The following is a 67884-nucleotide window of genomic DNA, read 5'->3' as shown; positions in this document are numbered from 1 at the left end:
CTTTGCAGAACACCTACGCTCGGTTCGCAATAAACAACTGCACCTCCCAGTCGCGAACCATTTCAACTCCCCCTCCCATTCCTCAGACGACATGTCCATCCTGGGCCTCCTGCAGTGCCACAACGATGCTACCCCAAGGTTGCAGGAACAGCAACTCATATTCCACCTGGGAATGCTGCAGCCCAATGGTATCAATGTGGACTTCACAAGCTTCAAAATCTCCCCTCCCCCTATCGCATCCCAAAACCAGCCCAGCTCGTCCCCGCCTCCCTGACCAGTCCTTCCTCCCATCTATCCCCTCCTCCCACCTCGAGCCCCAACCGCATCTCCTACCTACTAACCTCATCCTGCCCCCTTGACCTGTCCGTCCTCCCTGGACTGACCTACCTCCTCCCTACCTCCCCACCTACACTCACCTTTACTGGCTCTATCCCCGCCTCTTTGACCAGTCTGTCTCCTGTCCACCTATCTTCTCCTCTATCCTCCTCCCCCTCTCTCCCTATTTATTTCAGAACCCCCTTCCCCTCCCCCATTTCTGAAGAAGGGTCCAGGCTCGAAATGTCAGCCTTCCTGCTCCTGTGATGCTGCTTGGCCTGCTGTGTTCATCCAGCTCTACACCTTGTTATCTCTGTCCAGGTAGACCCATTGTTTCAGCCTGCCCATGCCCCACAGAACTCATCTCTTCCTACCTTGACTCAGTCTTCTCCCCCCACTCCAATCCTTACCCACATACATCCATGATTCATCTGACGCCTTATGCCGGTTTCAAAGCTTCCAGTTTACCAGCTCCATCCACCTCCTCTTTACCATGGATGTACAATCCCTTTACACATCCATTCCGCAGCAGGAGGGTCTTAGGGCTCTCCACTTCTTCCTGGAGCAAAGACCTTAACCCACCACCACCCTCCACTTGACCGAGCTTGTCCTCACCCTCAACAGCTTCTCTTTCAACTCCTCTCATTTTTTCAAGTAAGAGGGGTTGCCATGGGTACCCGCATGGGCCCTAATTATGCCTGTCCTTCGTGGGATGCGTGGAACATTCCTCGTTCCAGTCCTAATCAAGCCTCCACCCACAACTCTTTCTCCGCTACATCAATGGTATCATCGGTGCTGCTTCCCTCTCTCATCTGGAATTGGAAAACTTCATCAATTTCACCTCCAATTTCCACCATGCCCTCACTTTCACCTGGTCTATCTCTGACTCCTCCCTTCTCTTCCTCGACATTTCTGTTTCCATTTCTGGGGATAGACTGGCCACTAATATCCATTACAAACCCACCGACTCCCACAGCTGCCTGGACTATACATCCTCACACCGCACTTCCGGTAAAGACTCCATCCCATTCTCCCAGTTCCTCCGTCGTACATGTTCAGATGAGGCCAACTTCGACAAGGCAGCCTCCAAAACATCCACCTTCTTCCTCAACCGAGGATTCCCCAGCTCCGTTGTCAACAGGGGCCTCAACCAGGTCTGACCCATCTCCCGCACTTCCACCCTCACCCCTTCTCTTCCCTCCCGCAACAGTGATAGGGTTCCCCTCATCCTCACCTACCATCCCACCAGCATCCATATCCAGAAGATCATCAGACGCCATTTCCGCCACCTCCAGCAAGATGCCACCACCAGACAACACATATTTGCCTCCCCTCCCTTGCCCGCCTTTTGCAGGGACCATTCCCTCCGGGACACCCTGGTCCACACGTCCTTCACCCCCAACACCTCCCCACAGCCCTACGGCACCTTCCCCCGTAACCGGTGAAGGTGCAACACCTGCGCATTTACCTCCTCCCTCCCCAGAATCCAAGGACCCAAACGTACCTTTCAGGTGAAGCAACACTTCACCTGCACTTCCAAGAATCTAGTCTACTGCATTCGCTGCTCACAATGTGGGCTCCTCTACATTGGGGAAACGAAGCGTAGACTTGGCGACCGCTTCCTGAATATCTACGTTCTGCTCGCAAAAAAGACCCTGAACTAACCTGTTGCCTGCCACTTCAATGCACCACCTTGCTCCCTGGCCAACATCTCTGTCTCTGGCTTGCTACAGTGTTCCAGTGAAGCCCAACACAAGCTGGAGGAGCAACACCTCATTTTCCGCTTGGGGACCCTACAGCCCTCCGGACTCAATATTGAGTTCAATAATTTTAGGGCCTAAACTCTCCCATGTCCCAGCCCCCTACCCCGCACACCAGGCCTTGTTACCACATAGCCTGCCATTACACACCCCCTGTTGTTAGTCACTAACAGTCCCCATTAACAACTACTCACCCTCCCAGCCTGATCGTCAGCAACTCCTTTGTCTGTCCAACTGTCTTTCTCTCTCTTTGGGCTCTGTCTTATCATTTACTCCCTACTCCACCCACTTCCCTATTTTCTGCATACAAACCAACGTTTTCTCAGCCACCATCAGTTCTGAGGAAGGATCACTGGACCCGAAACATTAACTCTGTTTTCTCGTCCACAGATGCTGCCAGACCTGCTGAACTTTTCCAACAACTTTGTTTTTGTTCTTGATTTACAGCATCTGCAGTTCTTTTGGTTTTTATCCAAGATTAATAGAGTGGTTAATAGCAAAGAAGATGGTTGAAGGTTCCAGGAAGATATGGATGGGTTGGTCAGATGGGCAAACCAGTGGCAGGTGGTATTTAACCCTGATAAGTGTGAGGTGATGCACGTTGGAAGTAGAACCATTATAAGGGAGTATTTAGTGACTGGCAGGACACCTGGTCGCTTAGAAGAACAGAGGGATCTTGGGGTAATTATTCACAGATCCCTGAAGTGAGCAGAGCACATGAATAGGATAGTTAAGAAGGCATATGGACACTTGCTTTCATCAGTCATGGCATAAAGTATAAGAGCAAGGAGGTAATGTTGGAGTTGTACAGAGCATTGGTCAGGCTACAACTGGAGTACTGTATTCAGTTCTGGTCACTTCACCACAGAAAGGATTTGATAGTACTAGAGGGGCTACAGAGGACATTCATCAGGATGTTGCCTGGGATGGAGAAATTGAACTTTAAGGAGAGATTAGATAGGCTTGCATTGTTTTCTTTAGGGCAGAGAATACGGGGGTAGGACATGATTGAAGTGTATAAGATTATGCCAGGTATGGACAGGGTGAATAGAGAGCAGCTGTTGCCCTTGGTTGAGGCAACAATCACAAGAGGTCATAGGCTTCGGGTAAAGGCCAGGAGATTCAGAGGGGTTCAGGATTTTAGTGAAGCTTTGAAGCTCGGGTGCTGGTTGTAGACGTTGGTGTGTTTGCTGAGTTGGGAGGTTTGATAGCAGACATTTCATCCCCTTACTAGGTGACATCCTGAGTGCTGTGGAGCCTCCTGTGAAGCGCTTGTTGTATTGTGCCGGTTCAAATTTATATGGTCTGGTTTTTACTACTTCCGGCCGTGCATTGTAATGGTGGGTATACTGGATCTAATTCAATGTGTTTGTTGATGGAGTTCGCGGCTGAATGCCAAGAATTCCCTGGCTGTCCTCTGTTCGGCTTGCCCTATGATAGTAGGGTTGTCCCAGTTGAAAGTGTGGTATTTTTCATCTGTGTGTATTGAAACCAAGGACATCTGATCGTGTTTTTTTAGTTGCTAGCTGGTGTTCGTGGATCCAGGTCGCTAATTGTCTGCCTGTTTGTCCCACGTAGCGTTTTGTGCAGTCTCCGTATGGTATCTTGTAAACTACATTCGTCCAGTCCATGGTATCTATTGGATCTTTAACCCTGGACAATTGCTGTCTTATTGGGGCTGCTGGTTTGCGTGCTGTCATGATTCCTAGCGATCTGAGCAGTCTGGCTGTCAATTCACATGTTTTTTATATATTGCGGCAACCACCCCAACTGACACAAGAGGAACTGCGTTAGGACCCTGTTCAAAAGAGCTGCTACACACTGCAGCACACCCGATTGGCAGAAGGAAGAAGAACACCTCTACAAGGTCTTTACCAGGAATGGATACCCCCACAGCTTCATCCACAGATGCCAAGCCAACAGACAACACAAGGGCACACCAAAACCCGAAACAATAACCACCTTACTATATATAAAAAACACCTCAGAACTGACAGCCAGACTACTCAGACTACTAGGAATCACGACAGCACACAAACTGGCAATCATACTAAGACAGCAATTGACTAGAGTTAAAGACCCAATAGATACCATGGACTGGACAAATGTAATTTACAAGATACCAGACGGAGACTGCACAAAACACTACGTGGGACAAACAGGCAGACAACTAGCAACCCGCATCCACGAACACCAGCTAGCAACTAAACAACACAACCAGATGTCCTTGGTTTCAGTACACACAGACGAGAAAAACCTCACTTTCAACTGGGAGAATAGTACAATCATTGGACAAGCCGAACAGAGAACCGCCAGGGAATTCTTGGAGACTTGGCTTTCAGCCACGAACTCCATCAACAAACACATTAAATTAGACCCAATATACCCACCATTACAATGCACGGCTGGAACCGGCACCTACTGGAAGCAGTAAAAACCAGACCATATAAATTTGAACCAGCACAAGACAACAGCACTTCAGAGGAGGCTCCACAGCACTGAAGATGTCACCTCGTAAGGGGATGAAACATCTGCTATCAAACCTCCCAGCTTGGTGAACACACCAACATCTAGATTCAGAAGGGATTTGGGGGGAAAAAAACTTTTTCACTCAACAGGTTGTGGGAATCTGGCTTGGGAAGGTAGTGGAGGCTGGAAACCTTACAATTTGGATGAGTACTTCAAATACCATAACTTTGAAGGATAAGGGACAAGTGCAGGAAATTGGGTTGAGCACTCCTTTAGTGATTGTTATGTTGGTGCACTCGATGGGTTGAAGGGCTTTTGCTGCGCCGTATGAATCTATATCTGACACCTCTGTGTATACCCTAAATTCTCTCCAGCATTGTAGTTCTTGCTATTTGATATCTATTATTAACTTGTCTTCTAGATTGTTCATGTCCACTAAGACTTCCTGATCACATAGGTTCTGCTCCTGGTGGTATTCCCAGTTTGTGTTATGTTTCTTGACCTTGTTAAAATATGCCCTCTATTTTGCTTTCTCTCTCTTTCTGGACTGCTACTGTTTGACTTCCCCATATGAATAAAAGGATTCCTTTCAACGTTTAGGGTCTTGTTTGCTCCCAAACCCACTATTTGAGCCTCCACTGCATTTTCTTGCATTCCATCTTTGTACTTCATGTTCCCAATCCATGGGTCTACCCTCCTACCCCTCACTCTGTACATTCATCCAGCTTTTATATCCTTCCACGTTGTACTCATGAGCTGCACTTCTCCAATGACTAACCCCACAAATAAACATTTGGTTTAGTATCCACTTTTGATTCTTGAACTCAGAATCTGACAGTTAGAACTGATCTGTCCATCATCAGACAAACTGTTAATTGTGGCAGCTCGATTCTCATAGCTGTGCAACATTTGGAAATGAGATGTACCTGGTTCATCATTATTTTCTATCACTCTTTCAGAGCCTACAAAGTTGTTCCCCAGACCACACAATCTTGAAGACTGCACCAAACGTGTCTGATTCCCATCCTGTATAAATAAGATTTTTCCAACTTTACCAATACACTTCCCCAGGCCTCTCCATTCTTTAAGCCCCTTTCTCTTATTATAAACTCTGGTGGATTATAGGGGTACAAGTGACATGGGCCCTGGTCAGCTGTATGGCACAATTAGGACAGAAGTCTGGTGAGGTGCATCTTTATGTTGAGATCGTCTTGCCCCCATTGTTTACTCTTTTTACAACTGGTATAATGATATTCTCCTCCGCTGTGGCAAATTGCTAATTCTCAGAGATTATTGCTCATTAACGCCCTTGTTGCCAGCCCAACACATCTCGTTAATATTAGAGATAGTAGGAACTGCAGATGCTGAAGAATCTGAGATAATGAGGTGTAGAGCTGGATGAACACAGCAGGCCAAGCAGCATCAGAGGAGCAGGAAAGCTGACGTTTCGCGTCTGGACCCTTCTAAATTGTGATCTTATCAAACGTGCCAAAAGTAAAATCCAACGTTGAAACCAGAGTGTGTGTTTGGCAGGTTCAGATCACCACCTCCTCCATGGCCAAACTGTACAGCTTGGCATGATCCATAAGCACCTGCTGCATGTACCCTTTCACCACAGACACTGACATCCAGGGAGCCATTGCCACTGAATGGCATCAATCCAATGCACTGACATTGCAGCCTGCAAGATGGATTTGTCTATAAACAGGACACACCAGTAACTAGAAGTGTACAGCTGCACTTGGTAAAGTTACAAGCACAGGGACAAGCACCCAGTCCATGGCATGATCAGACTGACCAGAGCTGCAGCCTTGCTGTCTCAGTCTGCTTACACCTAGTGCCTACCAGCATGACCACAGCACTGCAGTGGCAAATGAGCAGTCACACAACCAGACAGTTGGCCTCAGGCCTTGGTGTGCGCATTTTGTTGTACGTCAGTGTAGCAGCTGTACCATGTGGCAGCAGGATTTACGCCAAACACACAGCATGTGCAGCAAGCAGTCAGGCATGTTTGAAAGCACAGTTAGTGCAGCTTTCCATACCAAAGCAAGGCTTCTGACATGTTCAGGCATCCGATCAGGGTGGCTTTGCACAGGAGATCTTCGCATCTATGCTCCAGGGAGCATGTCACAGTCAGTCCTTTGTTTCTATAGGGGATGTTCTGGGGGAAAAGGGAGATCTGTCACATTTGCAGTGTTGTCTGTGCTTTAGACACTTTGACCCATTTATGTATTAAAAACATTTTACCCAAATGCTCTTGTTGGTGAGGCAGACAAACAGAATTCAGTTTATGGCGCAACTCCAACTTACTAACACAGTATTCTTTATTAAAAACACCAAATGAGCATTTCCCAAATTCCCACAGTATTTATTCTTTATCTAGCTCAATCCATCTTAAAAAGGATACCACTTGTAGCAATCTGCATGTTTGAGCTGGGCCAGGGAAATCTCTTTTTCTGACATAGGGCTGGCTCTCTTCTATGAAGGTGGGTCTCGCAGGGGGTCAGGGCGCACTCTCTCTCTCCAGGTGGTCAGAGCTCCACTGCAGGCCAGGTCGTGTCTTCAGTGAGGGGGTGGCATCCAGGTGTGTTTTTATTTTCCTTGAACCAGACCTTTCTAAATGTTCGTGGGTTTTGTCCGATGGGGTCATGAACCAGGTAAAAGCATCCACTGGGTACATGCCAACAACCCACACCGTTGCCATGTCACGGGGGTGTAAAGTGCATGTCCTCAGGCACTGGCTGGAAGTCAAGGTGCCTGGAAGTCTGATCAAAACTCCTCCAATACACAACCCCTGGGCTGGTTGCAACTGATTCCCCCAAACTTTTGTGACCTCTTTGATCTTGGTTTCTGCTGTTCTCTGTAGCCAATAGCTGCTGGCTGCTGTTTAATTTAGAATGACCACAGCAGGCCGGTGTGTTCATCAGTCAGGGGTGTGGGCTGGCTCGTGCAGGTCAGCTCATTCAAGGGGATGGGCCACAGTCACTCCAATGCCTCCATTCACAGAAACTACGAGGCAAGGGGAGCAGGTATGTGGGTGTAACGCATACACATGACTTGGGGAATCAACTGGGGAAGTGTGAAGGCTGTGGGGTTCGTGGAAGGCAGTTAGCAAGGAGAGATTTATGCTCGGTGCCTCAGTGGCATGTTAATACTGAGGCTGGAAGCCAATGCAGAGGACAGCCTGCTGTTGTAGCAGCCATGAAGGAAATGGAAAGTGCACAATGTTTATGAGAACGGCCAGGAAAGCCCTTGAAATGTGCAGGTTAAGTGAACTGATATGTGAGGGGGTGGGCTGCATCTGCAACCAATTACAGGTGAACACGTCAGCCATGACACAAACATGTAGGGTGCCTACTCCCTGGTAAACCTGCAGCACTGGCCTTCTCTCTGTACTGCGCCACCCTTTTAACATCACTGCCAGGGAATTGCCTGATATATATATACACCTGAGCACACAGCTAGGTGGATAATAGGCAATATTGAAAGGGAGGCCTAAGGTGTTGGGTGAGACAAGGACATGTACATAAGAACCAGAAGGAGTAGGCCATTTAGCCCTTTCAGCCTGCTCTGCCATTCAATAAGATCATGGCTACACACTTTGCTACTGCTGCTCACTATAGAGCCCAACTATAGCACCTCACTACTGCTGAGGCAGTGATGCTGCAGCGCATAATGAAGTGTCTAGGTCTAACACAGAGCCAGGGACAACCACATGAACATAAAAACAAACATTTACATACAAAACAAACTATGTACATAACTGTCAGCTGTGGCCCTTCAGTATACCTTCCTTCTCCTCTCCCTCCTGCTGGATATCACTGAGGTATCCAGTTCCAAACATGGGGTTGAAGGGGCCAGGACCAATGACCTCCAACCAGGTACAGGAGGGGAACCCCAGGGAACACGGATCTGGATGTGACAGACATGCCGGGGGCCTTCTTGTCAAAGGCATGTTCGGCATTTGTGGTCTGAACTTCCAGGGGCTGGAGGGGCAGGCAGGATGGTTGTGGAGAGCCAGGTTACTTGTGCAGTGTACTGAGTGATAATTGCTAAGAAACGTGTGTACAGTTCCACCTCAAGGTGGATGTCTCCTGGCACTTCCTTGTGTCTTTGTAAAAACAGGGCTCATGGAATAGAGTCAAGGTACACACCCCTACCTCCCCACACTCTGACATGCCTTCCGTCCTGGGACAAATATCTGGGGTGATGGAGTGCAGGTGTACGCTACTGTCCAGCACCCTCTGAGGATGCTGGGCATGTCTCTCGATGTCAGCTACCAACCTGTCCATAGAGGCAGATGTGAGGTCACAGGACTGGCTGCATTGCTCCAGCTTTTTAGTGGTGAGGGATAATGTATCCCATATACCTATCTGCCACTGCTGCTTCACCTTTTGTATTTTACACAAACTTCTATGATTGCTGAGACTACAGGATCCTTCCCTGCCAGCAGCTGATGTCTCCTAGTGCTACATTGTCTCTGGCACTGCTCTGAGTATCAGACACCTGAGGCATTTCCTCCTTGCCTATCGTCAGCACCCTCCGATCCCACACTCCACTCACCTTGACTCCACTGGAATATCAGAGCTGGTGGCGGATCTAGGAAATAGCCTTGTTGGTGTTTCCTTTGGGTCCTCGATACTGATCCACAGAGATTGAGGATATCACTCCTGGGAGGAATGAGTGGTTCTCTGCAGATGTACCTGTAAGGCACAAGAGGCAGAAAGCATCATGGCTGCAGGTTACAAGTGGTGCCCAATGCATGACACTGTCTGTTTAATGCCAGTGTTTCAGTGCAAGAACAAGTGAGATTTAGTCAGTTGCCAGGACATCCTTGACTTTGCGCCCCACAGGACAGGTCCTGGTCCTTTTCTACAAAGGCAAGGATTGTTTCCATGTCAGGGTGAGGACATGGCTATCGGACACATCCCCTCCACCTAATCTTTTCATTTTCTTATCATTAGGAACCATTGCGGCGTTGTCATCATAATTCACAACATAATCTGAGTCCTTAAGCAATGACTGAATACTGTCCTTTATGTAAAGCAATTATCCTATTTATTTCGGAACTTAGTCACAAATGTGAAAGTGTAAATATTTGATAATGAATTACAACTGTTTCAGTGTTTGTGAATCTTAATGTATTCCATGGAATATGTTACTAATTTCAGCACAGTCGACCATAACGGTAACAGCAAATAGAGAAGCCAACCACACTACTCAATAACTGGTGCATCAACTCAGCCAGAAAGTTTACAGCAGGTTCATCAACTGAACAGGTATAATTTCAACTTACTCACCAAGTGAACAGATATATCTGGCCAACGTATCAACTTAACCAAGACAGCCACCAAACAAAAGGCTGAATAACTGGAATGGAATATCAAATAAACCAGCAACTTCAGCAACAAATGTGCTAAACATCTGACAAACCAACTCAGCCAGAGATGACAACATTTCGGCACCATGTCAACTAATAATCAATTGCTGTTACATCAAACAACATGAAGGCTGAACAGCTGGCACGTCAGCTCAAATCAGAAATATAATTCACTTGAATACAGTCAAATGTATGAATACATCACTTCAAATAACACGGACAATTTTCTTATATCCATCCACCAAACTTGAGTTTGTTTGGCAAGTATACTCTTGTGAGGTAGTCAGAAGAAATAGATTCCAGGGCCTGTATTTCAGCCTTCACTTTACACTTCTCCATAATTTCCATCTGAAAAGAATAAAGGATTTATATCAGAGATAGTAAGAACTACCGATGCCGGAGTAGGAAACACAGTGTGCAGCTGGAGGAACACAGCAAGCCAGGCAGCATCAGAGGAGCAGAAAAACTGACGTTTCAGGTCGGGACCCTTCTTCAGAAATGGGGGATGGGTGAGCTCTGAAATAAAGAGAGAGAGGGGTGGAGCTGGGGAAGGTAGGTGGGATGGTGATAGGTGAGTGCATGCAGGTAGGCAGTGGTGGGGATCAGTCAGTGAGGTGGGAAGAGCAATAGGTGGGAGAGAAGACGGACAGGTTGTGTCAGGTCAAGGAGGTGGGGATGAGAGGGAGGGTTAGACATGGGAGGAGACGGGGCTGGGGAGATTTTGAAACTGGTAAAGTCCACATTAAGACCATTGGGTTGTAAGCTCCCAAGATGGAACATGAGGTGCTGCTCTGCCAGTTTCTGGGTGGCGTCATTGTGACACTGGAGGAGGCCTAGGATGGACATGTCATCCAGGGAGTGAGAGGGGGAGTTGAAGCGGTTCACGACTGGGAGGTGTTGTCGTTTGTCGCGAACCGAGCGGAGATGGTCTACAAAGTGGTCTCCGAGCCTCCACTTAGTCTCACCGATGTAGAGGAGGCCACATTTGGAGCAGCGGATGGAATAGATCACGTTAGCGGATGTGCAGGTGAACCTCTGTCTGATGTGGAAAGGTTTTTTGGTTTCTTCGATGGAGGTGAGGGAGAGATGTAGGGGCGGGTACAGCACTTCCTGTGGTTGCGGGAAACGTGCCAGGGGTGGTGGAGCTAGTGGGGAGTGTGGAACGGACGAGGGAGTTTCAGAGAGAGTGGTCCCTCCGGAAGGCAGGTGGGGGTGGGGAGGGAAATATATCCTTCGTTGTGGGGTCAGATTGCAGGTGGCAGAAGTGGCAGAGAATGATACGTTCAATCCAGACATTAGTGGGGTGATATGTGAGGACAAGGGGGATTCTGTCTTTGTTTTTGTTGGGGGGAGGGGATGTGAGGGCAGAGGTATGGGAAATGCAAGAGATGCCGTCAAGAGCATTTTTGACCACTGAAGGGGGGAAGTTGCAGTCCTTGAAATGAGAGGACATCTGGGATGTTCGGGAGTAGAATGCCCCTTCTTGGGAGCAGACATGGCAAAAGGTGGAGGAATTGGGAGTAGGGGATCGCATTTTTGCAGGAAGGTGTGTGACAGGAGATGTAGTCTAGGGTAGCTGTGGGAGTCAGTGGGCTTGAAATAGATATCAATTTCGAGGTGGTCACCAGAGATGGAGACAGAGAGATCCAGGAAGGAGAGAGAAGGATCAGAGATGGTCCAGGTGAACTTGAGGTTGGGGCGGAAGGTGTTAGTAAAGTTGATGAACTGTTTGAGCCCCTTGTGGGAGCACGAGTTGGTGGAGGACGAGGTAGGGGATAGTGCCAGTGTAGCTGCAGAACAGGGACTGTTCCACGTATCCTACGAAGAGGCAGGCATCGCTTGGGCCCATGCAGGTACCCATGGCTACCCCCTCAGTCTGTAGGAAGTGGAAGGAGTTGAAGGAGAAGTTGTTAAGGGTAAGGACGAGTTCAGTTAAGCAGATGAGGATGTCAGTGGAGGGGGACTGGTTGGGCCTGTGGGAGAGGAAGAAGCATAGGGCTTTTAGGCCATCTGTGCGGGGGACATCCATAGTGAAGATGAGATGTTGGGGCCAGGGAATTGGAAGTCTTGGAGGAGGTGAAGGGCATGGGTAGTGTCCCGGACATAGGTGGGGAGTTCCTGGACCGGGGAACTCAGTCAAGGTAAGCGGAGGTAAGTACAGTGGGGCAGGAGCAGACAGAGACAATGGGTCAGCCAGGGCTTTCGGGTTTGTGGATTTTTATATCGCCGTGTTTGCTGTAGCAATTCACACATTTGTAACATGCTGTAATTCATAACAATAACAGAATGCAATGACATATCCGAATGACATGATGCTACTTTACCACCGAGCTTGGAATAACTGACTTTGTGAATACTAGATGCTTTTGGCAATAATACAGATTTGCTGCCCACAGATCCACATACTTGTGAGGTCAGCCCCAGAACTTGCTTTTATTTCAATATTGATAATGGCAAGTGCCATTTAGCATGACTGAATAAAACTGCTCTTTACAGTGTATATAAATACACAAGTATTTTAATTAATGTTTGCCTTAGTGTATAATTACAGAGTTATCATTTTTTACGTGCAGTTTTGTTCTATATAACGCTTGTCACAGGGGTCGGTGCTGAGACAACAATTTTATTTACCATATCTGCAGAGGGATACAGTCAAGTTAAGACAGTGGACAAAACCTTGGCAGATGGAATATTATGTAGGGAAACTGAAGTTATGCTTTTGGCAGGAAGAATAGAGGAGCTGAATATTATTTAAATAGAGGAAGACTGCAGAAAGCTATGGAACAGAAGGATTTGGGAGTCTTTGTCTATGAATCACAAAAAGCTAGTATCCAAATTCAGTGGGTAATGGGGAAGGGAGATTAAATATTGGCCTTTACTTCAAATGGAAAAAGAAGGGAGGTTTTGCTAAAACTATACAAGGCACCAGTCAGACCACAGCTGGAATACTGTTAACAGTTTTTCCTCACCTAAGGAAAGGTATAATGGCATCGGAAGCAGTCCAGAGAAGGTTCACTCGGCTGATACAACGTATGGAGAGACTGTCTTACAGGATAGGTTGAATAGATTGGGCCAGTATTCTTTGGAATATAGAAGAATGAGAGGCAACCTTATTGAAACATACAAGATTCTTAGAGGTCTTCACAGATTAGATGCGGAGAGGTTAAATTTTTCATCAGTAAGGGAATCCAGGGCTAAGTACAACAAATGTCCAAAGTGAAAACTGCAAGAACTGCAGATGCTGTAAATCAGGAACAAAAACAGAAGTTGCTGGAAAAGCTCAGCAGGTCTGGCAGCATCTGTGAAGGAAAAAAAAGTTAATGTTTTAGGTCCGGTGACCCTTTCTCAGAACTCCAAAATGATCTGAGGGTTCGGGTGCAAGGATCTTTAAAATACACCATATACGCCATAAACAGGTGTAGAAAAATCATCAAGAAAGATAATGGAATACTCGCCTTTATATCTAAAGGAATGGAATACAAGGACACAGAAGTTATGCTGCAGTTATACAAAATCCTAGTTAGACCCCACTTGATGTACTGAGAGAAGAACTTGGCACTACAACTTCGGGAAATATATTGCCCTTGCAGGAAGTACAATATAGGTTTACAACAATGATACCTGGACTACAGGGTTAAGATATGAGGAGAGGTTATACAAATTAAGCCTGTTTTCTCTAGAATTTAGAAGGTTAAGGAGTGATCTGATCAAAGTCTTCAAGAATATTAACAGGAAAAGACAGGATAGATAAAGATAAACTATTTCCACTGCTTGGGCATTCTTGAACTAGGGGGCATAAGGATGAGACTGTTCAGGATAAATGTTAGGAATCATTCTGCACACACAGGGTGATATATGTTTGGAACTCTCTTCCACAAACAGTAGGGAATGTTAGATCAGTTGTGAATTTTAAATTTGAGACAGCCTATTTTTTATTAAAGCAAAGGTATTAAGGAATATGGAGCAAAGTCAGGTATATGCAGCTAGGCCACAGATCAGCCATGATCTCACTGAATGGCTGAACAGGCTTGTGGGGCTGAATAGCTTACTCCTATTCCTACATCGTGGGGAAAGGCAGAAAAGTGAAACTGAGGATTATTAGCCAGGAATGGTTCAGCAGAGCCGACAGGCTGAACGGCGTACTTCTGCTCCGACATCTTATGGTCGTGATCCACTTATTTCTTTGTACAGCCTGACCACGCTTTGTTATTTTGTATTATCAGCAAAATTACTGGTGATGTATTACTAGATAAGAAACTAATTAATCATAGTTTTACCTTACCTCTTTCTTCCAGAGGGGTTGCCAGTTAACATAGGGTCTCTTTTGCAGCATGCTCAACTTTCTCACGTCATTGTTAGTAAGAGGAATTAAAGCTTCTTTCGGTATATTTAATCTGGAGACAACATATACAAAGAAAGCACATTTGACTGACATTTAGTTTCTAATCTAAACAGTGCTTGTAATATAAAAAATAAAAGATTAGGCTGGCAAACATAGGATGTCACTAGTTACGTTTGATTATTATGGGAACTGATATTGGATGCAAAACATTTTTTTAATAGAATCCCCAGAGTGTGGAATCAGGCCATTTGGCCCAACAAGTCCACACTGACGCTCCCAAAGAGGATCCATTCCTTACCTATCCCTGTAACTCTGCATTTCCCATGGCTAACACACCTAACCTACATATCCCTGAACACAATGGGTAATTTAGCATGGCCAATCCACCTGACCTGCCCATCTTTGGACTGTGGGAGAAAACTGAAACACCGAGCAGAAACCCATGCAGACAAAGGGAGAACACACAAACTTCACACAGACAGGAGCCCAAGACTGGAATTGACCCCGGGTCCCCGATGCGGTGAGGCAGCGTAGTAACCACTGAGCCAACCGTGCTGCCCATTATTTATTAAGATGACAAACATGACCATTTGTTCAGTGTGTACAAAATGAATGAGTGTCTGTGATCAAGTGTATTCTATCAGTGATTAAGGAAGTTCGATCTGTTAGCAACACCTACTTTTAAATTGCTTTTTATGTTGTTATTAAGATGCTATCTGAACTATCCATTTAGAAAATCATTGACTGGACATATATCTATACCTTGGGCATTTTGGGAAAAACACTTTACAAAGCAAGAGAAACGGGTCGGAAAATTTTATGTTTTCAAAGGGCAGAGACTGCACAATTGGAGTCATTGCCTCTACAATTCCTTCAGGGACAGCGAGTTAAAAAATACATTGGATGTGAACGCAGATAGTGAGAGAGATACCTTGCCTAAACAACAACATTTGCACTTTGCCTCCATCTCTCCGAAATCCCTCTCACCAAATTGTAAGAGTTGCAAAATTCACTAGACATGATGAGTAACTGCAAGTGAAGAGTTTTGAAGGAAGAATTCCAAATCAACTCTAATGTCTTCAGATAAAAAGATATCAGCCAGCCATACCTGATCCAGGGAGAAAGCCCAGTGAGTGCGTACAAAGTGACATCAGCTGCAGACCAACATTGGACAATCTATGAATAATTCATTTCTCTGAATTTAATGATTTCTTATTTAAAGTACTTTTTCTCCCTAGACTTGAAGGTTGTGTGTGTGTGTGAGACAGTGCGTGTGCATGTGTTGCCTTGGTATGTTTTTTTTTCAAGGAAGGTAGTTGTGTAGTTCAAACAGTTTAAAATCAGCTTCAATCAGCTTTGTCTCCAATAAACTAGTTCTTTATTTGTTTCTAAAGGAGCCTGGTTGATATGTTTATTATACTAAACTATATACAGTTTGATTTACTATATATAAATATTTACTTAAATTTGGAATTTATCATTTCCTTTTTTAAATTCAAACTTCGCAATGACCTGTGGAGGAATGGATCATGGAAAGGGATTAGTTCACCCTTTCTAACTCAGTCACAACAAATATTTGAGTGTTTACATATGAAATTGAATTGCTAGATGAACAAGTATACTTGGAAGTGGGAACATAATAATTGAAAATAGTAAGGTTTCTTGGATACTTCTAGTCAAATTTCAGAAGCAGCGCAAACAGACTTATATGGAGTTTTGAGAGGGTCAAACCACTTAGCAAGCTGGTCTTCCATGAACAAAAGTGGTTTTCCACATCGATCATTTTTTTCCTTCATTTGTTCATCAACAGTAATAAGCCTCTTGTGAACGGCCATGGTAATTTTGGCGAGTTTGGCAAAATCAATTAGCTGCAGCAACCTAATCTGGCTGAATTTTCCCAGCCCCTGGATAACATGAAAATGGTGAGTCAGTTGGGAAAAAGGCGGTCATAGAGGCATAGAGCTGTACAGCATGGAAATAGACTCTTCAGTCCAACTCGACCATGGCAACCAGATATCCTAAATTAATCTAGTCCCATTTGCCAACATTTGGCCTATATCTCTCTAAACTCTTCCTATTCATATACCCATCCAGATGCCTTTTAAATAATGTAATTGTACCAGCCTCCACCATATCCTCTGGCAGTTCATTCCATAAATGCATCACCCTCTGTGAAAAAGTTGCCCCTCAATTCCCTTTCAAATCTTTCCCCTCTCACCTTAACCCTGTAGCTTTGGACTCCCCTACTCTGAGGAAAAGACCTTGGCTATTCACACTATCCATGCCCCTCATGAATTTATAAACCTCTATGAGGTCACCCCTCAGCCTCTGACGCTTCAGGAAAAGTAGTTTCATCCTATTTAGCCTCTCCTTACAGCTCAAGCCTCTAACCATGGCAACATCCTTGTAAATCTGTTCAGCAACCTTTGAAGTTTAACAACATCTTTCCTATAGCAGGGAAACCAGAACTGAATGCAGTATTCCAAAAGTAGCCTAACTAATGTCCTGTACAGCCACGACATGACGTCCTAACTCCTATACTCAATGCAGTTGCCAACAGAAGCAAGCGTACCAAATGCCTTCTTCATTATCCTGTCTAACTGTGACTCTACCTTCAAGGAACTATGTCCCTGCACACCAAGGTTTCTTTGTTCAGCAACACTCCCCAGGACCCTACCATTAAGTGCATACTATCTTTTAGTCTTCAAATAAAGAGACATTGATAAAACACATCAAACAAAGCATAACTTATTACAACCTCATAATGATATCATTCAATCAAAATTAACCCCGCACCCCCAAGTTCTAAATAGACTCCTGCTGAGCTAATCAATTTGAGAGTCTTGAGTTTCAGCCACATATTCATAATAATGAGGTCATTCAGAGAAACGGATGCTTGGTCATCTATTTTTGTTGATAAAAATTACTAGGTGACTTCAATATGAAGGCTTGGCTGTGCTCCAAATCTCACTAATGGGCAAGTTCAAAAGAGGTCCGTTTTCAGTTTGAGGCAGAGGGTTAGCTTTGATTCATTGACATCTTTATGAATTCAAAGTGAGATATCCTTTCCTTGATTTTTTTTCAATGTATGGTTATTTGGACAATATTAAGGAATGTGAAGTGGGGTAAAGTTTCTATTCTTGTTAGTATAAATGGCACTGTCTCATTGCATTTTTATAAGATTGTCAGTATCGCAGACATTTTTAAATAGAGTTCTAAATGAAGTTTTTTTTCCACAAGGATTTCAATCATACCATTGTTATTGTACAGCTCATTACCTGTACATAGTGCATAGTGGGTTAGTCGGAATAAAGGGCACAAAAACTAGATGAGGAGGCGTGAAAGGTGAGAGCTACTGGACGTAACAGTTTTAAATATAAAGTGATGAGGCTGGTTAGCTCACTGAGCTGGCTTGTTGTTTCGCAGACGTTTCGTTACCATGCTTGGTAACATCCTCAGTGCAGCCTCCGATGAAGCGTCGGTGTGTTTTCCCGCCTGGTTTTTAAACTCTGGGGTCCGTTGAGATGGATTGCCTCACTTCCGGTTTTCCTTCGTAGTGGAATGTATATGGGGTCGAGTTCAATGTGTTTATTAATAGCATGCTTCGTGGAGTGCCATGCTTCCAGGAATTCTCGTGCTTGTCTCTGCCTAGCCTGTCCCAGGATCTTGGTGTTGTCCCAGACGAAGTCGTGGATCTTCTTGTCCATGTGGATTGAGATGAGTGAGTATTGGTCGTGTCTTTTTGTAGCCAGTTGGTGTTCATGTACTCTTGTTGTTAGTTTCCTTCCTTTTTTTTTTAAGTTTGAGCATGTTGTCCTTGGAGATTAACAATAAGAGTACATGAACAAGGAGAGTTTCTGACAGTCAGGGATAGAAGACTTGACAGCAAAATTCAGCCCCACGTATTTCTCCATTAATTGCACCATGTAAGAAAGATGCATGTTTTATCTGGTGACAGTATTCGGCTTGCTAATGCTGATGTTAATAAATAACATTAATGTAATTGCCACATAACTTTGTTGCTGCTGAAGTGAAGAACTCAGTTTTTGTTTTTTGTAAAAATAACTACATCATACCATTCCACAAAGATTCTGACAAATCAACATCCAGGAGTAAGATCATTATTCTAACAGAGATGAGGCTAAGTTTCTCTTGAAAAGGAAATAACACATTACTAAAAAAGCTCTAAAAACCAAATACCTGTATCATCTTAATAAGAATACCGGATACTGCACTAAAACAAATAGATCTGCATTTTAATCCCACTACTAACCTTTGAATATCAGATGGAAGTAGACCCAACCAACTGATAATGGGAACAGTCAGACTATGAGCATCGAAGGACATAGACTGATGTGGAAATAAAAGATAATAGCGTTAACATTTCTGTAACAAACATTTGTCTGAAGATAAAAGCAAAATACTACAATGCTGGAAACCTGAAATAAAAACTAAGTGCTGGAGAAACTCAGCAAATCAAGCAGCTTCTGCAGAGAAAGAAACTGAGTTAATGTTTTGAGTCTAATATTACACTTCTTTGGAACTGAAAGGAGTTTGAAAATGGTGGGGTTTCAAGGACAGGAAGTGAAACAGATTGTGAGGGTGTCCAGACCAAAAAATAATGATTGTAAAGGAGTGACAGTTATATAAAATAAGAGAAAATTTTAGCTGTGAGGAGAAAAAAATGAGTCTGCTCTGTTCAGAGCAAATCCAACAAGACACAAATAAAGTCCAGCTTGTGGGGGGAGGGGGGTGGAGAAGATGTAAGAAAAATGGAGTTCAAAGGTCATTTGCTGAAGTTGTGGAACTCAATATTGTGTCCTAGAAGCTGTAAAGTGCCTAAGTGAAAAGTGATTCAGAGATAGTGGGAACTGCCGATGCTGGAGAATCTGAGATAACTAGGTGTAGAGCTGGATGAACACAGCAGGCCAAGCAGCATCAGAGGAGCAGGAAAGCTTTTTTCTGAAGAAGGGTCCAGACCCGAAACGTCAGCTTTCCTGCTTGGTCTGCTGTGTTCATCCAGCTCTACACCTTGTTATCTAAGTGAAAAATGAGTTGTTGTTCCTCTAGATTGTGTTGAGCTTCATTGGAACACAGTAGCAGGCCAAGAACAGAAATATTAGAGACAAAGTAGTTTATTGAGGTGGTAAACAACTGGAAAGTCATGGTCATTCCTACAGACAGAGTGGAGATTTTCCGCAAAGTGGTCACCCAATCTGTATTTGGTCTCACCATTGTAAAAGAGACTGGGAGCAGCAAATACAGAAGCAAAGACAGAAATTGCTGGAAAAGCTCAGCAAATCTGGCAGCATCTGTGGAGAGAAATAGAGTTAACATTTCCGGTCAAGTGACCCTTCCTCAGAACTGCATAAGACCACACTGAAAGTAGGACAAATAAAACACTGCTTCACCTGGATGATGTGTTTCAGGCCTTGGAGTTGGTAGGAGGTGTAGTGGCCATCTTCTACAACTGCATGAGATGGTGCCATAATACAGTGAGGAAGTGTTCAGAGCAATGGAATAGCGGACGACGTTATCAGAGAGGGAAGGGTTCCTGCAGAATGCTGACAGTAGAGGAGAGGGGAAAATGTGTGGTCGGTTATGGTATCTTGCAGGTGGCAGAAATGATAGAAAGTGACTCTTTGAACGTGTGGTGGAATGGAGAGGTGGAAAGTGAGGACATGGGAAACGCTGTTGTTGTTTGGCAAGGGAAGGGAAGGGAAGGGGTGAAAGCAGAACTAAGAGATGGGTCAGATACAGTTGAGGATCCTATCAACCATGGTGGAAGGTGGCATCATCAGGACAGATGTGGAGGAGATGGAGAAATTGAGAAAATGGAATGAAATCCTTGCAGGAAACAGGATCTGGGAAGTGTAGTTGACATAAATGGGAGTCAGTGAGTTTGTAGTAGATATTGGTGGATAGCCCATACCCAGAAATGGAAACAGTGTAGTCAAGGAAGGGAAGGGAAGAGTCAGAAATGGACCAGGTGAAAATAGCAGAAGAATGGACATTGGAATTAAACATGAATTTTTCCAAGACAAGAACAGAAATTGCTGGATAAGCTGAGCAGGTCTGGCAGCATCTGTGGAGAGAAATCAGAGTTAACGTTTTGGGTCAAGTGGCCCTTCCTCAGAACTTCTTTTGACTCTTCTTTGTCAGATATCCAATCCACTACAGTGGTGTCATCAGCGAACTTGTAGATGGCGTTCGTTCAGAATTTGGCAACACAGTCATTGGTATACAAGGAATACAGTAGGGAACTGAGGACGCATACTTGGGGGGGCTCCAGTGTTGAGTGTTATTGTGGAGGAGGTGCGGTTACCTATCTTCACTGATTGCGATCTATGGGTCAGAAAGCTGTGGATCCAGTTGCAGAAAGACGAGCCGAGACCAAGGTCAGAGTTTTGAGATCAGTCTGGAAGGGATAATGGTGTTGAAGGCAGAGCTGTAGTCTGATGTAGGTGTCCTTGTTGTCCAGATGTTCCAGGCATGAGTTCAGGGCTAGGGATAAGGCATGCACTGTAGACATGTTACATCAGTAAGTAAATTGAAGGGGAGCGAGGCAGGCTGGCAAACTGGAGTTGATGTGGGCCATGACCAGCCTCTCGAAGCACTTCTGAGTCCAGTAGGACTCCTCTTCAGAACAAAAAGCAGCTTGTCTTGAGAATATGCACAAGAGTACACACTTTTTTTTAAACCAAGTGGACATAAAAGCAAATAAATAAAGGAAATAACACATTTTGGAAAAACAAGAAAGTAAATAAAAATCTATAAAAGTATGGTTTCTAATGTAATGGAGGTGAAGAGAGTTCTTGAGGTATAAATAATGAAATTACAAAGCGAAAACTACAGGAAAAAATGGTCATAAAAACATGTGGACACCATACATTTATTTAAAAATAAAACCCCAAAGAACTGCAGATGCTGGAAATCAGAGACAAAATCAGAAATTGCTAGAAAAACTCAGCAGGTCTGGCAGCATCTGTGAAAAGAAAGCAGAGTTAACGTTTAGGTCCGGGGACCCAAAATGTTCTGAAGAAGTGTCACTGGACCCAAAACATTAATTCTGCTTTCTCTCCACAGATGCTATAAGACCTGCTGGGTTTTTCCAGCAATTTAGAATTTTGGTTCATACTTTTATACTTACAGAAACTGAATCCAAAGCTGTGGAAGTGATATTGATTTTCAATGGGATTGGGTGAATGTAAGTGGGAATATTATACCAGGATGTGTGCTTTGAAGAGATGCTTGAAAAACTGAGAATTTTCTACGGCAATGGAGAACATTAAGGAAATATCAAGACGGCTTTTCGAAACATAGTTTTGAGAAGGTGAATATTGAAAAAAATGTTTTTAATATCTTCAGAATGAATAGGAGTTATTGAAAAAAGAATGGATAAGGAAGTTAGAGCTGCTTACCTATAGATCACTGTTGTAATCTGGAATGTTTTCCCTCAAGTGGTGTATCAAGACAAAGGAAATGAACCGTACTGTCCCCTTTGAAAGCTGACAGGGGAGCACCACATGCACAAGTCCCAATGCCATTGACCAGCACAAGAAATGGAGTGTCCTGTGATCAAGAAGCATGCGGTCTGAAGTCAAGAATGCAATTACGCTGATGGCAGATTCAGACAGCATGGAATCTCAAGGAATTGTGTTTGATTCAGCTCATTAAGGTCATGAACACAACAGGAGGACCCTCACAAGTGCAGGAAAGTTACATCGGATTTGAAAGTAAAGGAAGTTCTGCATTTACTCAATTGGAAAAATCATGGGAAATGGCCTGAATTTGTACCGGAGTAGGCTGGAGGTAGGGGTGAAGTCTTTGAATGCACAGAATCTGGGCAAAAATCTGCCATCAATGGGCCATCGTCAGTCTGTTCAGCTAAGCTTCACTCATCTGTCATTCAAGAAAAAGTCTGCTACTGGACATACACATGCGCAGCCCATTCAGGAACAACAGCAGTTGCCTCTGAAAAGGTAGCTTCAAACGGTACTCGGGGATCCATATACAAAGTCTCAGCTCAGTGATAATGAGAGCCAGCACTACACCAGGACATTCACTGACCAAGTCATGGTCCTGATAAAATGCTATGAAGAAAGGTTCCCGGGAATTAGGCTACAGCCAAAGACTTAGTGGTTAGCGCCAAAGAGAAGAATCAGGCAATAGCCAGAACATCTACACCGCAATAGTCTGCCCTGCTAGAAACGTGAAACAACTGTACAGGAGAAGAATTTGGATTTCCTGTGAGCAAGCGACTAACCTCCTTTGTGAATGATGGCCTAGTCCCTAGGTCAACTGTCATGCTGTGCCTGTTACACTGAAAGGTCAGAAGTCACACAACACCAGATTATAGTCCAACAGCTTTATCTGAAATCACAAGCTTTCGGAGTGCAGCCCCTTCGTCAGCTGAAGTGACTTCACCTTAAGGGGCAGTGTTCCAAAAGTTTGTGATTTCAAATAAGCCTGTTGGACTATAACCTGGTGTCATGTGACTTCTAACCGTATACACTCCGGTCCAACACCGGCACCTCCACATCACGTTACATTGAAAGTCAATGTGGTCGCTGACTTCTTCAAGGTTCTGCTGCTGACCTTTATGGGATATCCCAGTCAGGTATCCATACTGTTGAAATGCCGTCCTACAGAGAGCTGACTTTATCAACTTCTAAACAGATGTAGCCTCACAAATGCAGAGGGCTACTGGGTTAATTTCCAAAGTTAAATTCCACCAAACTTAGAGTGTTATGGACTGGACACATCAAGGCACCAACAGAAAACTCAGTCAGCTTCGTGAACAGGGAGGTGTACCATTCAATAAGTGTGCATAAGGTTTGCATCCTCAGGAACAATTTACTGCACAGCTGTGAATGCTTTCCAGGAAGTTTCCAAGATAATTCTATATTCTTCAAGTCAAGACTACCTCAGCTATTTTACCCCATGCTTTCACTACATGGATGGACTCCGGTCATTAAGATCTACCAGCTGTAAAGGTAGCTTCAAACTCTACTTTGGGATCCACAAAGCCTCAGCTCAGTGATAACAAGAGCCAACACTACACCAGGACTTTCCCTAACCAGGTCATGGCCCTAATAAAATGTAAATTCCAATGGCTTGTCTGCTCTGGTGGAGATCTTGAATACTCATCCACTAAACTGTTCTGCAGGCCCAATGTGGGCTAACTGCTGCAGCCAAGGACCAGTTCTTGAAGAGAAAGAGGATGAGGGAGGCCCCACATTTTTGGAAGAGGAAGAATAAGGCAAAATAGGATGGGGAGGAAAAGAAAGGCAGTGGATAAAAAGGGCAAGGGGAATCCAGGCCAAGGAGGCTGAAACATAGGTGGGGAATACAGTCTTGCTGCAAGGCATGCCAGGAAATGTGACAAGGAGTTCATGCAGGATGAGATTGTTGCAAGGGACCACCTGATTCAATAGTAATTCAGCTGAGAGATCCCGGAGTAAATGGTGACTGAACACATCATTGGTACAGGATGAAAGTTTAGCCATTACAGAATGGAAATCAAGCCAATATCATTCCCAACACATCTGGACATTTAGAAGGTCTACCTACTGCAGTCTCCACAGCTTTGGTGAGAATTTGATGACATCTGTGTAGAAAGTAACTAACAGTTAAATGTTTATAATGTATAAAGCATGCCTAAATTACATAAATCAACTTTATTATTTTAAAATTCTCATCTATCCAAATGTTCTAGGCACCACAATCCAATCAGCCTTCTAACAGATACAGTGCCCTGTAAATACAGGCACTCCCATGTGGTGTTCCCCTTGCTGCTTAGCAGACAGAGGCAGCCTGTTCATGTTTACACCTGTGGGGACCAGGGCAGCCGGCCTTGCTGTCCAGGGACTCTTTGGGACCTGTCCTGTGACTGCACTGCTGTATCTCTACACAGGAAGTTACCATTATTAGTCCCATTCACAGATACTACCCCTGACAGAGGCGTCGAAGAAGCCAAGGAAGGTAACAAAGTATTTCCGTTCAGGTATGAAATCCTATGAAACCAATTCAGTGATGTTTCTGAATATCTTTCTCCATAAGTAAACAAATTGGGCACAAAGAAAATTTGATGCTCTCTGTACATAATGTAAAGAGAAATGTTTGTATGTTCTGATTGTGGGAAAAAAAATCATTAGTACGTCTGGAAATGTGCAGAGACACACAACCGAATCAGAAGCTCATTATCATAACATTCAAGGATATGGGACAAGTGCAAAAAATTGGGATGAGTGCACTTTCAGTGGTAGTTATGTCAGTGAAGACTCAATGGGCCGAAGGGTCTTTTCTGCACTGTATGAATTTAAATTGGAACAAGTCACAAATTCCACTTTGCAGATAACACCATCAGTGCTGATGAATACTTTACTCAGTATTGTATCATGACATTCTAATAATTCAATGGATAGACTTCAAATAACATACTCACCCTCGAACCATACTTGTAGATACACATGATTTCAATGCCTGAATACAACCAAAGCAGGAATAAAACATATTATTCAGCAGGGTAGGTGACATCTGGTGAAGAGAAAACACATCAGAATGGACGAAAGGTCACAGATCTGAAACAGTTTATGGACATGAAGGCGTGCAGTTCAGCCGACTGCGTAGAGCTGGCAAGGGACCTGTGGTGCCTCCACTGGAGGAGACCAGCCAAATTATGAACCAATCAAGTAATTAACAGGCCACTGGCAGGTTTTCCCCAAGATTAGGACCACAGGGATGGGAAGTACTGTCTACAGAGAGCTGGTGATAAATCAGAGATTAGCAGCTCTTTTGTTCAGCAATGGCACCAAAGGTGATGACAGCTGTTGGAACAATATCCATTGGAAGCCTAGGATCATGGAGAGACGGAGACTGACACAAATGTTAGCAGGAGGGTTTTGATGGGTAGAGGGTGTAGAGAAGGGGTGGAGGGGGTTGGCAGGAAGGACAGGTGGTTTGATCTCAAAGACCCTGCTCCTGCCTTTGATAATTGGGTAACGTCCAGAGGCCACAAGCAGTATGCCCATGGGCCATCCCCTCGAAACACTTAAACGGGGTGGAGGCAGGAAGATGGCTGGGTCCACATCTGCAACCATTCCAACCTTCCTGACTCCAAACTTGCTATGGGGGAAAAGTATAAAATACAGCCTGCTAACTCTCCTTTCCTCATCACAGACTCTGAGTATTTCAAAAATAGCTGTTTCTGTTTAGATTTTCAACATTCATAGCACCTGTACTTCATTTTTCTAGTTATGAAATATATGCTCAAAGGCCACATTGATTTGTGCATGTATGTCAGACCACAATTTCTTTTGCCCCTAGGTGCCAAGCGGGTTGTGGGGATACTGGCATATACCAGTGGCAGTTTCTGCTGCTTAAACATTCCCTGCTCCGTCAAGGGGGGAGACATTTGATGGCCTGGCATGTATGGACTAATTGAAGACTTTATGTTGCCACAACTGCAGGCATTTAAGGGCCTCCTCCCACCATCACTCAAATTATAGCCACAGTATCAGATTGCCACAATTTACTAGGTTGATTGGTGGTAGGACACTTTTTTTTTGACAATCAACAGTAGTTTCATGGTCATCATTAGACTATTAATTCCAGGTTTTTGTTGAATTCAAACTCCCCATCTGCCATGGCAGGATTTGAACCTGGAACATTAACTGAGCTTCTGGATTAATATTATTCTGTTCATATTACTAGACCATTGCCTCCTCCAAATTGCTGCAACTTTTTGGCAACATCACTAAATAAGTGAGGGGCCACTGAAACAACTGACACCCAGAATTTTGTTAGCAGTGCACTAAAAATAATGTTACGAAGATGTTACTTGTTTTAGGGAGGTATGATTAGCAAGTTTGCAGATGACACTAAAATTGGAGGTGTAGTGGACAGCAAAGGTTACCTCAAAGTGCAACAGGATCTTGATCCGATGGGCCAGTGGACTGAGAAGTGGCAGATGGAGTTTAATTTAGATAAATGAGAGGTGTTGCATTTGGAAGGGCAAATCAGGGCAGGACTGAAACACTTAATGGTAAGGTTTTAGGAACTGTTGCTGAACAAAGAGACCTTGGAGTGCAGGTTCATTGATCCTTGAAAGTGGAGCTACAGGTAGACAGGATAGTGAAGAAGGTGTCTGGTATGTTTGCCTTTATTGGTCAGTGGATTGAGTACAGGAGTTGGGAGATCATGTTGCGGCTGTACAGGACATTGGTTCAGCCACTTTTGGTGTATCGCGTGCAATTCTGGTCTCCCTCCCTTAGAAGGATGTTGTGAAACTAGAAAGGGTTCAGGAAAAATTTACAAGCCATGTTGCCAGGGTTGGATGATTTGAGATGCAGGGAATAGACTGGAGCTATTTTCCCTAGAGAGTCAGAGGCCAAGGGGTGACCTTATAGAGGTTTATAAAATTATGAGGGGCACGGATAGGGTAAATTGGCAAGGTCTTTTCCCTGCTGTGGGGGAGTCCAAAACTAGAGGGCATAGGTTTAAGGAGAGAGGGGAAAGATATGAAAGGGACCTAAGGGGCAACTTTTTCAAGCAGAGGGTGATGCATACATGGAATGAGCTGCCAGAGGAAGTGGTGAAGGCTGCTATGATTACAACATTTAAAAAGCATCTGGATGGGTATATGAACAGGAAGAGTTTAAGGGGATATGAACCAAATGCTGGGAAATGGGATTAGATTTATATAGGATATCTGGTTGGCATGGACGAATGGACCAAATGGTCTGTTTCTATGTTGTATATTTCTATGACTATGTTAGTTCAAATATTAACTTATAATACCATCAGCTGGACATATAAATCTACCTTAAACCATTTTGAAAACAACATTTTACAAAGTAAAGAACACTGGCTACTGCAGCAAAAATTATGTGTTCACAGAAGACAAACTGAAGCTGATTGGATTAACCAAGTCTGCAACATTTTTAGACAGAAGTCATGTGACCTGGCTTGCGAGGGCAAAATACATTGTTTTTAAACATAGGCAATCAGAGAGAGCCTGCCACAGGGCAAAAGTCCTTATCCTATTGTTTTTCTCTGAATCCCCTCGCAGTTAAAACATCACTGGGTCTTCTTCACCAAAGGTGTAAGGTTCTTAAAGGCGAGGTCTGAATCTACACCACTGTCTTCAGAAAAAAGGGATTCAATACGCCATAATTGATCCATGAAGATACTCATTGCCGAACAGGACTGACTGCAGAGCAGGATTTTGGAAGATCTGTGAATAAGTATTTTTCTCTGATTTTAACTGTTACTTTGCCAAAATACTTCAAAGTAATACTCAGTAGAATTTTCTATTTTTAACCCAGGTTTAACTAGGAACGAAATTAAGGAACAGGTCCTCGAGGGTCATAATCTCCGGATTACTGCCCGAGCCACGTGCAAATTGGCTTAGGGATAAGAAAATTAGGGAAGTAAACACGTGGCTAAGGGAGTGGTGTGGGAAAGAGGGGTTCCATTTCATGGGGCATTGGCATCAGTTTTGGAACCGGAGGGATCTGTACCGATGGGATGGTCTCCACCTGAACCGATCTGGAACCAGTGTTCTTGCGAAAAGGATAAATAGGGTGGTCACTAGGACTTTAAACTAGTGAGCTGGGGGGAAGAGAAAGGGAAAACGACAGCGAGTATGATGGTAAATAAAAAGGTAAGCAGCAGGTTAGCATGTGTGCAGGAGGGTTTAAGTTCAAGGCAGACTATGAAAGAAGCGAAAAGGAAGGATAACTCAGGAGATATTATTAGAGATGTTGGAAATCATGAGGGTAAGAAAGCTAGCATAAAGGCACTTTACCTGAATGCTCGTAGCATTCGTAACAAGGTTGATGAGTTAATGGCACAAATCATCACGAATGAATATGATTTGGTAGCCATTACGGAGACATGGTTACAGGATGGTCACGACTGGGAGTTAAATATCCAAGGATACCAGACTATTCGGAAGGACAGACAAGAAGGTAAGGGAGGTGGTGTAGCTCTGATATTCAAGGACGCCATCAGGGCGGTGCTGGGAGATGATATAGGTTCTATGGAGAATGAGGTTGAATCCATTTGCGTGGAAATTAGAAATTCTAAGAGGAAAAAGTCACTGATAGGCGTAGTCTATAGGCCACCAAATAATAACATCACATTGGGGCGGGCAATAAACAAAGAAATAACTAATGCCTGTAAAAATGGTACGGCAATTATCATGGGGGATTTTAACCTACATGTAGATTGGTCGAACCAGCTCAGTCAGGGTAGCCTTGAGGAGGAGTTTGTTGAGTGTATCCGTGATAGTTTTCTTGAACAGTATGTAATGGAACCAACGTGGGAGCAAGCTATCCTAGATCTGGTCCTGTGTAATGAGACAGGAATAATTAATGACCTCATAGCTGGGATCCTCTTGGAAGGAGTGATCACAGTATGGTTGAATTTAGAATACAGATGGAGAGTGTGAAGATAAAATCCAATACCAGGGTCCTGTGCTTGAACAAGGGGAACTACAACAGAATGAGGGAGGACTTGGCTAAAGTAAACTGGAAACAAAGATTTTATGGTGGGACAGTTGACGAGCAGTGGAGGACTTTCAAAGCAATCTTTCAAAGTGCTCAGCAAAAGTATGTTCCAATGAAAAGGAAGGACTGTAAGAAAAGGGGTAATCTGCCATGGGTGTCTAAAGAAATAAGGGAGGCTATCAAATTGAAAGAGAAGGCATACAAAGTGGCCAAAAACAGCATGAAACTAGAAGATTGGGAAAACTTTAAAGGTCAACAGAAAGCCACAAAAAGAGCTATAAGGAAAAGTAAGATAGAACATGAGAAAAAACTAGCACAGAATATAAAGACAGATAGGAAAAGTTTCTATAAATATATAAAATGAAAAAGAGTGGCTAAAGTAAACGTTGGCCCTTTAGAGCATGAGAAGGGGAATTTAGTTACGGGATATGATGAAATGGCCGAGGCATTGAACAGGTATTTTGTATCGGTCTTCACAGTGGAGGACACTAATAACATGCCAGTAATTGACAAAGAGACGAAGGTAGGTGAGGACCTGGAAACAATCATAATTACAGAAGAGGTAGTGTTGGACAAGCTAATGGAGCTAAGGATTGATAAGTCTCCTGGCCCTGACGGAATGCATCCCAGGGTACTAAAAGAGATGGCAGGAGAAATAGCAGGTGCACTGGCGGTAATTTTCCAAAATTCGCTGGACTCTGGGGCAGTCCCAGCAGATTGGAAAACAGCAAATGTGATGCCACTGTTTAAAAAGGGAAGTAGACAAAAGATGGGGAATTATAGACCGGTTAGCTTAACCTCTGTAGTGGGGAAGATGCTTGAGTCTATTATCAAGGAAGAAATAGCAAGGCATCTTGATAGGAACTATCCCGTTGGGCAGACGCAGCATGGGTTCATGAAGGGCAGGTCATGCTTGACAAATCTTTTGGAATTCTATGAAGACATTACGAGCGAGGTGGACAATGGGGACCCAGTGGATGTGGTGTACCTAGATTTCCAAAAGGCCTTCGACAAGGTGCCGCACAAGAGGCTACTGCATAAGATAAGGATGCATGGCATTAAGGGTAAAGTATTAGCATGGATAGAGGATTGGTTGACTAACAGGAAGCAAAGAGTGGGGATAAATGAGTGCTATTCTAGCTGGCATTCAGTGACTAGTGGTGTGCCTCAGGGATCAATGTTGGGAGCGCAATTATTTACAATTTATATAGATGATTTGGAGTTGGGGACCACGTGTAGGGTGTCAAAGTTTGCAGATGACACTAAGATGAGTGGCAAAGCAAAGTGTGCAGAGGACTGTGAAACTTTGCAGAGGTACGTAGATACATTGAGTGAGTGGACAAAGGTCTGGCAGATGGAATACAATGTAAATAAATGTGAAGTCATACATTTTGGTAGGAGTATAGTAAAAAGGATTATTACTTGAATGGTAAAAAGTTGCAGCATGCTGCTAATGCAGAGGGACCTGGGTGTCCTTGTGCATGAATCACAGAAGGTAGATCTGCAGGTACAACAAGTGATTAGGAAGGCAAATGGAATTTTGTCCTTCATTGCTAAAGGGATTGAAATTAAAAGCAGAGAGGTTATGTTGCAGCTGTACAAGGTGCTGGTGAGGCCACACCTGCAGTACTGTGTGCAGTTTTGGTCTCCTTACTTGAGAAAGGATGTACTGGCACTGGAGGGGGTGCAAAGGAGGTTCACTAGGTTGATTCTGGAGTTGAGGGGGTTGGCTTATGAGGAGAGACTGAGTAGATTGGGATTATATTCATTGGAATTCAGAAGATTGAGGGGGGATCTTATAGAAACATATAAAATTATGAAGGGAATAGATAAGATAGAAGTAGAGAGGATGTTTCCACTGGCAGGTGAAGCTAGGACAAGAGGGCATAGCCTCAAGATTAGAGGGAGCAGATTTAGGACTGAACTGAGAATGAATTTCTTCACCCAGAGGGTTGTTAATCTATGAAATTCCTTGCCCAGTGAAGTAGTTGATGCTACTTCAGTAAATGTTTCTAAAAAAAAGGTAGATTTTTTTTGAACAATAAAGGAATTAAGGGATACGGTGAGAACGCGGGTAAGTGGATCTGAGTCCACGAAAGGATCAGCCATGATCTTATTGAATGGCGGAGCAGGCTCGAAGGGCCAGACGGCCTACTCCTACTCCTAGTTCTTATGTTCTTATGTTTAGTGGTGGTTTTGTGTGTTAATTTTCAAGAATTGTAGTTGAATGTAAATGCACATTCTAGTAGTTTTGTTAATAGTCTTTGCTGGAGTAAATTCTTTTCGTTATAAATTGGTTCTTTATTTGTTACTTTAAGAAACCTGACTCACTGTTCCCATCCTGAGACATATACAATCTAATAATCAGCAATACCACCCTCCTGTCAAAACCCAAACTTTGTTGCACCTCATGGAATGGGACAATGAAAGGAATCAGTTCACTCCCTCTTAACTAGGTTGTAGCAATTTTAAAAAAAGTGGCAGAAAATGACCCTCAAGCTGGTTAAGGTTTAACACATTACAGAAAGACAACAGCGGAAACACCCCTGTTGACCCTGCAAAGTCCTCCTCACTAACATTTGGGGGCTAGTGCCAAAATTAGGAGAGCTGTCTCACAGACTAGTCAAGCAACAGCCTGACACAGTCATACTCACAGAATCATATCTTACAAACAATGTCCCAGACACCACTATCACCATCCCTGGATATGTCCTGTTCGATCGGCAGGTCAGACCCAGCAGAGGCGGTGGCACAGTGGTATACAGTCTGGAGGGAGTTGCTCTGGGAGTCCTCAACATTGACTCCGGACCCCATGAAGTCTCATGGCTTCAGGTTAAACATGGGCAAGGAAAGCTCCGGCTGATTACTTCCGTCAGCTGAAGAACTGGTACTCCTCCATGTTGAACAACACTTGGAAGGAAGCACTGAGGATGACAAAGGCACAAAATGAATTCTAGGTGTACAATTTTAAATATTCCCATCCTCAATGATGGAAGAGCCCAGCACATCAGTGCAAAAGCAATCTTCAGCCAGAAGTGCCATATGGATGATCCATCTCTGCCTCTTCCAGTAGTCCCCAGCATTACAGATACCAGTCTTCAGCCAATTTGATTCACTCCATGTGATATCAAGAAACAGCTGGAGACACTGGATACTGCAAAGGCTACGAGACCTGACAACATTCCAGCAATAGTACTGAAGACTTGTATTCCAGAACTTGTGGCTCCCCAGCCAAGCTGTTCCAGTACAGTTACAACACCAGTATCTACCCGACAATGTGGAAAATTGTCCAAGTATGTCCCGTACACAAAAAGCAGGACAAATCCAACCCAGCCAATTACCGCCCCATCACTCTACTCTCAATCATCAGTAAAGCACCTGCTCAGTGATGCTCAGTTTGGGTTCCGCTAGGGCCACTCAGCTCCTGACCTCATTTCAGCCTTGGTTCAAGCACAGATAAAAGAGCTGAATTCCAGAAGTGAGATGAGAGAGACAGCCGTTGACATCAAGGCTGCATTTGACCGAATGTGGCATCAAGGAGCCCCAGTAAAACTGGAATCAATGGGTATTAGGGGGCAAACACTCCAGTGGTTGGAGTCACACCTGATATATAGGAAGATGGTGGTGGTTGTTGGAGGTCAATCATCTCTGCTCCAGGACATCTTCACAGGAGTTCCTCAGGGTAGTGTTCTTGGCCCAACCATCTTCAGCTGCTTCATCAATGCCCTTCTTTCCACCATAACGTCAGAAGTGGAGGTGTTCACCGATGACTGCACAATGTTCAGCACCATTCGCGACTCCTCAGATACTGAAGCAGTCCGTGTTCACATGCAACAAGATCTGGACAATATCGAGGCTTGGGCTGACAAGTGGCAAGTGGCATTTGCGTCACACAAATGCCAGGCTATGACCATCACCAATAAGAGAAAATCTAACTACCACCCCTTGACATTCAATGATGTTACCATCACTGAATGCCCCACTATCAAACTGGGGGTTATCATTGACCAGAAACTCAACTGGACTCACCACATAAACACAGTGGCTACAAGAGCAGGTCAGAAGTTAGGAATACTGCGGCGAGTAACTCACCTCCTGACTCCTCAAAGCCTGTCCACTTCCTACAAGGCACAAGTCAGATGTGTGATGGAATACTCCCCACTTGCCTGGATGAGTGCAGCCCCAACAACACTCAAGAAGCTTGATACCATCCAGGACAAAGCAACTCACTTGACTGGCACTACATCTACATCCACAAGCATCCACTCCATCACTGACGCCCAGCAGCAGCAGTGTGTCCTATCTACAAGATGCCCTGCAGAAATTCACCAAAGATCCTAAGAAAGCACCTTCCAAACCCACGACCACTTCCATCTAGAAAGACAAGGGCAGCAAACATATGGGAACACCACTACCTTCAAGATCCCCTTCAAGCCACTTCACCATCCTGAATTGGAAATATATTGCCGTTCCTTCACTATCGCTGGGTTAAAATCATGGAACTCCCCCTGTCATTGCATTGTGGGTCAACCCACAGCAGGTGGACTGCAGCGGTTCAAGAAGGCAGCTCACCACCACCTTCTCAAGGGCAACTAGAGATGGGTAAGAAATGCTGGCCAGCCAGTGATGCCCACGTCCCACAAATCAATAGAGGGAAAAAAACCTTTTCAGGAATTCTTGGTAAGCTTAAGATACAGCATGTAGGCAAAACTCCTTGGGATATACTGTGCCAAAATTTGTGATCAATGCCCTTAGTGAACATTCCCTCTGCCAACAATCTAACCCACAAAGCCTTCCCCTCAGTCCTATACCTGGATACTACTTGGGAAATCCTGGCCCAGCCAATCTGTCATGGCTCAAAATCCTTAGGAGAGCAGGAGAGATAGCTAGAGTAAAGACTTGGAAAAATGTTAAGTCTGGCTTCTTACTCTGAGACTGTAATTACCATGTGGATCAGCATCCATAAGGGCAAAAGCTGGAATGTGTAGAATGTCCCATAGTTTCCGGACCATCAGTCTGGTGCTTAGATCTGGTACTCCTTTTCCCTGAAAATCAGTAGAGATAACAGATGTTGAAAAAACAAAAACATGTAAATACATCTGATTGATGAATTTGGCTAACACTTTGCAAATGAATTTCTTATCGTTATCCTTTCTGATGAATTGATTGTGAAACACTACAGTATCCTTTTTGTTTTCCTTGTTTTCATTAATATAATGGCTCTGAATGCTGAGCAATTAAATCTTGTCCTATTTTCGGTCTTTAGTGTCAGCATGAAGAGACAGTAACTCACATGTAACACAACCCAATAATGAGTTCCCATGCACTTCAGAGAAAAAAAATGCCATTGTGAATTTAACAACTTTGCATTCCAAATCATCACACTACGTCACAGAACTACAGAATTGTTACGGTGCAGAAGAAGGCCATTCAGCCCATCTGAGCATTTTGACTGTGCCAAACTCCTGCCTTTTCCCAAAAAGCCTGTACATTATTAATGTTTAAATGCCCTCAAGTGCTTTGACGGACCCTGCCTCTACCATGATTTGACAGGACATTCCAAACATGGACCACTTATCATGTGAAAGTTTTTTTCCCTCACCTTGCATTTGCTTCTTTTGCAGAACAATTTAAAACCATGCCCTCTGGTTCTTGATCCTTTACAAGTGCAAATAGTTTCTCCTTAAATGCTCTGTTCAAACCGTCATGGTTTTGCGAACTTCTAGCAAACATCCCCTGAGCTTTCTCCTCTGAGGAAAGCAGAACCAATTTCTCTAATTATTCCTCATAACTGAAGTTTCCTATCCCCAGAACCATTCTCATAAACCTCTTCTGCACTTTCACCAATGCATTTAACATTCTTTCTAAAATGGTGCACTCAGAACAGTAAGCGATGCTCCAACTGAGATCCAATCAGTGTTCTATATAGGTACAGCATAATCTCCCTGCTCTTGTACTTTTTGTCCCTGCTAAAAAGCTTGTGTTTTATTAACAGCACTCCACCTGTTCTGCCACCATTAATGACTTTTGCATGTTTACATCCAGGTTTTTATGGCCCTGCACACCCCTTTAGAATAGTACTATTTTATACTGTCTCTCGATGTTCTTTGTATCAAAGTACATCACCTCACACTTCTCCACAATGAATCACAGAATCCCTACACTGTGGAAGCAGGCCATTCAGCCCATTGAATCCACACCGACCCTCCAAAGAGCATCCATCCAAGACCCATCCTATCCCTTTAGCCCTGCATTTCCCATGGCTACCCTCCCCCCACCACCTGCACACCTCTGGACACTATGGGCAATTTAAAATGGCCAAACCATCCAACCTGCACAGCTTCGGACTGTGGGAGGAAATCTGAGCATCTCGATGAAACCCACGCAGACACAGGGAAAATGTGCAAATTCCACACAGACAGTCGCCTGAGGAATCAAACCCAAGACCCTGGCGCTGTGAGACTGCAGTGCTAATCACTGAGCTACTATGCCGTCCCACCACTGGTGGGACCGTGCCATGGCATGAACTTCATCTGTTACCTACTGCCCACTCTACACCCACTCTACAATTTGCCAATGTCTATCTGAAATTCTATAGTGTTCTCCTTTCATTTTATGACTCTTACAAGTGTTGTATCAACTGCCAGCTGTGAAATTGTCCCCTGCATAGATCCAGATCGTTTGTATATAATCAGGAAAAGTGAGAGTCTAGATACTGACCTCTGAGGAACTCCACTACAAACTCTGTCCCACCTGAAAAATATCCTTTAACCATCACTCCCTATTTCCAATTCCACGGCCAATTTTGCATCTACATTGTTACTGCATTATCCCATGAATTACAACTTTCCTCACATGCCTGTTGTGTGGCACTGTATCAAACGCCATTTGGAAATCCATGCACAACCTATCAACAGCCTTGCCCTTACCAACACCCTCTTAACTCTTGAGAAAACTCCAGAAAATTAATTCAATGTGATTTTCCCTTAACAAATCCATGCTGACTCTCCCAAAACAACTCACATTTTATCATGTGACTACTAACTCTATCCCAAATAATTGTTTTTATAAGTTCCCCACCAGCAAAGTTAAAGTAACTGGTCTGTAATTAATGGGCTTATCTTTAAAATCCTTTTTCAAGAAGGGTGTAATGCACTGTCTGGAAAAATCAGAACAAGTCTAACCTTAACGATTATCACTTCATCAGTTTACTTTCAATCATCAGCACTCACCAATTACTTGTTCATTAATGCTTAATTTACATTTCAGCAGAATCACTCAGTTAACACCACATTGTCGCCTTAATCAAATACTTACTAATAAATGAATTCATGAGGCAATGATTGCCCTTACTTTCAAAGCAGCATTTGACCCAGTGTGACACCAAGAAGCCTAAGATTGAAGTCATTACATTTTAGTGACAGGTATTAGGAGGCCACACACTGCTTACATATTAAGAGTATACAAAAAAGAACAAAGAGATCTCGAAGTATAGATCACAATTTCTGAAATAAAGGCTAACAAGGTGATTTCAAAAAGAAACTCAAGTTCTTGGGACAGTATCTTATAGGACCCTGAATGACATGAGTTATGGCAGGAGTCATGGCAGAATCGCACAAGAAGTCTGGCGAGATCTAGCCTGTGTTCAGAGAAACCCACTGCATCTTTTATGTATTCACAAACTGGCAGTGGTGAGTTGCCAATTAGCAGGATTATTGCTTGTTAAAAGCCTTATTAATTGTACAACTTGCCTCATTAATATTGAGCATCTAGTGTACCTGTCTCACTGAATAATCTAGACATCGAGAATTCTCGGCATGAAAGTCAGAGCAGGTAACTAGCAACTTCAGCTTGCTGTTTGCTTGAAATGACCTTCACATTGAAGACAGGCATCAAGATCTTTGGCATACTCTCTGGGCACTGGCTACAGGCACTTGACGTCCACAGGAATTGATACCTTACATGTACCAGCTGTAAGAATTCTCATGGTACATCTCTAATCCATTGCAGATGCTTCTGCACATATGCTGCTGCAAGGAAAATTCAGGAGCATGTCCCTAGTTCATGGACTGGACCAAGCTGCATATCCAGTTTGTTCACTTGAGGGTACCTGGATGCTCACAGCATTCTTGCCCTGCATTGCCTTCTCTTTTTGCAATTTTCCCTCAGCCAGGGATACCAAACTCACAATACTGCTATATGGTTTAGCACAAACAAAAACAAAAATAACAAGGAAATAACAGATGCATGTAAAAAACGGGCACTACAATGGTCTTGGGTGATTTTAATCTGCATACTGAAAGGAAAAATCAGATGGGCAAGGATAACATGGAGGACAAATTTCTAGACTGTATCAGCAATTGCTTCTTAGAGCAATAGGTTATCCTATGTAACAAGATAGTTTAGATCTAGTAACATACAATGAGGTAGTCTGAAAAAGGATCTCTTAGTTAAGGATCCTCTAAGAGTAATGGTCACAACATAACAGAATTTAAAATTCAGTTTGACAGAGTTACTTGGATTACAATCCTAAGTCTTCAAATTAAGTAAGGACAATTACTGTGGTAGGAAGAAAGAGAATCTAAAGCAGGCTAGGAAAATAGGCCAAAAGGAAAGTCATTGGATGAATAATGGCAGATGTTTAAGCAGATATTTTAATATGCTCAGCAAAAAATTATTCTGGTCAAAATAAAGGACAGGGTGAGAAGGATGAACCACATGTGATTAACAAAGATGGTCAAGCAGCATATCCAGTCAAAACTAAGGTATACAAAGTTATAAAACTAGTGATTGGCCAGAGGATTGGGAATTTTTTTTGGGAGAAACAGTAGCGCATGACTAAAAAGCTAATAAAGAATGAGAAATCTAATTATGAAAGTAAGCTAGCTAGAATGATGAAATCAAACATCAAGAACTTCTACAGGCATATAAAAAGAGTAGCAGCTAAAATAAGCGTGGAATCCTTGCAAAATGCAATGGGGAGCTGATAATGGGGAACAGGGAAATGGCAGGGAAATTTTGCATTAGTCTCCATGGTGGAGGACATGCTAAATACTCCAAAGATAACTGATAAGCAAGGTGCTAATGGGAGAAAAAACATTGTAACAGTCTCTATCACATAGGCAGAGTATTTGACAAACTAGGATATTTAAAGGCAGACAAGTCACCAAGACTTCATGCAAATGCATTGTCATAAGTGCATCCCAAAGAATCGTCGGATACTTCAGAAGCTGGATCAAAGGCTAGAGGAGTCCGGTGTGAGGTGTACAGATATTCAACAGCCTGACCCTCAATGTTCAATCTTCAAGAACATTGTCTCAACACTGGTCTAACTTTGCACAGGGCTACAATATCTACATTTCTATTTCAAGCATCATTATCCAATCTCCTGGCATTTTGAGATCAGATCATACACTTGGATCCCTGGGCTTCAACAGCAGTGCTGAAAATCACTTTCACTGTACCTGTGCCGTAAAGTGATGCGTCACCAATGTCTCGAGTTGCTACTCAGTACATGTAAGACTCTCCTACAAACAATCAATCATGCTTGATCACAACTGCTTCATTTGGATAATACCCACCGATGGTAAGTAAACCTTCTGGAATGTGTCTAAAACTCCTGGTGTTACAGCATGGTACAGCCATGATATCTGGCCTAGAACAAGCTCTTCATTCAAGTACCATGCTCTTCATCTTTTGTAATCTGGCCACTTGTATCCACTGTGACATGTATAAATGTACAGATGTTTGGTAAAATATTTATCTGAGATTCCTTGTGGAATCAGGCTGTGATGTGATTGTCTTCTGTTAAAAAGAACAAATTGAAGCAATAAGATTGCTTTGAGTCATCAGTCATGTATTGCTGTTTTCACTGACTGGACCCCATCTTGCCCTTTGCAAACCTAAGAGTTCTGTCAACAGAGTAGTAAACCTTTAGAGACCAGAAGGTTCTTGAAGGAATGAGTGATGATAAAAGAATTGGAGACTAAAGTCAGAAGGTTCTTTTGAGCTCATGGCCAGTGTACAGTCATGTATTGTTGAGCAACTGTCATACAGACATAATCATTTTGACTTACAAATATATTAATCCGTAACAGCAGTAGGCCATTCCACCCCTTGAGCCTGCTCCACCATTCAATAAGATTGTGGCTGATCTGATTGTAGCTTCAAATCCATATTCACACCAACTCTTGATAAGCTTTCACCCCTTGTTTAACATGCATCTATCCACCTCTGCATTAGAAATATTCAAGGAATCTGCTTCCATCATCTTTTCTGAGAGAGACTGCAAATACTTACAATGTCACAAAAAACAGCATTAATCACTTCTCTGTTTTAAATGGCCAACCCCTGATTTTTAAACAGTGATTCCTCTGTCATATGAGGAAATATCTTCTCCACATCTATCCTGTCATGACTCTTCACGATTTTATATGTTTATATGTTTCAATCAAGTTGCCTCTTACTCTTCTAAATTCCAGTGGATATAATCCCAGCCTGTCCAACTTTTCCTCACAAGACAACCTCTCCAATCCAGGTATTAGTCCAGTAAACTGCGTCCAATGCATTTACATCCTTTCTTAAAACATGTGCCATGTTTTGTGATATACATATCCTAAAGCACAGCCAGCATTTTGACAGCGCCCCCTTTAAATGGTAACAATATAAGGCAAATGAAGGATCTGGAGTGTAAGATGGAGTGAGGGAAGTGGGGTGCCAGGTGGGTGAGGGGGGATAGTGTGCCAGCTGGTCAGGGAACCAGGTGAGGGGACTAGAATGCCAGGTGAGTGAAGCAGCTGGGCCAAGTGGGTCAGGAGGCAGGTGCCAGGTAGGTAAGTTGCCAGGTGGCTGGAGTACCAGCTGGGTGAGGGGGTAAGGTGCCAGTCAAGTGAATGAGAGTTTAGAGGAGTAGGTCAGGTGCTGTGTCAGGTCAGGTAGTGTCAGGCCAGGATTGCATTGGAGAAGGGAGGTGTTGGGACTGTGGTCAGGCCAATAAGGATGTCAAGTCAGGTTGAGTTGGTGAGGAATGTGTGTGTGGCGCTCTGGAGATGGGGGCTATCAGGTTTTTCCAGGTGGGGAATGTCAGGTCTGGCATCTAATGGGAGAGGGGATGGTCAGATTCAGGGGATCAGTTCAATGAGGGGGTCTGGGGGGGCATTTCATCTGGGGGATTGGGTAGGGTGTAGTGGTGTTAGGAATGAGAATAGGTTTTCCAACTTATCCTGGGTAACAAAGCTTAATTGAGTTGCATCCTTCCGAAACTTATGATTTTGTCAATTCTACACATGGAGGAACGCCTACTGGAAGTTTCAATGTGCTGGGCAATTATCACAGAGTCTGCTGTGTCAAGAATTTTACGCCATCCCAATGTGCAGCTCAGTCTGCACTGTTCCGACAACTACCTGGCCATCAGAATATCTGCACCAACTTATTTTTAAGTTTGCCACACACAAAGACATTTTTCGTTGATTAAATATGTGAATCTGAGGCAGCCTCTTAACATTCTCTTCATTTCTGTTTTCCTAGGAATGAGAAAATAGAGTCAGACCAAGCTGATTCCAAAAAGAACCTCAAATAACTGATTCTGCTAAACACCAGCACAGCTATACCCAGTTAGGAGTTGCAGAAGATGCCTAAGACAATTTCCTTATATGCAAACTTCTACTTTCCATTCAGTAGATTGCAATTCCTCCTGTCTCTTTCTTTCCTCACGCAGAAAGGACTCATTTGAGGAAAATAGATGAGTCCTTTCTCAATCTTCCCAAGCTTTCTTAGCCCCTTAAGTGACTCACAATTGTAATTAACAACAGCTCATTTGTAATAATTGATTCTGCTATTTCCTTGGAATGGTCTGGTCTGCAGAGGTTAAAATGTACATTTAGTACAGTTTCAAGAACAGAACGGGCTAAACAGCATCCTTAATGAAACTCAAATACATGAATTAAAGAATGCTGAAACAATAACTGCCAAGTTGATTGTGAAAAAAGACAACAGGAAAAAGATATCAGGGCACTTACAGTTATAATAATACATGGGAACAGTTTTGTGCAAAAGTCATCGTCCAATAACCTCTGGAAGGTGGCATCTTTTTCCACTACAAGCACAAATTTAGCAGCAGATTTTAAATCTTAAAATTTAAGGTGAATTAACATACAAATTACTCTTGGGCAATAATCGGTAAATGAATACTACAGTTCCTGTCTTATGTTGTAGCATTCAATCAACATGTTAACATCTACATTATAGTTGCGTACAGAACAATACAATATCGACATAAGGCTTCTAAGCCTTTGATATCAAGGACAGGACTTTATAAATTATTGATACTGTATGAGTGAATCTGTCCCTTGGGTTTTTTTTTTAAGGTCATGCACTTGCGCCCTTGTACTGATATTTCTTTTTCCACGTTATTCTTAGTCTTCTCTTTCTCTATTTACTTTCTCTTTATTTAATTTGATCTTTCTTGGCTTACCACCCCTGCTTCTCTTTTGTTCCTGATTTCAATCTTCATTTCTATTAAGTTTATTTGTTATACAGTCCTTCTATTCTTCCTTTTAAAAGTTAATACCTACATTGAGACAATGTACGAAAAAATTTCATTTGAAATATTCATATACGGGAATTAAAAAAGGCAAAAATATAGAATTACTTTTTTTTAAAGAAAGGAGGTGCACTGATACAACAATGTGTAATAAATCACCTGGGATCATATTAAACTGATAAATCAATAATCAAGTTATGACATTACCAACTCAGTAGACATATCACTATGTAATATTCTCCGCTAAGGAAGTAAAGGAATAAAATTGTCACCAACAATATTTAGTATTAATGGTTTATCTTGATTATTAGTAATAAAAAGGATACTTTGTATCCCATCCACATTGGATGGCACAAGAACAGCCTGTTAAAGGAAAGGAAACATTAATTAGCTTTAAAAACATCATTCCCTTTATTGCTTCATTATTTTCTGTGTTTCAGAATCTTTCCAATGTCCCTACATCATTCCCTATTCAAAGGTTAACATTATGCTTTGAATGTTACAACCGGTATAGGAAAGCCACTCATGAGTCACTGTCACTCTATATTCCCATCACTCCACTGGTCACCATATAAGTTTAAATTCTTTACCTAGTAACTGACGTAGTTAAATTAGAATAACTGATTTATTATTGGGAAAAAGAACTCCTTCAGTAAAGTTGATCAACATATTGTGAACTGGAAAAGTATAAATACTTAACTTCCTAAAAAACACAACATACATGTACCAATTAAAGGGAAAAAATTGAACTTTATCTACAGGAATTAATTTTGTGGAGTGGGAGGGGAACACTTTGGCCAATAATTGTTAGTTCTTGATGGAAAAGGGATAAAAGAATGAAATGTTCAGACTGCTTCAGGTAGCTTGCATAGCTGGGTGTCACAGTTTGTCCAGGAATTGCTGAAAATCCAGAGGCTTTAGGCTTTTCAGGAAAACATCAATTTTTCAGGTCTCATACTAGACTCTCCACAAGAGTTTTCCCAGAAAGGTAGAGAATTACCCAGGTAGCTTATCTCTCTCTCAGTAGAATCTACCCCAACTAAATAGCAAATAACATTCAAATCAAAGCCATAAACTCAGGCATGTCATTTCCAGTAAATCCAGCAGTTCTGAATATGAGATAACAAGGTGTAGAGCTGGATGAACACAGCAGGCCAAGCAGCATCAGAGGAGCAGGAAGGCTGACGTTTCGGGCCTAGACCCTTCTTCAGAAATTATTCAGAAATTCGTTCTGAATATGTACTGTCTGTATACCTTAAGACATATGATTTCTAAGTAGTGGTTCTGAAAAGAAAATGCATCCTGTTGTCCTTTCCATGAATTGCTTACAAAAAATTCCAGGTATCTCTTCTCAGTATGTTCAAATTAACACCTCTTTAAAAAAAAATAAACAGTGGAGCATCTTCATAACACCAGTTTGTGCTTTTTGGTAAAGCGGTCGTCTGTGGTTTCCTGTCTGAGATCTTATCCATAATTCTACCAGGAAAGTGTTGAATTATCACCATGCTGCAGATATTGTTGCATGTCTTTGCACGTTACTTTGATAGTAACATTGCACATTTAATAAGATATGACATAATGTGCACTGTATTTGCAGTCCAATGCTGCTTCAAGGTATCTCAATGACAGCAACATAGCTCTGTATGAGATTAATTTGTTGTTTGGAGTGTCATTCAGTCCATAAATGTGAATTTTTATCCAAGGGCTAACACAACATGATCAAAGGACAATCATAAAGTTACAAACAAGCTTGAGTATAAGAGAGATAGATGGCAAGTCCATTTATAATCAGGCAATAAATCACAACATTTACATTTTTCTCCCTTGATCCTGACTTGGTGTCCTTTATTGCGACCAGTATTGGGAGCTGAATATCCAAGGATATACATCTTATTGAAAAGATAGGCAGGTGGGCAGAAGGAATGGGATTGTCTTATTGGTAAGAAATGAAATTAAATCAATAGTAAGAAATGAAGTAGGGTCAGATGGTGTAGAATCTGTGTGGGTAGAGTTGAGGAAACGCAGAGGTAAAAAAAATCTATAGATGGAATTATATATAGGCCTCCAAATAGTAGTCAGGAGCTGGGGCGCAAGATACACCAGGAGATAGAAAAGGTGCGTAAGAAAGGCAAAGTTACGGTGATCATAGGGGATTTCAATATGCAAGTGAACTGGGAAAATCAGGTTAGTAGTGGATTGCAAGAAAAGGAATTTGTGGAATGTCTACGAGATGGCTTTTTGGAGCAGCTCGTGGTGGAGCCCATTAGGGGACAGGCAATGCTGGATTTAGTGTTGTGTAATGAGGCAGTTTTGTTAAGGGAGCTTAAGGTGAAGGAACCCTTAGGAAGCTGTGATCATAATATGATTGAATTTACTCTGCAATTTGAGAGGGAGAAGATAGAATCAGAGGTAATGGTACTACAGCTGAATAAAGGCAACTATAAAGGCATGAGGAGGAGGTGGGCAGATTTGACTGGGAGAGGAGCCTAGCATGAAAGACAGTGGAACAGCAATGGCGGGCGTTTCTAGGAGTAATTCAGGAGACACAGCAAAAAAATCATCCCTAGGAAAAAGGAGCATGGTACAGGGACGATGAGGCAACCATGGATGACTAGGGAAGTCAAGAAAAGCATAAAAGCAAAAGTCAAAGCATATAATGTGGCGAAGGGCAGTGGGAAACCAGAGGATTAGGAAGCCTACAAAGACTAACAGGGGGCAACAAAAAAGAAATAAGGAGGGAGAAGATTAAATATGAGGCTAAGTTAGCCAGTAATATAAAGGAGGACTGTAAGAGTCTCTTTAGATATATAATGGGCAAAAGAGAGGCAAAAGTGGACATTGGACCGCTGGAAAATGATGCTGGAGAGATAGTAGTGGGGAAGGAGGAAATGGCTGAGAAACTGAATAATTACTTTGCATTAGTAGTCACAGTGGAAGACACGAGCAATATTCCAAAAATTCGAGAGTTGGGGCAGAGCTGAGTATAGTGGCCATCACCAAAGAGAAGGTGTCAGAAAAACTGAATGGCCTGAAGGTGGATAAATCACCAGGACCAGACGGACTACACCCCAGTTTAAAAGGGGAGTAAAGCAAAAGACTGAAAATTACAGGCCAATTAGCCTAACCTCCGTCGTGGGTAAGATTTTAGAGTCCACTGTGAAGGATGTGATTTCTGAATACTTGGAAGTGCATGGTAAGATAGGGCAAAGTCAGCATGGCTTCATCAAGGGGAGGTCATGCCTGACAAATCTGTTAGATTTCCTTGATGACGTAACGAGCAGGTTAGACCAAGGAGAGCCAATGGATGTTAACTACCCTGGACTTACAGAAGGCCTTTGACAAGGTGCTGAACAGGAGGCTGCTGAGTAAGATAAGGGCTCATGGTGTGAGAGGCAAGGTACTAGCATGGATAGAAGATTGCCTTCTGCCGGAGCGTGGGAATAAAACGGTTCTTCTCAGGATGGCAGCTGGTGACAAGTAGTGTTCCATAAGAGTCAGTGTTGGGACCACAACTTTTCACTTTATACATTAACGATCTAGATGAAGGAGCTGAGGAGCACACGATACAAACATAGGTAGAGGGACAGGTAGTATTGAGGATGCGGGGAGGCTGCAGAAGGATTTGGACAGGTTAGGAGTGTGGGCAAAGAAGTGGTAGATGGAGTACAACATGGGAAAGTGTGAGGTCATGGACGTTAGTAAGAAGAATAGAAGCATGGGCTATTTTCTAAATGGGGAGAGAATTCAGAAGTCTGAAGTGCAAAGAGACTTGGGAGTTCTAGTCCAGGATTCTCTCAGGGTAAACTTGCAGGTTGAGTCAGTAGTCAGGAAGGCAAATGCAATGTTGGCATTTATTTTGAGAGAACTTGAATATAAAAGCAGGGATGTACTTCGGCTCTGGTCAGGCCATATTTGGAGTTTTGTGCGCAGTTTTGGGCACTATATCTCAGGAAAGATGTACTGGCCCTGAAGCTGGCACAGAGGACGTTCATGAGAATGGTCCCAGGAATGAAAAGCTTAACATATGAGGAAAGTTTGAGGACTCTGAGTCTATACTCGATGGAGTTAGGATGAGGAGGGTTCTAATTGAAACTTACAGAATACTGAGTGGCCTGGACAGAGTGGATGTTGGGAAGATGATTCCACTGGTAGGACAGATTAGGACCTGAGGGCACAACCTTAATGAAAGGAAGACCTTTTATAACAGAGATAAAGAGAAACTTCTTTAGCCAGAGAGTTGCGAATCTATGGAGTTCACTGCCACAGAAGGCTTTGGAGGCCAGGTCATTGCGTATATTTAAGACAGGGATCGATAGGTTCTTGATGTCAAGGCTATCAAGGGTTATGGGGAGAAAGGGGTTGAGAAACTTATCAGCCATGATTCAACGGCGGAGCAGACTTGATGGGCTGAATGACCTAATTTCTGCTCCTATGTCTTACAGTCATTAAAACAATTTTGCTGCACTGGACACTTTTGCAGCACAGGAACTGTCCCAATAAAAGCACACTTAGCCACTGTGTATTTGGCCTACATAATGCTTAGATCTTTTTATGGGAGGTATTTGCACAATCCGATATTACAGCTTTGGAGGCAGAATGGATAGATAGCAGTTCCTTGCTGTCCATCACTTTTACATGGTTACATCCTTATTTGTTGATTTCTGTACCTTGTTTTACTTTTTTTCATACAATCTTCAGTAATTTGGAACAATCTTAAATAAACTTAGTACATACAGTTGAATTGCAGGCACAATTCACTCTGTTGCCATCTTCCTCTGTATAGCATAGATCGCCTGCAATGCAGCCTTTCAAAGTAGAGAGCTATAATAAAACAAAAAAAACCTCACTTTTCTGAAATAAATTCTTACATTTATACAGCATCTTTTATGATTTCAGACTGTCCCAAAGCACTTCACAGTCAACGAAATACTTTTGAAGAATAGTGATGCGTGGCAGATAACGTGATAACCAATATATACATGAAGGTCCTACAAATAACAATGTGACTATCACAAAATAATCTGCATTAATCATAAAACCCTTTTAAATGAGAGAAATTCCCACTTCCATGATCCAATAATATGAGTCAAAAAGCCATCAATAAGCAATACTGCTCTGGAGTATATTTTTGCATCACCGTATCCTAATGATTCAAGATGCCTTTTCTTCTGTTCATTCATGAGATGTGGGCATTACTAGCTGGACCAGCATATTCGCCCAACCCTTGCTGCCCTTGATAAGGTGCTGGTGAGCTGCCTTCTCGAACTGCTGCAGTTCACGTGCTGGAGATATACCTACAATGTCATTACAAAGGGAGTTCCATGATTTTGACCCAGAGCCAATGAAGGAACAACAATATGTTTCCAATCAGGATGGTGAGTAGCTTGGAGGGAAACTTGCAGAGGGTGGTGTTCCCATGTATTTGCTGCCCTTGTCCTTTTAGGAGGATGTGATTGGAATTTGGAATGTGCTGTATAAGAAACTATGATAAATACCTGTGGTGCATTTTGCATATTGCACATGCTACTGTTTCTGAGCATTGGCAGTGGAGGAAGTGAATGTTTATGGATGTGGTGCCAATTAAGTGGCCATGTTAAAGGTTGTGAGGTTTCCTACCTCAACTACTCTTCCAGGCAGTATATTCCAGACTCCCACCACACACTGTGTGAAAATATTTTCCTCAAACCCCTTTGAACTTCCTTCCTTTCAACTTAAAATTATGCTTTGTTATTAAACCTTCAACTAAAGGGGGACAGCTGCTTTCCATTCACCCTAGCCATGTCCTTATAATCTTATACAACTCTTATCAGGTCTCCCTCAACCATCTCTGCTCCAAAGTAAACGAACAAAGTTTATCCAGCCTCTCTTCATAGCTGAAATGCTCCATTCCAGGCTACATCTCGATGAATCTCCTCTGCACCCCGTCAAGTGCAATTACATCCTTCAGACAGTGCAGTGACCAGAATTGTACACAGTACTCCAACTGTGGCCTAACCAAAGACCTGTACAGCTCCAGTATAACCTCCTTGTTCTTATAATTTATGCCTTGAGTGCTAAAAGCAAGGGTCCCATATCCATTCTTAACTACCCTATTAACCTGTCTTGCCATCTTCAGGGATTTGTGGACAAGCAGTCCCTCTGTTCCTCAGACCTTCCTAGAATGCCATTTATTGAGTACTCCCTTGTCTTGTTACTTCTCCCAAAGAGCATCATCTCAAACTTATCAGAATTAAATTTCATCTGACACTGATCTGCCAATCTGACTAATCTGTTTATATCCTCCTGTAACCAAAGACTTTCTTCCTCATTGTGAACCATCTGTGAACCACCTGACCAATCTTCACGTCATCTGCAAGCTTACTTATGTCCCCTTGTGGATGCTGGACAGATTTTGAGGATTCAGTAGGAGAGTTATTTCCTGGAGGATTCCTAGTCTCTGACATCCTCTTGTAGACTCAATATTTGTATGGGCAGTCCAGTTCAGTTTCTGGTCAATGGCAGCCCCAGGATGTTGATCACAGATGATTCAGTGATGCCAATGCTATTGAATGTCAAAGGTCGATTTTGTCCAGCCATTTATTTAAAAAATCTTCTCTCTGACGAGTTGGCCATTGGGTCAAATGACCTCTATTACAAGCAACATTCCCTCTTATTTCCACTGGGAAGCTCCAAGCATGTCAAATGGCGTGCCAATAAATGGCTTCTGCTTTCAGAAGCTGCTGCTATGCACTAACATTGGAGGTCTGCACAACAACAAATAAAATTCCAGGACATGTTGTTTACACTAGTAAACAACATGTGAAGATGACAGACACTGGCACAGACAACTGGGAGACCATCATCAGTGCCTGTGAACTCTGGAGGCTGACAATTTGGCTTTGGAAGAGGTGAGCAGGAATGAAAAGCTCAGGTGGCTGAGAACACAGAGAAAACTGAGATCAGTGATCCCACACACTCTCAGCCCACTGCCTTCCTCAGCAGTAAGTATGGCAGAGATTACCAAGCCAAAATAGACTTGTGACTCAGCAGGTGATGTTTAACATAAAGTTGACCATCATGGCATAAATCATTGCCTCACGAGACAGACAACAACTAATAAGAATTCAGTTTTGTCTAGTGCACATTTACCACTTTTTGTTTTAGTAATTTCAGTTTTAATACAGTTCTGGGGTATATTTGTAATCATGGTCCCCCTTGAATACTGTTACATTATGCTTGCTTAATGACTGCACTTATAGACAGAGATCCATATGTGTAAAAGAAAAGTAAGTGACTGTGCTACATTCTCCAATTTCCCACACATAACATACTGAGGTGAAACTTTTAACTATTCTTGCATCGACAAAATATAGATACTATTTGGAGGAAAGTGGCCAGCTTATGTAGAAAATCTCACATACAGCACTCAAATGGAAAATCCCTAATGGGCTCTTTTTTCTCCATTTTTAGTTATTTCACAAGTTTCAAATTTACGCTGGTAAATGTTTCAAGCAGTAACAATTCCATAATCTAGATGCGTTCTTTGACAGCCAGTAAATGTGACAATGCTCTCACTTTAAGAGGTTATTTTGTCCTATTTTGAAGAAAGGTTGTAAGGCAGACGTACTGAACTGTCTTTAAGAAAGTAAACAATTTGTGAAACCACTTTTTTTTTTAAAAGTTGGAACAGTGGAAGCGGCCCGGGTTGGCCAGCTCTCATAGACCAGGCTTTCGAGTTTTTTTTATAGTTTTTAGGTTTAGTTTTAAGCAGAAGCCTTTGGTGTCTCAAAAGAGTTGGAAGCTTTAGTGAATGTCTCCAAGCTGCTACTTTCTCTGAGTTTTCTCAATGTCTTTTCCTTCTGGATTGGAGAACTTTATGTGAAAATCTGTGTCTGAATTTGCCTTTTTGCCAAGGGGTGTGTTTATGGGATATTACTATGTTGGAACAGTTAATTAGTAATAGGTATTGCATCTATTGGTTAAGTTTTCAATAGTTAAATTATTCTAAATTCCTCCTTCTTTTGTTTGTATTTAACTATAGTGTTTAAATAAATGGTAATAAAAACTGAAAGAACTGCATATGCAGTGTTTTGCTTAACATCGAGTAGTTTGACCAGTCACATTGCATTTGGAATATGGCACTTCACATCTACCATCAAAATGAGAAAAAGTTAGGGTCTTCTTGAAATAATTTGAGGGTGTCTGGTTTGGTCCAAATCAGTAAGCAATTATAGAAATTTTCAGGTGAATTGTTACAGATGCCTTGATTGCCCTGACACAAGAGTTTTTTTGGAGATATATCCAAGTTTTCTTTATGTTTCAAGCTTAAATTATTACGTTTTAAAGGGGTAGAAGTTGATGCGCTAAGTACTTACTATGTGAAGAGACCTGCGTGGGACTTTTAACATGCAGCTTATATCATTGATAATACCATCAAGAATTGTTTGTGATCCAAACAACTGTGTGTCATTGTAGTACAGGTCTCTGAAACAAAACAAACCAGAATGATAATAATACTGGATGATTATGCACAACTGGTATAATAAGCTGCTTTACCAAAGAAATGCTTTCAGGTTCATCATGGTGGTGCTGGAAGAGAGGAGAATTTCAAACTTTCTGAACTTGTTCAAAAACGGGTATAAGGTTAAACCTGAAACTAAGGCCAATCAATTTCATCTTGGTGGTGGGGAAGATTTTAGAAAAGATACTTTGGTGTGACATATTTACTGCAAGCTTGGTTGTCGGATTTCTAGTTAAACATGGGAGTTGTCTATGCATTTTAGGAGTTAACAATTCGCTTAAAATACTCATAATTCCAAGTGAGAGGATGTTACCCAGAGTTTGTAGGGAACTAGAGTCAATAAATGTGGAGCTGGGAAAGCACAGCCGGTCAGACAGCATCTAAAGAGCAGGAAACTCAATGTTTCGGACTGAAAACCTTCATCAGGGCGACCAATTTCGCCCCAAAATGCTTACTTTCCTGCTCTTCGGATGCTGTCTGACCAGCTGTGCTTTTCCAGCTCCACATTTATTGACTCTAGCTTCCAGCATCTGCAGTCATTACTGTCTCCAGTTCATAGAGAACTACACAAACAGCATAAGGAGAAAACTTTCTGGACTTTGATTTTAATTTTCTTTAATTGGTACTGGGAGCCATTCGAGAGAAAAGCACATATTAAGCTCCAAACAGTTGAGAAATCTTTCAATGAGGAAGTATATGCTAAGCAAAATTCCTAAGAAAAGGGGTTTAAACTAATGAAATAGTCTTAGAATAAGCGGTTATTATTAATCTCTGACCAGTGTATTGTTATATTGTTGGTGAAAAAGAACTGGTTTAAGTTTATAAAAAAAAGTATTGAAGTTGCAGCAGAGATAGGAGAGCACTGAAAGGAAAGTCAAGCGCATAATATTTAAGAAAGTTATCTACAATTTCAGCAGATGAGTTGAAATTCCAATCACTTTCAGCCCATCAAAGTATAACAGGAACACTCTCTTTCTTCCTGGGAAATGAGCTAGTCTTGGCCTTACTAAACTACAGCACAAGATGGTTTTAGAATGGCAACAACGTTGTAAGCTGCATCAGGGTGTACTGTACATCATATTTGGGGATGTCATTCAAGACCTGAACTCAGGACCTCTCACATTATGTTTATATTCTAGTCGTTCCAATTGTTATGAAGAAATGTCCAGTTTAGATAAGTACCAGACGTGTCAGATTCCCAATAGGAACCTGGCTGGATTGATCACAATTTGTCTCGACAACGTGATCTTTTACTAAAACACAAGCCATTGCAGTTTTTGTACTGGAATCAATACATCCCGATACAGCTTACAAAGATTGTTGCAATTCGAAGTACATCTAATATTATACTTCCAACAAGACCCAGTTGAGCTTATCTCAAAGAGACTTATTTTTTCTGTTTAATACTCATGGACTAGAAGTATTAAAGTTTCAACTCATCTGCTGGAACTACAGATAACTCTTCCTTAATTTTTATTATGTTCCTCACTTTGCTTCCTCTAAAGACTATGAACCATGACAATATTCCAGCAATAGGCTTGAAGACTTGTGCTCCAGAACTAGCAACACCTAGTAGTCAAGCTGTTATAGTAAAATGAAAACACTGGCATCTACACAAAAATATGGAAATTGCCCAGGTATGTCCCGTGCAGAAAATGCGTGACAAATACAACCTGGTCAATTATCGTGCTTTCAGTGTACTCTTGATCATCAACAAAGTGATGGAAAGTATCACCAACACTGCAACCAAGTGGCACTTACAAAGAAATAATTTGTTCACGGATGCCCAGATTGGATTCTACCAGGGACTTCACTATGACTTCACTACGACTTCACTACTACTTCACTACTACTTTGATCCAAACATGGACAAAAGAGCTGAACTCCACAGGTGAGGTGAGAATGATTGCTTTTGACATCAAGGCAGCATTTGATCAAGTATGGCATCAGGGAGTCCTAGGAAAACTGCAGTTAGTGGAAATCAGAAGAAACTCAACAGGAGTTGCTCAAATCAGTTCTTGACAAAGCTCTGCTCCAAGTCATACACCATTCTGGCTTGAACATATATTGTGGCTAGCACAAAGAATTTCAACTTCACTGAAGGGGATTATTGATTTACACTGATAACCGGTTGCCAACTTTTATTTATCTTTTACTGCAAGTTGATATAGTAAGATGACAAGTACACAATACAGTCAACATTCTACTACATATATGCTTTTGCTAACTTCCATGTTATATCTATTTTGAAATATCATCTGAACATGGTCACCTTTTGGTTGCATAAGTATTGCTCTGCACCAACTTGTAGATCATCGCCAGGGTCTTAAGTATTAGAGCTGCAAGGCAAAATGTTATTAATGGCAGAAACTTGTTTCATCCGAAAACTATCATTCTGCATGCATTTTCTAATGGCCAAACACAGGCCATAACTGCCAAACAATCATTCTCAAATCTAAGCCTCTTATATAATTCATGAGAAAGCACATCAGACTAGTTCTTTATAGCTTCTAGCACTGATTTAAGAGCAGGATATTTGGCAGTCTTATATTAGCTTTTACAGTTTTTTTTGAAACATTAAAATATCTCAATAATTCACATATAAACAACATTAAACACTTATACATAAGCACCGTTGAAGATATTCCAAAGCGTTTCCCAAACTTATCACAAGCATATGGATATTAAACCAAAGAAGGACAAATTCTAAGTGACCGAAAGCTTGGAGATAGGTTTGAAGAATGGTGTTAAAGGAGGAGGAGGGATGGAGATATGGAGAGTTGAAAGAAGGGCCGTTATTGTTAAGAGTAAAGAAAGGATACATGCACAAGAGTTCACAATAAGAAGATTGGTGAGTTAGGAAACAGTACAGGATTGTACATGTTGGGACAAGTCCAAAAAACCATGTACACATACAAATACAACATATGCACATGAGAATGCAAGATTTAAAATGATGGAGGCAATGACACTGGGTGAGCAACACTTCATGCAGGAGGTGATATGAGCTGTGAAAGTTTGGATAAGGTGAAGTGTTTGCAGCATTGAACAGGCAGTGAAACAAATAAAAATTAAAGCGACTGGCCGTGAACTCAGATCCAGCGCAGACCAGCTGGTGGGACTATTCGCAGACATCCTTAAACTCTCCTTACTATGATGTGAGGTTTCCATCTGTTTCAAGAAGGCCACTATCATCCCGGTGCCAAAGATAAATCAGGCAATGTGCCTTAATGACTATCACCCAGTAGCTCTGACATTGACCAATATGAAGTGTTTCAGGAGGTTAGTAATGACAAACATGAACTCCAGCCTCCCAGCCTGGCTGGGCATACGACAATTCACCGACCGTCACAAATCTCCCTGGCCCTACATTCATCTCTAGAACACCTGGATAACAAGGACACCCAAGTCAGAGTCCTATTGATTGACTTTAGCTTTGCCTTCAACACTATAACTCCAACAAAAATTATCTCCAAACTCTGAGACCTAGGGCTCTGTTCCCCGCTCTGCAACTGGATTTTCGACTTCCTGATACACAGACTGCAATCAGTAAGGATAGGTAACAACACCTCTTCCACAATAGTCCTCAACACTGGTGCCCCACAAAGCTGCACACTCAGCCCCTTCCAATACTGCTTATATACTCATGACTGTGTGGCCAAATTCAGTTCTAACTCAATTTACAAATTTGCTGATGACACCACCGAAGTGGGTCAGATCTCAAATAAAGATGAGACAGAGTAGAAGAAAGAGATTGACAGCTTAATGGTATGGTGTACAGATAACAATCTCTTCCTCAATGTCAGCAAAACGAAGGAGCTGGTCATCGACTTCAGGAAGCAGAGTGAAGGAAACACTCCTGTTTGTGTCAATGGTGCTGAGGGGGAGTTGGTCGAGAGCTTCAAGTTCCTCGGAGTGAAAATCACCAGCCATCTCTCCTGGTCTAGCCATGTCAATGCTACAGTCAAGAAAGCACAATGCCTCCACATCCTCAGAAGACTAAGGAAATTTAGCAAGTCCACAATGACTTTTAACAATTTTATTAGATGTGCCATAGATAGCATCCTATCCAGATGCATCACAGCTTGGTATGGCAACTGCCCTGCCCAAGAATGCAAGAAAATATAGAGTTGTGAACGCAGGCCAATCCATCACAAAAACCAGCCTTCCATCCATTGAGTCCATCTACATTTCCCACTGCCTAAGGATTGCAGCCAACAAAATCAAGGACTCCTCCCACCCCAGTTATACTCTCTTCCACCCTCTTCTTTTGGGCAAAAGATACAAAAGTTTGAAAACACTTACCAACAGATTCAAGTACAGCTTCTTACTCGCTGTTATCAGATTTATGAATGGACCTCTTATATATTAGAGCTGCTCTTTCTCTGCACCTTCTCCGTATGCTATATTCTGCATTCTGTTCTATTACGCTGATGTACTTATGTATCATAGATCATGGAATCCTGACAGTATGGAAACAGGCCATTCGGCCTATCAAGTCCACACAGACCCTCCGAAGAGTATCCCACCCATTCCCATCCCACTTCCTTATCCCTGTAACCCTGCATTTCCCATGGCTAATCCACCTGGCCTACACATCCTTGGACAGTATGGGCAATTTAGAATGGCCAATTCACCTAACCAGCACATCTTTGGACTGTAGGAGGAAACTGGAGCACCTGGAGGAAACCCACTCAGACATGTGGAGAATGTGTAAACTCCACATAAACAGTCACCCAAGGCTGGAATTGAACCCAGGTTCCTGGCACTGTGAGGCATCAGAGCCAAACACTGAGCCACCGTGCTGCCTCACGTGAAGTATGATTTGTCTGGTTAGCACGCAAAACAATATTTTTCACTGTATGTCGGTACATGTGACAATAATAAATCAAATCAAATCAAATCATGTCTGGAAATGACAAAGATTTGTTTAGAGGATTCAGGAGCAGATGGGCTAAGACAGTGTACTTTGGTGATATTACAATGGTTAAACAGTTGGTATTTATGATGCAAAACAGTCAACTTCATAAGCTCAATGTGAAGTTAAATAGTAGGCTGAGTTTGTAAACAGGCTTGAGACAATGACTTGGAGAACAGTGATTCAGTGTTAGCGAGACAGTTAATTGAAGGGGTTAAAGGTAATGGTATGCTCTGGAGGAAACTAGTTCATTCAGGATTGAACAACAGACAAAAAGCCACACATTGCAAAGGAGTTCGGGGAAGGAAAGGTGAATCTGGAATGATGTCATGTGCAGAGGTTTAACCACGTGTCTATAGATGATGTTGACAAGGAGCAACATGAGGAACAGTTGAGGGGACATAGTTAAAGAATTTGTCTTTAATGGGATTTGATGGTAACAAAAGCAAATGGCAGCTATTCTGTGCTTAGCATGATCCCTCAAGATTAATGATCTATATTTTAGGTAGAAAGATAGTAGGAACTGCAGATGCTGGAGAATCTGAGATAACAAGGTGTAGAGCTTGATGAACACAGCAGGCCAAGCAGCATCAGAGGAGCAGGAAGGCTGACATTTCCGGCCGAGACCCTTCTTCAGAAAATGGTAGTTTTTAATTTTAGGTAGTTTCATTTTATTAATTTTAGATCATTTAAATTTTAGGTAGTATTTGTTAGCCTTGTTTATTTGTGCAACAGTAGATCAGATTGGATTTTTGGGACTCCATCCTTAACAGTTTGTATGAATATATAATTTCATCCTGCTCAAGCCACAGTTTTCAGATTACATATATTGCAGAGTTTAGAGAACATAGTACTAATACTCCTGAATTAAGATGGAAAGAAGCCTGGTAAGCATGCATTTCAACATTAGAAGAATACTGTGATTGAGGAAAGGTGGATCAGGAGCCAGTGGAGAACAGTGAGCACAAAGTTAATGGGTCAATTGGACAGCCTACGAATTGGGATATGAGCAGCACAACTTTAGATGAACTTGTGTATTGAGAGAAGATAGGATCCTGACCAGAAGATTTTGAAATGTTTGAGTCTCACAGATAACTGTAAATGTAATGAAATGCATGTTGATAGGAGTACAGAATTATCTTTTCATTTCTAACAATTATTCCAAAGTGAAGATGGGAGAAGGCTAGAGAGAAGCATGAATACCAGCAAAGATGAGTTGGACTGAATGGCCTGTTTCTGTGCCATACCTCCTGTATAAGTTGAGGAACCTCAGTTTGCACTCTCTCTAATATGTTTCCACTCCTCCAAAATTGTTGTCAATGAACCCAACTGAAACCTAATTTATTTCTGAATAAAGGTTCAGCATAGTTTTCTTACTTTTATACTCTATGCTTCAATTCATAAAGCAACCTTTTGGCATTTTAAGAGCTTGCTTTATTTTTGCTGGCACATTTAGAAATATATTTATATATATCCTGAGGCCTCATTGGTCCTGCACGATTTTCAAAATTTGGATCATTTATTTATATTGTCTTCCTCAATCTTTCTACTTTACCGCACCATCCACCATTAAGTGCACTAGTAATCCAGAATCCAAGACTAATTCTGGGACATGGAATCTGATCCATGGCAAATGGTAAAATTTGAATTAAACAAAGCTAGCTGAATGGGGACCATATAACCATTGTTGTGAAAACCCATTGGTTCATTAATATTCTTTAGAGCAGAAAATATGTAATCCTTACCTGGTCTGGCCTACTAATGATTCCAAAGCCATGTGGTTTATTTAACCAGCCTCTAAAATGGCCCTCGCACACCACTCAGGCCAAGGGGCAATTAAGGGATGGGCAATATTTGCTCCTCCAGCCAGCAATGCCCTTATTCCATGTATGAATAAAAGAAATGCACCTCCAATTTCTGATCTTCCCTTCCCCAATCTTGTTTCCAAGCCTCCTCCTCTGCCCAAGCCCCACAAAGTTCTAAATGTCCATCACATGGAAGAAGAATGATTCAAGTAAATCACCAGGCACACTTGCATGACTATGGTGGGAAGGGTAGGATGGTCCCCATTCGATTGCACATGCACACAAGTCTTGCAAGCAATTTCTCTATATTTGTGTTAGCAGTAATTGCTGCGATAATTACTTACCAAACCTGTGGATTGATCTGGAGCATTCGCATTTTACTTTGCTCATAGCAGAATCAGATAGCATTTGCAAACCAACATTGCCATCAAACCTGCCAAAATGCAAAACACATCCACATTAGGTGTTTTTATTAGCCTTCTCTCGTCCTGCACATATTTTTTCAGCCATTGCCAATCCCAATGTTTACTTGTCACATGCGTCCTTAAAGTTCAATCAATGTCTCACAGTGGATGACATTAAAGTCAGAATTTGAACATGTGAAGGCTCACCAATGTACTACATCAAACCCTGAAACATGCTTCTGTCTTTCACTATGCCTCCTCTGAATTCATTATGTCTATTAGTCACATATCCAAATCCCTTGAGCCATTTGATCACTCAACCTTTCTTCTTGAGTTCCATGCAATCAAATACTCTAAACGGTACCTGTGTCAGCATTGTTTCTCTTTTTTTCAAAACTGCCAGTGACAAGGTGCCCTATTGTCCCCAACACCAACTCTACCACTTCATCTTGAACATTCCTTTCATCTCAACTTCCTTTGGCGCGTTGTCATCTACTAGATTTATACCCAGCCTTACTATGACCTCCACATGTCTCGCAAATCTGTCTGAATCTCCTACTGTAGCAAAATCACAAACGAGAATCTGTGACAATGGTGCATGTTATCTCCCTCCCTTTGTTCACTTATCCGTAGCTCACAACACTGTCGGTCACACCACCTTCCTTCAATTACTCTTTGTTGACCATAATGGGGCTGACCCATCCACATAACCCTTCCCTGCCAAAGACTCACGTTTAACCACCACCCTTTTACTTATTGAATGCTGGATAGCAACTGTATAATCATGCTGTAGTAATGCTGTTCTCATTGTATTCTACAAATTTCATTTTACTTAGGATTACATTTTTAAAGAAAGACAAAGTAATTAGCTCAGAGCATGTTTACTGTAAAAGCAAAAGGGCACATTGATTAAAACTGCTTAAGTATTTAGAGATTGCAGGTTTGATTAGAAACTGAATTGGTTCACTTCTATCAGGTTCACAGGTCATTTCATTTTTCATATGTATATTTAATATTTGGAACATTGAATAACTATAATAAAAACATACCAAATATTTTCCCAGGATGATCGTTTATCAAAAGCAATAACTGGGGCTTCTCCCTTCGCAAGATATGTGAGTGTTTCTTTGATAACATTTTCAATCTTTTTAAGAACATCAGAGCTGGAAGAAAAGTGACATTAATTTGTACGTTTACTATATGGAACAGAACATCTCCCCACAGATGCTGCCAGACCTGTTGAGTTTCTCCAGCAATTTCTGTTTTTGTTTCAGATTTTCAACATTGTGTAGGACTCGGTGAGGCCACTATTGTGTACAGTTTTGGTTGCCTTGCTACAGGAAGAATATTATTAAATTGGAGAGGGTGCAGGAAGGAGGTACAAGGATTTTACCAGGACTGAAAGGTTTGAGTTATAAGGAAAGGCTGGATGGGATAGGATGGGACTTTCTTCACCGGAGTTTAAGAGGTTGAAGAGTGACATTATAGAGGTTTATAAAATCATGAGGGGCATAGGCAAGATGAATAGAAAGGGTCTTTTCCCTTGGGTTGGGGAGTTGTAAACCAGAAGGCATAATTTTAAGGTGAGAAATGTTTAGAAGAGACCTGAGGGGCAACTTTTTTCCACAGAGGGTGGTTCATATATGGAATGAACTGTCAGAAGTGGTAGATGCAGGTACAGTTACAACATTTAAAAGACATTTAGACAGATACAGGAATAGGAAAGATTTAGAAGGATATGGGCCAAACGCAGACAAATGGAACTAGTTTAGTTTGGGAAACTTGGTCGGAATGGGTGAATGGGACTGAAGGGTCTGTTTCCATGCTGTATGGCTCTTTGACTGTGACTGTGTAAGCACTACTGTTTCCAACCTGACATTCTCAACAGTCTTCTGGGACTTTGGAAATTCACTGCATCCACTGTAAACTGACAGGTTTGTGCATTTTCATTGTAAGTACTGTACCTTGGTCCTACTTGCCTGTAAAACAATGTGTTTCCACACTGATCCCTAACAAACAAATCGGCTGTCAGGCAGATTTCATTACAGGTCTTTTGATCTCCTTAATTTTGCACAAAAGGAAAGATGATAAGCTTATATGACTCTGAATTGTAACAGTATATTTTTTTGGAGGGATGTGAAGCATTTTTAGTTGGCCATTCCTTCTCTGCCATTCTACCTCAACCTATTTTCCCAGTCTACTTTAGCCAACTCTGCGTTCATAACTTTGTAAATGGCTTTTAGTTTAAGATGTGTTTCTAAACCACATTACTCATCCTCAAACTCAACATGAAATTTTATCACATGATCACCCTTAACAAGGATTTTTCACAAGGTTTTTAATTAGTTTTGCTTCATTAAATATTACACAGATTTAAAATAGTCTAACACAAACAGAAATTGCTGGGAAAGTTCAGCAGGTCTGGCAGCATCTGTGGAAACAAATCAGAGTTAACGTTTTGGGTTGAGTGTCCCTTCCTCAGAACTTTAAAATAGCCTGTTTGGTTGCTGAATGCATTGATCTTGGAAAGAATCCTAAATAACCTATATGAATTTATCCTACAGGTTATCTTTGCTAAGTCTATTCATCCAGTCTAGATAAGGGCTAAAGTCGTTCATTATTGTGAGGCATTTTGACACCAGATCAAACATAGAATTTAAGACATCAATAGGACAGACAAGCAGCAAAAGATCTGAAAGCCGTGAAAGTCTAAGTGGACTCAGCCACTGAAAATAATTGGTTTGTTGAAGTTAAGGTGAGCCATCACAGCACAGTCGGCAGATCAATAATAATGTCTTCTTTTCAGAAGGACAAATGCGGTTCTTAACCCTATCTCTGACGAAAGTCTAACCCTAACCGCTCATTACGGAGGAGGACCGCCATACCGGTTCTTGAGCCATCCAAAACGTTTGAAGCAGTGCGGGGAAACCCTAGATGTACCTGCCCAGTGGCTCTGCCCGCACCAGCTGATGGCTCGGATCACCGAGCTCGGCCTCCACTCGCAAGGACTGCTGCAGAATGGCCCGGTGCCTCTCCATCGCCGCGAAGTCAGCGATTCGCACGGACGGCTCCATCGACGGTCAGAAGCAGCACAACGGACACCCAAAGCCAACTGCGCCTGCGCTCCAGCCGGAGACGGGCGGGAAAAGCACGACGGACACTCAAGGCCAACTGCGCCTGCGCTCCAGCCGGAGGTGGGGCGGGCGGCAAAGCACGACGGACACCCAAAGCCCTCTGCGCCTGCGCTCCAGCCGGCGGAGGGCGGGAAAAGCACGACGAACACTCGAGGGCAACTGCGCCTGCGCTCCAGCCGGAGGCGGGCGGGAAAAGCACGACGGATAGCCAACGCCAACTGCGCCTGCGCTCTAGTCAGAAGCGGGCAGGCGGGCAACGCGTAACGGACAACCAAGGCCAACTGCGCCTTCGCGCCAGCCCGTGGCGGCGGGCCGGGACTATTGCGCCTGCGCTTGTTGCCAGCTGAGCTTTTTGCTGGGGCACTATCTTCATGCGCAGGCTTGTAGTTACCACTGATACCACCACCATCTTGCTTATAAGAACTGACTCAGTCTGTGTACATTGATTTAAGGCCTCACCGCACAAGTCCAAGAATTGAAACAGCATTTTCAGTGGGGAGGGTTGGTCATGGGATGAGGTCAGGAGTGGGGAGATTTTGAAACTATTAAAGTCCACATTGAGACCATTGGCTTGTAGGTTCCCAAGGGGGAAAAGAGGTGCTGCTCCTCCAGTTTCCGGGTGGCGTCGTTGTGACACTGGAGGAGGCCCAGGATGGACATGTCATCCAATCTCACCACTGCCCCTGTATGTCTTCTCTCCCACCTATTCACTTCTCCCATCTCACTGACCAATCCCCACCACTGCCTACCTGCACTCACCTATCACCATCCCACCTACCTTCCCCACCCCCACCCCACCACTTTATTTATTTCAGAGTTCCCTTCCCCTCTCCCATTTCTGAAGAAGTGTTCTGAACCGAAACATCAGTTTTCCTGCTTCTCTGATGCTGCCTGGCCTGCTGTGTTCCTCCAGCTCCACACTGTGTTATCTCTGACTCCAGCATCAGCAATTCTTACTATCTTCAGCAGCCCTATGCTCTACTCCAGCACAGCCATGGTTGATGCATGGGTGGCATTCTATCTGCACTCTGCATCAGTTGGACTGTGTGCCAGGGTGTCCCCAGTAACCAGCCTTTAAGGCACCTTGATCCTCAAACGTACCGGGTACATGAGAGTACCCGAGGATGTAGGTGCCATGGCAACTGTCAGGGTTAGCAGATAGACACCTTTAGGAAGTGGGAACAGTGATCACAGATCACGTGAATATTATTTGAATGCAACCGCTTCTTGTTGATGAATTCTGCAGCTTTGTGATATGGCCCTTTCAGAACCATGTGTGTGCAGTTGATTGCTACCTGCACTTGGGGGAATGTCAGAGATAGTAAGAATTGCTGATGCTGGAGTCAGAATTAACACAATGTGGAGCTGGAGGAACACAGCAGGTCAGGCAGCATTAGAGGAGCAGGAAAGCTGATGTTTCAGGTTGGGACCCTTCAGAAATCCCAGCTATGTTCCCAAATCCTACCACCCGGGCTGCAGCACAGTTGGCATTGGTCACTGTCCTAATGCATTTGAGGGTTCATGATTGAGATACCCTACACAGATCATCCATCATTCCCTGGAAGGAACCTGTAGCATAAAATTTCAGCGCAGCAATGACTTTCATAGCCCCTGGGAGAGAATGGAGGCTCTCAGGTTTTGCTGCAGCATCCTGCACAGTTTTATCACAGTGTTCGTGGACACTTGGAGCCTGTGTCAGCAGATCACTCATCCCCAGGAAATTGAGTGGGGGCTGGAAAGCTATGGGCTCCATATTTCACACACCCTGAGGGACCCTGCAGGCCAATTCTGGTGCTGGGTGCTCCTTGTCCTCCATGCTGCTCCATTGCTGCTCCTGGGCTTGCCATCAGCCAGCATTTATTTGCACATTAGGTAGGCAGCCACCAGTGGTAGTGTCCATCACTTTTGGTGAGAGGGACCAAAATAGTGAAGGATTTTCTTTCACCTCAGAATATGTGGTCGGCACTCCCTGAGGACTGAGCACACTTCAACAGTGAGACATGCTGCATGGATATTCCTGCGTATATATCCGTATTCAGGCCCAGTATGTGAAGCAAGTTGGTGGAATGATCACCCGCTGTGATCATGAAGGGATTGTCTGCAATACACCAACACCCTAGCAACCTTAGACCCCCATGAAATGCTCAGCTTCACATTGCATTCAGTACAGTCATTTATAACACTTCCATGATAAATGAGGATGCAATGTTGCACAGGCTCACACAGGACTGTTGGAAATTGGGCAAATTGTGATTCCCCTTTAGCCAGCACTGGCCCTTATTGGCATCATTGCTGCTCACTTCCCAATGCCCAAATTTAATTTGCAAGCACCAGTGCATGTGGCAAATCACCTTTGACCAGCATTTGACCCCCAAGCACCTTCAATCCGAATGCTTAGCAAATGATTGCTAATTTAATGTGGATGAACATTGCAAAATGGCTACTTCATGTATTTGTTGCTATAATGTCCAAGCATCCAGCAAACATGGATTTCAGATATGGCTATCAAATTGACATTTACTCCACCCACCCTGGGCATTGTTGTGGCCATTTTCTAATACTACTTCACAGCTACAGAAGGGACAGTCATGGCAGGGAACACAGCTTGTAGTGGACACCATCAGCACTAATTACCATATGGTCACCAGGTAACTGCCCTAACGCCACCATGTTCCCTGTTACTTTGTACTACCCCAACAAACCAGTTCACCCCATTCCCCAAATGTGGAGACCCACTAATTGAATATCACCTACAACTGTCCTACATGCTCCCTTAGCTCCCCAATGTCCTCTATGCTTCTGTGAAGGTTACAGTAGTGGTCATTGTCAATAACCCTGCCTTTCCCTCCAATGCTGTTCCACATATACCTACTCCCTTGAATTTTCTCCATCATTGCCTTTATCCTTGCATGTAAGAATGGCTCAGCTTTCACCCCCTTGCCTCGTCTCCTCCCAACCCTGCTGGCAGTGATCCACTCGCTGCATCTACAATTGACTGACTTTGACAAATGGCTCCTAGATATGACAGGCCACTGTATTTGCAGGTCTGACTGAAGATATGCGATTCCCCTGACTGCTTGTGCTTGCCCTACAGGACTGACTACTCCCTGGACTATACTGGGATAATCACCTGACCAATCCAAGCAAACAACTGACAGTGTTGAAGCCCCTGAACTGTGTGCAAACCAAGTCCATGATTGACAATACTAGGATCCTCTGACCAACAGTGCCAGCAACACCACCCCCCCACACACAACCCATTTGTCTGTATGAAGGACTAGCCCCTGCTGGTTTCCGAAATACATTTGATTGAATGAATGTGCAGTGAGTTTGCTCTGCAGGCAACTAGCACACTAGCTGTCAAATTCACATCTTGGTATAATATTCATCAAGATGTTACCCCTTGCCTCAGGACAGATCCTGACTGATCATCATGACAAACAGCTGTCTGTGTCTGCACTAAAACGGCAGTAGTGGTAGCTTTGGGTCTGTCTGAAGTTCTGACATGCTAAAAAGAGTAAAAAGGCAAGGCATGGATGCTGTTAGCATACAGAAAAGCACTAAGTGAGAAGTGCTAAGAGAGCAAGTAAGCATCCTTAAGATGCAGCCTGCTGCAATCCTTGAATAAGGTGCCTGTGCCTGTTTACAAAGTGTCCCTGTTACAACCTTTCCATTCCAATTGCTGGTGAGAAATACTGCCTCTCATTGTTTTTTCATTGCACAGACATCAGAAGTCCATATAAGGCAGCAACTTCCTAAATTGGAAGTTGATGCATTGTCACATAGTTAGCATGCATGGAAACGCAGAGGAATTTTGGAATTTGCAGCATAGAGGGAACAATGCAAATCTGTGCTCCCTCAGTGACCTCCCAAGAGTATTGAAGAGGCACCATGATGGTATCCGCTCCTCCCACCTCATTGACCAATCCCCACCCCTACATACCTACACTCACCTTTACTAGCTTCATCGCCACCACCTTGACCTGTCCGTCTTCTCTCCCACCCTATCCGCTCCACAATCTACCTGCTATCACTGCCCCCCCCGTTCTATTTATTTCAGAGACCTCTTCCCCTCCTCCATTTCTGAAGAAGGGTCACAGCCCGAAACGTCAACTTTCCTGCTCTTCTGATGCTGCCTGGCCTGCTGTGTTCCTCCAGCTCCACACTGTGTTATGGTAGTGAGGAATTGCCTGATGCCAAATTTCAATGCCCATGGACAAGATGTGCATATACCTGGTGCCCCTGGATTGTGCCCTGAGCTGCAGGTTAGTCATAAACAACATGAAGGTTGCTTCGATTAGTTGGCAAGCTGTATCCACCAGGCATCCTTCCTGGTTTCCGTGTCAAGTTTTCCTGATATCAAGCTTGTGAGGTGAGTTCTGCCATCAACAAGATGTTCAGCAAGGAATGGTTACTGTCAGTTGGCAACTCACTGCTGTCTAGCAAGAATCCAGGCTACTTGTGAAAAGTATAAAAGATGGTGTGAGATGCTCCTGATGTCTAGAAGGGCTCGCCAGACTTCTTATCCAATTCTACCACACATCTTGCCATAGTCCATATTGTTCACATGCTATAAGATTCTACCCAAGGAGGTTCAGGAAGGTACCATCAAACACTCAAATCCAGCAATCAGGGCATGCCATTATGAGTACCTCATTATTAGGAAAAATGATTGGAATTCCTTTTGTTCGCTACTTGGAATTCACCTAATATGTCTATTGGTTTCAGTCCTTTTGTATTACTTTATGGAGATGAGGTAAAAGGTCCTCTGAAACTAGTCAAAGAAATGTTTTAGGACAAAAGGGCAAATCTTCTGTTTAAACTCTGTATCCATGTTCTGGTAATAGTTAAGAAGAGCCTGCAAAGTCACTCAAGAGCATTCTTAAAAGTTTGCAAACAACAATGAAGAAATGGACCAATAAGCTTGGCAAATCAAAAGCACATCAACTCTGGAATGAGGCGTTATTGTTACTACCATTGCAGAACGGACATTAAAAGCACAGTTCAATGGTCTATATAGGGTAATCAAAAGGATCTGTAAAGTAATTTATTTGATTGCCAGAAAAAGAGTCACATCAATATGGTGAAGTACTACCATTTTCGGGAGAAGGATAAGCAGGTACAAGTATGTGAAGTTGTAATGACAGTAGTGGATGAAAGGGATAGTCAGCGTGAAGCAGGAGGATAATTCCCTAATTGAATTTCCATAATCCCCTAGCTAACACTGAATTGTTCGAGAGATTAGACACCCTGCTTTCATATTCAAAACTGGAAGACCTAACTGAGAATTATTCATGGAATTTAAAGGAGTCAGCAGGGACAAATCATGCTTACAACTTTAGCCATACATGATGTAGATACTGGAGAATTCTTCCCTTTAAATAGCATCCTTACTATTTGAATCCAATGAAACAGGGCCAGGTGAAAGTAGTTTAAACACATGTTGAAAAACCAACTAATTTGAACTCAGTCAAAGCAGCTAGAAATCCTCAATTGTGTTGGTGCCTAAACCAAATAGTTCAACCAGATTCTGCATTGACGACGAGATGTAAACACAGTAATAAAGGCAGATCCTTATCCAATTCTTCTCTTGGAAGACTATATTGATAAGTTTGGCAGTGCTGGATTCTAACAAACAGGAGTGTTGGCAGGATCCTTTCACACCCCAATCTAAAGAGATATCAGTCCTTTCTAATGCAGAGTAATGATACTTGGGTTAAATGTGCCCCACCTACTTTCTGGAAATTGATGGATCAATTGGTAGCCAGTGTTCCTAATTGTATAGTTTATCTTGGCGATGTATCAGGATACAGCGACACTTGGAAATACCATTTAAAGCAATTAGAAGCTTTCTTTAGAAAGTTAAAAATGACTGATCTGGCAATAAAGTTTGCCAAAAGTTTATATATTAGTAGTAATATACCTAAGGTAGACTGTAAGACAAGTCCTGTCAAAAACCACTAAGTACAAACTTTAGTGGAACCCTAAAACTAAATGAGGAATAATGAGATTTTGAGGATGCATGACTTCCACCATAATTTTAAAGCATTAATTTTAAAGATTTACTATAAAAGAGTTCCAAGGTAGTATGGTCATGGGAGTGCCATGCAGCTTTTGAGAATCTGAAAGCCATTTTGATCAGATGACCAAATTAGAAGCAGGAGTAGGCACTTCAGCCCTTTGAGCTTGCTCCAGCATTGAATATGATAATGGTTCACCTCATTTTCCTAATTCCACATTTCCACCTGTGAACTTATCCAGATAACCTTATACCCCCTTGTTAAACAAATATCCAATTTCTTCTGCCTTAGTAATATTTAAGGACTCTGCCTCCATCATTTTTTCAAGACAAGTGTTCCAAACACTTTCTGAAAGAAAACATTTTTCACCATCTCTGTTTTAAATTGGCAACTCCTGATTTTTAAACAGTGATCCCTTGCTCTAAATTCTCCCATTAGAGGAAACATTCTTTCCGCATCTGTCCTGTTAAGATCCCTCAAGATTTTATATGTTTCAATCATGTCACCTTCAACTTGTCTAAACTCCAACCAATACAGTTAGCCAATCCAACCTTTCGTCATAAGACAATCTCCTCATTCCAAGTACTTGTCTCATAAACCTTCTCTGAAGTGCCTCCAATGCAAATAAGGTGGTCAGTTCTGTGCACAGTTTTCCAGAAGTGGCCTCAACAGTGATCTGATTAACTGAAGCAAAATCTCCTCACTTTTACCTTTGACTCCCCTCGTGGTAAATGATAAGATTCTATTTGCTTTCCTAATTAACTGCACCTGCATGCTAACCTTTTGCGATTCATGCACAAAGACAACCAGATCCTTCTGCACCTTAGGGCTCTGTAATTCACTCAACTTCAGATAATATACATCTTTTTTATTTTCATGTCAAAATAGATAATTTTGTGTCTTACATAAAATACTCCATTTGCCATCTTACGTAACCTATCTTTATATTTTTGTAGCATCCTTATGTCTCCACAACTTACCTTCCTATTTACCTTTGTGTCATCAGCAAGTGTGGCAGCCATCTATCTCTTTTATATAAATTTTAAGCAATTGAGTTCCCAGCACCAAACCGTCTGGCACACCACTTGTTACGTTGTGACAACCATGTCATTATGCTGCCCACTACACCATGAACTCTTATTTTCTTATATAAAACTTTGATATGCCACCTTAGCAAATGCCTTCTAAAAATATAAGTACAGTACATCCACCAGTTTCCCTTTATCCACAACATGTGTTACTTCCTTAAGGACCTCCAATAGTTTTTCCCTTTCACAAAATCAGTTTGATGCTGCCTGATCACCTTGAACTTATACAATACCCTGCTATAAATTATTTAATAATAATTTCTAACATATAACGGATGTTAATGGCCTGTTGTTTCCTACTTCCTGTCTCCTTCTTTGTTTGAATAAAGGACTCCATTCACTACATTCTAATCCAATGGGACCATCCCAAAATTAAATGAATTTTGAAAAATGAAAAGCAACGCCACAACTATCTGTCTCTCCAGTATGATATAGAATGTGTGATTTATATATATTTCTAATATTATATATTTTTGAATTTGGCCTTTTTATGTTTTGAACTTGTGGCATATCGGTTTTCGATTTGTCTAAAGGTGTTTAATGATTAACTATTAAGTATTTCTGTAGCCATGTAGTTTACAGTCTGAGAGATAGCTTTGGAATTAATGGAAAATTTCTTTATACTGAGCGAGTTTATGAGTGAACAAATTAAACAGTGCGTTTATTTTTCAGATGGAAGATTCTGAGATCGATTT

General features: G+C 42.5%; 1 protein-coding gene across 4 annotated transcripts; it reads right to left on the bottom strand.

Moving 5' to 3' along the window:
• Positions 1–9585: 9585 nt before the first annotated feature.
• spo11 (SPO11 initiator of meiotic double stranded breaks) lies at positions 9586–60082 on the bottom strand. Of its 4 annotated transcripts, XM_048608487.1 has the most exons (13): positions 59888–60081; positions 57997–58110; positions 56888–56976; positions 52093–52159; positions 49675–49783; positions 46055–46141; positions 41647–41683; positions 40797–40906; positions 33725–33824; positions 24714–24751; positions 18540–18616; positions 14207–14318; positions 9586–10272 (listed from the first exon to the last, which is right to left on the bottom strand). In XM_048608487.1, exons 1-13 carry the CDS (start codon positions 60019–60021, stop codon positions 10153–10155), a joined length of 1194 nt encoding a protein of 397 aa, XP_048464444.1. In that variant the 5' UTR covers positions 60022–60081; the 3' UTR covers positions 9586–10152. The 4 variants fall into 4 exon arrangements, with proteins under 4 accessions (XP_048464444.1, XP_048464445.1, XP_048464446.1 ...); XM_048608488.1 differs by lacking the exon at positions 18540–18616 and having other exon boundaries at positions 33708–33824; positions 59888–60082; XM_048608489.1 differs by lacking the exon at positions 57997–58110 and having other exon boundaries at positions 59888–60082.
• Between the last annotated feature and the right edge of the window lie 7802 nt (positions 60083–67884).

Source organism: Rhincodon typus, chromosome 19 (genome assembly GCF_021869965.1).
Source record: "Rhincodon typus isolate 14 chromosome 19, sRhiTyp1.1, whole genome shotgun sequence".
NCBI classification, from domain to species: Eukaryota; Metazoa; Chordata; class Chondrichthyes; order Orectolobiformes; family Rhincodontidae; genus Rhincodon; species Rhincodon typus.
This window is presented reverse-complemented; position numbering and strand designations above follow the sequence as displayed.

Bases quoted from the DNA above. Each gene is read 5' to 3' on its own strand.
- spo11 (XM_048608487.1), bottom strand. From the start codon at position 60,021: ATGGAGCCGTCCGTGCGAATCGCTGACTTCGCGGCGATGGAGAGGCAC. The intron at 56,977-57,996 runs GTATGTTTTTAT...GCATTTTGGCAG, and splicing joins TCATCCTGGGAAAATATTTG to GTTTGATGGCAATGTTGGTT. The intron at 52,160-56,887 runs GTAAGTAATTAT...TTTGCCTTGCAG, and splicing joins CAGATCAATCCACAGGTTTG to CTCTAATACTTAAGACCCTG.